Source organism: Rattus rattus, chromosome 6 (assembly GCF_011064425.1).
Source record: "Rattus rattus isolate New Zealand chromosome 6, Rrattus_CSIRO_v1, whole genome shotgun sequence".
Taxonomy (NCBI): Eukaryota; Metazoa; Chordata; class Mammalia; order Rodentia; family Muridae; genus Rattus; species Rattus rattus.
The window spans coordinates 103,472,797-103,544,885 of NC_046159.1; positions in this window are offsets into that span (position 1 = coordinate 103,472,797).

The following is a 72,089-nucleotide window of genomic DNA, read 5'->3' on the forward strand; positions in this document are numbered from 1 at the left end:
GATTGAGGGATCTAGACAAATTTATTTTTAGCATCTAATAATGATTAAAGAGTGACTTTAGACATATCCAGTGGTAATGGAAACCATTGGGCCCAAATAATATGCTCAGAAGAACAGCGGCATACAGAATAAAGTTAGTCTGCTTCCTGTGTCAAAACTCGCCCTTTCATTAAGAAGTCAGTGATTTCAAAAACCATATGAAGCCTAAGAATTGGTTTGGATGTAGTTCTTAACACTGTGACTATAATTTCCCTCAGAATGGTGTAATCAAAGTGGCTGATGACAAAGGGCAGTCACACCACCAGGCCCATGCATGCTGTGCAAAGAGAAGGGCAGGATGGAAGGAAACAGAGGCTGCGGTCCAGGCTGTGCCTTTTTCAAAGGTGAAGAAAGAAACTTAACCTCAGGTGGTTCCACAAGCTACAAATGGCGGTCTACCCTACCTGCTGCTCCAAGTAGTTGGGAGATAAACAGAAGAAAAAGCTTTCAGAGAATTTCTATGAGGTGTTGGCCAACAGTTTACCTCACCAGGGCTCAGAATAGGGTGCGTGGCAAGGAAAACTAGACTTCTTGTTTCTCTTCTTAAGTAATTTCCCACTTCCTTTTTGTATCAGAGGAATAAAATCTTTTCTCCTCAGGACACTTTTTTTTTTTTGTCGATTTCATCCAAGGAGAACAAATTTTAAAAATTAAAAATTGCCTGTTTTTCTTTAATGAATTTCTCCTGAGACTCAGAAATCACAAACTCATTTAGACTTTTTACTTATATTTAAAACGAACACTTATTCATGGAAATCTACCCAAAAGAACGTTAAAACAAGAATCACCTGTCTTCCAAAAAAGTCACATTTGGACCACTTCCCTGTTGGTGGTTTTCTTTCTCACAGACACAAGTCTTTTCGCAGAAGGCTCGCAATCACATGATGCCCTCTGCAACTTCAAACTTCATTAAAACCCGTTTCTCCCCATGGACAGCCGTGCTAGACTCCTGTCTGCAAACATAACAGAATACCATCAACGGTATCAGTGACTGGTGCCTGCTCATGTGAGGGGTCTCAGGTTGGGCCCGTTATTGGTTGACTGTTCCCTCGGTCTCTGCTCTGTCTCTTGTCCTTGTGCTTCTTGTAGGTAGGATACGTTTTAGGTTGAAAGCTTTGTGGATGGATTGGTGTTCCCATCACTCTTCTGGGGTTCCTGCCCTGGGTCAGCAGGTGGCCTCTTCAGGTTCCATATCCTCAATGCTGTGAGTCACAGCTGAGATCACCCCCATTGATACTTGGGCAGCTCCCTTATGCTGCTCTCTATCACATCCTGGAGATGCCTGCCACCTCCCCACCTCCGCTAGGTGCAAACTTTCCATTTATTCTCATGGCTATCTTGTCAGGAGAGGAGCATGGGGGGGAAGGATTGTGGGAGGGGGTGACTGGGAGGGGGCAATGAAGGGGATGCAAAGTGAATAAAATGTATTTCTTGTTTGTGGAATATTATTTGGGATATATACACTTTTACTTGACAATCACTTTCCTTACACTGTTCCAGCCTTTAATTCACACTGCCACCTGGCATCCGTGGTTATCTGGGGTCTGCTGTCAGTCTACACGAATTTCTGTCTTACCCTATTATTTCTCACTGCCTGATTTTAAGACTGTCTTCTGGTTTTATTCTTATTTATTTCAACATGATGTACCAAGGCTTTTAATGTTTACTTTTAGCGTTCTAGACACATCTTTTAATGCTTAAAACATTAACTGAGCTTTAAATTTCACAAACATATGTTATTTCCTGAAGTTCCACTGAAATTGTTTCTGCACTGTTCAGTTCTTTAAATGATTCCTGTATCATTGGCTTATAATTTATTTTCTGAAAATTATAGCATCTTCGGTAATTGAAATCTTTGCTTCCTGTCATTTTGTTTCATTCTGAGTAGGATTAGCTTTTTTTTCTGAAAGAATTGCCACTCTGTATAGCCCCAGACTAGTCTTGAAAGAGGTTTCTCCAGTTCTGCCCTATCCAGTGAGTGCTAAGATTACAGACATAAGCCACTGAGTATTAGGTGCAATTTCTCAGTCTCTGTCTCTCTGTCTCTCTCTGTCTCTGTCTCTCTGTCTCTCTCTGTGTCTCTCTCTCTCTGTGTTTCTCTCTCTCTCTCTCTCTCTCTCTCTCTCTCTCTCTCTCTCCCTCTCTCTCTGTCTTAAATTACTCTTTTTTAAGTGTTTTTTTCCCATGCTTTAGGCCTTTGATAGGGTTGTTACTGTTTGACCTTACTCTATGGGGTTCTTGTGGATCTAGTTTTAGGATGATTTTCCCCCAGGGCAGTTGGCTCTAGCTTCTGTGGATCCAGAGTCTCTTCTGCATGAAGACCTGGTTCCACACGGGGCTCCCAGTGAAACCATGTACTTTTCAGCCACTTCGAGGCTCAGGTTCTTGATACCAGATGCCTATGGCCCTTATCCTCCGGGCAGACCTGCCCTTTGGAATCCAGCTGCTCACGTTTTCTCACTCTTTGAGAAAGGAGTGGAATCGTGGACCCAGAAACATACCGTTAGTTACTTCCTATGCAGAATTTAACTCCAGTGTTCCTTCTGCTTCAGTATCTAAATCTTACAGTGAAGGAGGGTAGAGGATAGAATGGTCCACCAAAGCTGCCCAAGTCTTTCACTTTTTTCTCTTCAGTTTCCCTGCTTTCCCCTAATGTTTATCTTAAGTTTATCTTGCCCATCACTAATTTTATTTTCTTTATTGTCTCTCTCTAGTTCCTTGGTTTCATGTAGATTTTACTTATACTTTTATGACAAGCTTGCTGGGTCACATCCACAGGTTTTGCATTCATGGTTTACAGAAGCCCTTCCCACCCACAGAAGCCACGCCTCACAAAAGAAGCTCCTCCCCACACAAGAAGCCCCGCCCACCCACAGAAGCACCTCCCATCCATAGAAGCACCTCCCACCCACAGAAGCACCTTCCACCCACGGAAGCACCTCCTCACTTCAAGCTGCTTTCTTTTTTTCTTTTTTTCTTTTTTTTTTTGGTTCTTTTTTTCGGAGCTGGGGACCGAACCCAGGGCTTTGCGCTTCCTAAGTAAGCGCTCTACCGCTGAGCTAAATCCCCAGCCCCTCAAGCTGATTTCTTAAGAATTCATTGTTCACTTTCCATTCCTTAGAGACCACAATTTCTCAAGAGTTTTGGAGAAGGTAAGAAAATGAATATATTATAAGTTTTATGTCTGCTACTGTAACACTTCTCCCAAACATACTTTAATTCCGAATATTAGCTTTCTTCTGCTGCTGTAGATATAATTACTCATTTTTATTAGCCATAGTTGAAATAAGAGCTTCATTCCAGCAAAGCATAATGTTTATTGAAAAGAAGCTGTAGCTGGTTCCTGTTAATCTTTATCATTCCACTTAATTATTGTTCAGAATCCTTTTAGGGGGTATCAGACTGGAGAACTGGTAGATTGATTCCTAGTCAAAGTGATTTAAGTGAGAGAGCTCATGAAACTGAGTCTCTTAGACCTGAAACACTGGTTTTGGTTTCTTTGCTTGCTTCCTTGATTTTGTTCTGCTTTAATTTTATAACAATTTGTTGATTAAGTTTATTTGACAATTTCATAGGTGTGTATAATATAGCGTGGCTATTACACTTATTTCACTTCCATCCATGTCAACCATGCCCCCCCTCCACACAACCTATTAATTCCGTTGCCAGGTTCATGACTTTGGGTTTTGTTTTGTGACCAATTTAATTTAGCCAGAGCCAATTTTCAGTTGGAGTCCGATAGGTGCATAACCATAGATACACCAGTGGGTACATAATCAAAGACAACGGCTTACCCTCTCCATGAACTGGCAAATAGTTCAGCAGTGTAGGGTAGGAATTTGAAATGCCTTTATCCATGTCTAGTTGCTGATGGTCCATTTGTGAAGATCCTTCATCTTCAGCCGCTGTGAAGCCATGAGCAGAATGCCTATGGCCTGCCCAGGAGATGTTACTTCACACCCCTTCTCCTTATTTTCTGGCTATTGCATTCTCTCATCCTCTTCCTCCACAGTGTTTCCTGAACACTAATGAAGGCAGCACAATGACTTCGTTAGCCTGAACCTTTACCTGTCACTCGTTATCTGCATCTTGTGTCGCCACCAATCTGCACTCCCCCAGTTACCTGAAAGATGCCTTTCTGATCATACTCATTTACTTATTTGTTTGTTTGCATGAGTGTGTGTGTGTGTGTGTGTGTGTGTGTGTGTGTGTGTGTTAAAGAGAAGGATTTTCTCACAAATGATCTAAAACTACCCTGCGTTTTCTCCTCTAGGCATATTTCAGGTGTGAATGAGCAGTTACCTGCCAGCTGGCACACCTGTGCTCTTATTGGAGTGGGTGGAAGAAAGAGAAAGGAAGAAGACAGTGGGGGGCACCAACTGAACCCAGGATACCCCAGGATACTGCACTTGAACTTAGGCATATATATATATATATATATATATATATATATATATGTATGTATGTATATAATCTCCCGGGAAGTTGATAAGGGAGAAAGAAGGTCCTCTTTGGATCTCTGTTGTGACAGAGAGCTCGACAACACTACCCTTCAAAACATTTTTTAAAAAGGAACATTGCTGTTAAATCAGTTGCACATTAATTTTATAAGTTAAATTTTATAATTTTCAAGTTACACATTTTTGTACATTTTAGTGATATAAATATGTCCTAGCTTCTGTCAATTAATCTGTTTTTAAACCATTTTCTGGTGGTGTAGGTTTCCCTCTTATTGAAGTATTCATGGAGAGAGTATTCTTTAGTATCCATGGGAAATCAGAGGCAGAACTCCCCACAGACACTAAAATATAAATCTACTTCATTAATTTTCCGAAATAGAATGGGTAGCATTTGTGTAAAACTCACACACATTGTCCATGTACCTTAAAGCTTTGCTAGAGTAACTATAATAACTAACACAAGGTAAATACCATGCAAACAGTTATTACGCTGTATTAAGAAGCAATGGCAGAAAGCCTACCTAAATTCAGAATGGATGCACCTTCTAAAAAGTATTTGCATCTCAAGCTTATCTACGTGTGTGGATGTGGAACTCTTAGGCATAGGAGTCTAACTGTACTTTCTGGAGGCTCAGAGGAACCAACTCATAGATGCTAGCCATAAAAAAGAATTCAGTCTTGTTTTATGAGACCCAGGCATCTACACTCAAGTATCATTGTTTGTCAGAGAGAAAGCTCAGTGTCTTGCTTCTCTTATTGCTTTACCACAACTTCTCAATAGCCTTGGCTAGATAGAAATTGGAGCTGTCTTCTATGATGCCGACCAGGACTCAGGTCTCTGGCTGTGTCAATAACTGAAGATTGTCATTCAGCCACCCAGACTGTACTGTGCCCAAGGTCTCCTTTCCTTTCTAAAAGAGAAAACCACTTCTCTTTATTGCTTCAGGAAGATACAAAAAAGTCAGCAGAGGTCATTGGTGGAGAGATGCTGGAGCAGCATTTTAATCAAGCAAGGCTTGCTGCCTTGGTTATAAGACACATTTTTAAAAATGCAGACTAGGTGTCTGCTTGGCTCCATGTTCTCATCATCCTCAAACACAAATTGTTCACAAAGCATACAAGACTGAGACTAAATACGCGATGGGACATGAATTGAGAAAGTTGGGGTTGGGGAGGGTAGAGCACTTGCCACAAGTGCAAGGCCCTGGGTTGGGTCCCCAGCTCCGAAAAAAAAGAAAAAAAAAAAAAGAAAGAAAGAAAGAGAAAGTTGCTAGAAACTCCAGATACATTGTCAAAAAACTATTGTACAAAAAGCTTCCTGTCTGAATGTAATATGAGCCCAGAGCTCCCACCACCATGGCTTTCCATCACCGTGGACTGTATCACCTCGAACCATCAGCAAAATAAACCTCTCCTCCTTAAAACAAGCTACTGCCATTTTGTCATGATCACCTCTACAACAAAACTCATTTCCAGGGCAAATTACATAAGTTGCTGTAATTCATCTTGCTGATTAGACAGACTGAACCTGTGCAGTCACTGAGCCATCCCACAGACCACTCCAATTGAATTTCAATTTGATTTGTTTTAGCTCGATAGACACAGTTTGAGATGTCTGGGAGATTCACAAGGCAATTATCTCAGAAGCTTGAGAATTATGACTCTTCTTTGGCAAGGGTTATTTCTCAAAAGATGACATCTATTTGCAGATATTTTTCAATACTCTACTAGCCTCATGATGATGCATAGCCTTTTAAAACAAATGGGACTCCTTTTATTGTTGCCAACTTGTAGATGATTTTGACAGAAAGACCAATGACTTAGCAAGGAAATAATTGTTATGCTTAATCTACTAACTTCAAACAGACCAGTTTCCTCATCAGTAAATTGAGAGGAATGAAGAAGAAGCTGCTATACTTTTTTCCACTCGTTATTGTCTCCTTGATCTGCATTCAATATTTACTCACTATGATGGTTGGAGAGAAAAAACTTCTGAAAGTCATTTGTTCTCAACAGGTGCAGTGCTCCATTATCCTCCTCCTTCTCCTCTTCCTCCTCCTCCTCCTCCTCCCCTTCCTTTTTCTCCTTCTCCTCTTCCTCCTCTTCCTCCTCTTTCTCCTCTCTCTGTCTCTCTCTGTCTCTGTCTCTGTCTCTGTCTCTGTCTCTCTCTCTCTCTCTCTCTCTCTCTCTCTCTCTCTCTCTCCTCTTCATTCTGTCTCTGATGGTGTCGATGATTGTTTTAAACAATCTACGAGATATGGGGACTAGATTTCAAAAGGCTACTCAGCTGATACTTCTGTCCACCTGTCCAATCTTCTGCATCCCCAAATCTGAGTCAAGAAAAATTACTGTATCTTTTTTTTCATTCTAGCCATCTAGAGAGTATCAAAAAATATCTGCAAATAGATGTCTTCTTGATATATGTCACAAACAAATAGCTGTTTGGGAGTAAGACAAAATATAAAAGTATAAATATTCATTGTTGAGATGGAAGCAAAAATCAGACCAAAGTATGGAAAAGCTACATGTTCAGTAAGGAAGAGCAGAAATCAATACTATGCAGTGGCGAGGGACCGGTGAATTAGATACCTACTACAAGACCAGAATGCTTCTGACATCATTGTTATTCTATTTGTCATTCAAAGAACAAATGTAGAATTTTGAAGGCAACACTAATAAACACCTTTTCAACTTTCGTTTATATTATTCCTCATGCCAAACGTTTGTTCCCACCTAACTTGATGTGATTATTGTCACACTAATTTAACTGAGTATAGTTAGAGGATTTTGTACTTAGTCTCGACTGTATGTAAGGGCATAGAGAATGAACCACGATTTATGCTGTAAAAGAAACTCTTTCTTGTCTCTACTGGTATTTTGTGCTAGATAATTTTATGTCAACAAGACACAAGCTAAAGTCTCCTGAGAGAAGGGATCCTCAATAAGAAAATGTATCCATAAGATTGGGCTGTAGACAAAGCTACTCAGCATTTTCTTAATTAGTGACTCATGGGGGAGGGCCCAGCCAAATGTAGGTGGTGTCTTCCCTGGGCCAGCGGTCCTGGTTTCAGTAAAAGCCGGCTGAACAAGCCATGAAGAGCAAGCAAATAAACAGCATCCTTCTATGCACCTGCATCAGCTCTTTGCTCCAACTTCCTGTCCTATATGAGTTCCTGTCCTTACTTCCCTTGATGACGAACAGTGACATGGAAATGTAAGCCAAATAAAACCCTTTCTCTCCCACTTTCTTTATTGATCATGGTGTTTCATAATAGCAGCAATAGAAACCCCAACTAAGACAAATTTGTCCTTTGGTTTATTGCATCAGGAATTTCATACATTTTGAAAGTTTTGGAAAAATTCCTTATTTCATTCTTTTGTATATGTCAAATTGTATCTTTATATGTTATTCAGAGAAAAACATTAACTGAAAAATTAAATAAGTATATTTATGAGATTGGAGGCAGGCGGGTGCACATGAGTCTTGTAAGCTTTCCCATCTGTCATTCAGAACATCCTGCTAGCATCACGTGTACCTACCTATAACTATCCTTCACCTAGAATGTTGATGCATTGCATATTTCCCTTGGTGTGGGAAGGCCTAAACTTCTGGAAGTTAAATTGGGGAAAAACTACAAAAAGAAGCATATTCTGACCACTGCCCGAGCACCATTTTGATATCCATATTTCATTTTGTAATTTGTCACAGGTATATATGTTTGGTAGTTTCCATGAGTGTATAGGTTCACATGCAAATGTGTGCACATGTGTGTTGATGCTGTAAATCACTATCAAGTGTTTTCCTCAACTGGTCCCCCCATTTCTTCACTCTGAAATGGGGAATTATCAATTGTGCTAGACATCTGCCCAGTGCTTTGGGAACCTACTTGTCTCTGACCATCAGTTCTGGGTTATAAGCGCATCGGTGCCAAGCTTCCTGAGTGGGTTCTCCAGATCCAAACTCAGCTCTTCACGCTTGCACAACAAACATTTAATTGCCCGAGGCATGTCTCTAGTCCCTACCCATCTTTTATAGTCTTTGCTATATTCTATTTATCCATGGTAACTATGTCTATATCTGAGTCTTTTTGAGCTTGTAATGGGGCTTACAAAACTGTAAAAAATAGATTGTGTGTCAAGAAATGTTTAAAATAGAACTCTGGCATATGAGTACCAATGTAATGCATGCTATAAGAACTGCTACTATATGTAAGCAAATCCTCATTACCTTCTTTGAAGTGTGACCTGTAACATGTTCAAAGATAGCATAACTATGTTTTCCAGGATTTGCTGATAGCAGTATTTTGAAAAAAAACTTGTGCAACAATGGTGCCAATATGCTAACCTCCGCTAATGCTTTCATTTTCATTGTTTCAATTACTCATTATCTTCCTTCTTTCTGGTCCTCCTTTACAAAGTCAGAATAATACATGGACCTGAGGGGTTTGAGAGCTATCTCAGTGGTTAAGAACATTTATTGCTCTTTTAGAATACTTGGACTCAACTGCCAGTGCCCACAATAGGTGGCCTATAACCAATTTATCTCTAATTCCAAGATATGCAATGTCTTTTGGCCTCCAGAGGCACCTGTACACACACACACACACACACACACACACACACACACACACACACACACAAAAAAGAGAGAGAGAGAGAAAGAGAGAGAGAGAGAGAGAGAGAGAGAGAGAGCACTTAATAGAGCCAAGCGCACACACACATAAAAAATTAGTTAAGTAGATCTTTTAGGAAGCCATTTAAAATAAAAGAATTTTATTTAAGAATTTGTCAATTTTAGATACTACTATGGTTACAGTTATATCTTAGTCCTTTAGAAATCTACATTCTCAGTACATTCAATTATTTTCCCATGCTTATAACTATTGGTGTTTATATCAAATAAACTTTTAAGGCTGAATTTTCACAACTATAAAAGATTAAAATATAATAAAATATGCATGGACATCTCCTAGGTTATGATGCTTTGACTTGCAGTTTAATTTTAAGATAGTGTGAAAGTGACAGACATTCAGTAGAATCCTTAGGATCTGGGGATTTTAACTCTCTCTACAGTAGCAGCATGTGATCAGGTACATTGTGTATGATGCCAGATTGTGGCAGAGCCTGACTTCCTCTAACCATGCAATCATAATGGTAATCATTATTGACACTTTACAGTGAGCACGATGTTGCTAAGTTATGATGTTCAATAGGGCAGGTGTATTTAAATGTATTTTTGACTTCAGGATTTTCAGCTTGCAATGTCGCTCAAAATATCCATCCTTGTTGGAAAACAAGGATGTTTGTTATTTTTAGAATGAAGTGATTACTAGTATGCCCTCCCACCAACAAAGACAGACTCAGTTCAGATTCACAGACATCAAACAGAGACATGATCTAAGTACATAAACTCTCCTTGTCAAAATAAAGCTGGTGAATGTGCCTTACTGTGTCACCAGCCATTATTTTCCTGTAATTTTCTTTTCCTCCTTGGGCTACCCTTTTTTGATGTCCCATGTACCGGTTGCATAAGAGGTGAGTTAGAGCACTGGAGAGAAACCTCAGTGGTTAAGAGCATTTGTTGTTCTTGCAGAGGTCCAAGGTCTGGTTCCTAGTACTCACATGGCAGCTAAAATGTTCTCTTTAACTCCAATTCTGGAAGACTCAATATCCTTTACTGGCTTCCTTGGGCACTGCATGTACACAATGTACTTACCTGCATAAAGGCAGAGCACACATACACATGAAATAAATAAATAAATCCTTTAAAATGGTAGGGGAGAATCTTTGTATCTTAAAGGCAGCCTGCTCTGGGAGAAGGTAGTGGGGAAGTGTTTCTCTGAGTTGTTGGCATATCAAGCCCTCTGTAATCTCTCAGAGAGATCACTTCTAGTAAAATTTCTCAAAATCCTGTAAAACGCCATAGCGCAGACTGGCATTGAGTCCATGGTTGAAGGCTGAAGAGGCTGGAGACTGGTGTCATCAGACAATCGCTGCAGTGAGAATGGAGGACCCTGAGAAACACGCGACAGCAAGTGTGCACTGTGGGACCCTTTCATATCTGGACTTAAGGTCTGATTGTGACAGCCACATTCAGGATGGATCTTCCCAAAGCAGCTAATTCTTTATGGAAACACTCTCACGGACATATCCAGAGGTGTGTCTTACAGACCAACTCAGAACACATTCAAGTTGACGGCCTAATGACTACAGTCTCTAAGCTGGAAATGAGCCTCACACAGTCCATATTAAGATCCTAACACTTCCTATAGCCTGCAGTGTCCTCTCCCTACATCTTAGTGACTTTAGATCAACACAGAAGTGCACCTCAGGAAGGAGATGGCGTCTCACCCTCATGAGTTACTTTTGTCAGAAGACAATTTGCACATAATAGGAAGATTGTCAATTATTACCTCTTAGTAATTAAGGTAGAAATATGTAATCTTCTCTTATAATTCAAGACACTAATAAATTTAACCCCTTAACTTTTTTCTCCAATCATTTATTCTGGTAGGTTACACTCTTTGGAGGCCCTTCATAGCAGCAGCTTGGACTATCTTCAATAAGACAAAGTGTGGTCCTCTCTCAGTTCCATGTACATCTATTTAATTTGAAATTACAGTAGGCAATATAGCAAGGAGAGTCAACAAAGGTTTGATATTTTCTTAAATTCAATATATTGAAGTATATTAATATTTAATATTAAGTGTACTGAATAATTATTAAACATAATTAAACACATACATGTTCATGAATATGTATAAAAGTAAAACTATTGGTTTTTGAATTTGTTGGGCATTCAACTGTGTGTGTAACCAGTTGGTACTCCTGGTCTTAGTAATAGTCAAAGTGATCTCTTATTGCAATAAATGTTGACCCTCATTTTACCCAATAGCACATTTCAGGGATGTTTGCTAATTGCAATGCTGGAACAAGTGAAACTTTAAGGTATAAGCTGCTTTGAAAACATAACAAGCTATTTCAGGGGCTCTTTAGAAACCAATTTTGCAACAGATGTTAGCTTATAATGTTCTAATTTCAAATGGTGTTTTTTAATTCTTGAGGGAAAAATACATCAATTACCATCCATGAGGAGGAAATACACATCTTCTAGGACAAACTTTTGAAAAATTCGCTTTTCGAGTAAATTCTTATACTTAAAATGTTTTAGTCCTGCTTCTCACTGTCAGTGATTTAACTTGTGAGGTAGCAACACTAGAAGGGAGAAGAGAGTCTAAGGCAGATAAGTCTGAAGCTTACCTTCGTTATGGCCTATGACTTCAGAAAAAAAAAGAAATAAGTTCTCCAAGTTGCATTTTTTTTATTTAGCTTTTAAGTGGAGGTAATAATGGCTAGCTACCTAATTGCTAGTCGTCTGAGTGACGTAATAAAAACGGTGGATATAGACTTCATAATAGGAGACTGTAACACTTTGTGTTCACTGGGTGCTAGTTCCCATATCTATCCAACATCTGGGAGACCATCTTAAAATATAAATGTAACCATTCTGCACATCTCAATCCTATGAGTGTTGATGACGTACACTAGCTTTGACAACTTTGTATGTCAGCATAACAAGATATGTCCCCAAAATAGATTCTGCTTCCTTGTGTGCATGGAGGTTTCCATTTGCTGTTGCCAATTGGGAAAAAAAGAAAGGGTGTGTCTATTTGGAAGATAAGAGCTTGTGGGAAACAGCATAATTATCTGGCCACTCTGAAACATCTCAGTAGGTATTTGTCAGCTCCTACAGACAGTCCGAAGGCATAATGGCATAATGAACGTTCCTACTAAGGAAGGAAATTTATAACTCTAACATCCTTTAAAATGACAAAGAGAATCAAAGAAATGGAAGCGAGTGCCATCAGTGCCTTTGGCTCTAATCTAAACTTACCCAGATGGACAGAGAGAGGATTGATGAGTGCTGCCCAACATCTTCTGTAATTTAGTTTATTTGTGCTAGTCATCTTGGTGTTTTCCCATAAAGTCACCATCATTTTGCCAAAATAGACCAAGTAGAGAATGGTGAGCAGGAAACAATGTGAGTGTGGTAGTAATCATTTAGAGTGTCTTGCAGAAAAGCCTTATGGGAAAATGTATACACACACACATACACACACACACACACACACACACACACACACACACAAACCACACACAAACTTGAAAAGAGAAGAAATGGAATACAATCTGGGTTCTAAATCTATGTGGATACATAGATCCATGAATACAGTATGGGTTTTGTTGTTGTTTTTTGTTTTTTTTTTAAATAAGTTTATCTTACAGTTTTTGAAAATGAGGGGACCTTTCAAGGCCCAGTTGTCCATGACCTGAGGATCTAACACTTGCAATCATCAGAGATCAATCATGGACAATAATGTTGAGTTTCTTGTCTCACTAGTGATTGTGGAGTTATGAAAGTGGAAACAGGCTTTATTAAGTATTATTAAAGAAAGTGAGACAACGAGGAGAAGGGAGAGACGCTCCCAAGAGTAAGTCTTAAAGGGCATTTAAAATTGGTTTTTGTTAACATACCTGTCTCTGCTTCTGATAACTATTATTATCGTATAAGAGGGCCAATGAATGTTAGTATATTAAGTATAGATTTAAGTGATTAACCTTATTTTTATTTCATTGAACCTTCTTTCTTTGTGTTTTCAAGGACATTAAAAATATAAGAAATCTTGAGGGTGAAATAACCATATGAATCATAAACATGTTTGCTAAATATCCTTAATGCTTACTCTGTACCTGGTATTCATGATATTGATTTAATTAGAGCATCACCCAAAACTGTAACACTCATGGGAATATAAAATGATGCTGATCAAGGGAAAGGCTGCTGCCTCAAGTTGTACAATACAGAGAAAACACACAAGATAACACCACACTCCTTGATATTAATCTATGAGTAATGCTAGTGATAATACAGTAGATTACTAGTATTCACTACCTTTAATTCTATAATGAAAAATTGATATTTTATATAAATATTTACACACTAATATTTATGGCAGCATTTTACAACTAAAAGTGGCAACAACATAATGCCCATCAGGTGTGGAGCCAGGGTAACAAGCCTGGAGCAAGAGTGGGATCTAGGCACAGGGTCTAGGCTTGTCCAAGCCTCAGAAATCTTGTCTGGAGATCAGCAGGGATAGGATTGCCCCATCCCCATCCATTGCCCTGAGCCTGTATCTCCCATCACATATAGACATTTGCTCCCATTTTTCCCCCACCAGAGGGGTCAAGTAGTCCAGTACCTAGGTTAAACTTCCTGTCCTCTTATAAGGTCAGGTTTGTAGCACCTGAAATTCCTCCTTATACAAATAAGCATCTCTAGTAATCTGCCCTGGACCAATGACTCACCCTATAGCCTCTGCCCACTCCTCAGAAGTTTAAATAGCTCCCCCAATTCCCTCTGTCATTCCCAGCCATTCCTTCCTGGCTTTCTCTTCAGGCCATGCAGGAGGGAGATGGGGGATGGGGAAACTATATATATATATATTAAATAGCATAAGGATAAGAAATGGAGGTTTAGTAGCAAGGTCAAAGTCAAACTTACCCCTTTCTCTGTTCTTTTGCCCTTCATATTTTTAGCCTCTTTTCAATTTTATGGAGTGAGTCACATCTTGCCTGATCCCCTCCACCTTTTCCTCCTAACCCACTTAGAAATGAAGCAGTGGTTAGAATCAGTCTTACCAGGAAGGCATTGGGATTGAAAGTTACTTTAATTTGCATTAAAGTGTAATTTATTTGTACTGCACAAAAGGGTTATCAGGTTAAGGTAGCCCGTAGCTATCAGGAATTGCTATGGTCTAAATGCTTGTGTTCTCTGTAAGTTTCTAGGCTGATATGTAACCTAAGGGACTGTGTTAGACTATAGGTCCTTTGAGAGATTGGTGACATTATCAAAGAGTTCCTATAGAAATGACTCCTCCTACCATGGGAAGAGGCAATGAGAACCTACACATAGAGGAGAGTCTCAGGGCGGGACCCTAGCAGACACCGAGGGGCAGGTGCCTTGCTCCCCAGCTGCTTAGCCTGCAGACCTGTGAGAATTACACTGCTGTTGCTCATAAGCCAATCTGCTTATCGTCTTTGTAAGTGCAGCCATGCACACCAGACTGAAATGGGCCTCGTTACATTAAAGAACCACAGATTTGGATGGTGCAGCATGGCATTGAACACTCACAAGAGGTTAATGTTCCAGACTCTGCTCTTTGACTAGTGCTGTGAGGTTAACAAATGGATCTCTTGATACCTGCTGACAGAAAGAACTAAACTAAATACTTCCATTCATTTCATTTTAAAAATTAATAGTTTACATTGTTATAGCAAACAGTATGTTTCTTTCTATCACAGGTGAGAATACCTAATATAAAAATCCAAAATCTAAAAGAATACAAAATTTACTGTTTTTAGTACCAATGTCACACAAGTGGGAAATGACGTACATAAAATGTTGTCTCATGCACAGACATTTCTTGAAAACAGCACACAAACCAATTGATGTGCTCAATATATGAAGGCTATTATATTTGATCTGGAGTAGAAACACAATATTTTTATACTGTATCCAATATTTTTGGAATAATAGCTCTCTTATGTATGAAACTCATAGCTGGTACAATGTAATCTTGCCATGTCCTAATATGCTATTTGTATTTCATAGTCTATGAAGGTCAGAAACAATTTCTCAGCTATAATCTCTGAGCCAATGGAGTGCTCCAGACTGCTGTGCTGCTGTGAGGCATCAAATGACACCTACAGTGACAGTGTGGGAAGGACACAGGCAGAACTGGAGTGGCGACAATAATTTTATGTAAAAAAACTACCCTAAATATTTTAAAAGGAAGAATGTATATCATATGAAAAATATAAGCGTAAGCACCTCTTATAATTGTGGTGGCGTTTAGATTTTAGAAAGGTCCAAAATATTTATCATAGATAAATGGCATAGTTTCTTCAAAAAAGAAATTTCATGTATCGCTTCATGAAAACGTCATTTTAAAAATCCTTCTGAATTGGAAACCAAGAGAGGCTAGGGGACATCCTCATCTTTCTTCGCAATCCAACCTAAGATGTTTACCTGTTCTAGCAAGTACTTGTGGAACAATCATTTGGGTATTGACAGGTAGGTTTCCAAAGCCAGGCACGTCACTGCGCCTATTCCCGTTGGATTGTAATCACAGAGATCTTTCTTCTCTCAAGTAGGTGCAGACATACACACATTTTTATTTATGTTTATCTAAATACATAGGCAGATATACACTGACACCCACACGTGGAGGAAGTATCAGCAGAAGCCAACACTAGTTAGTTTTAGCAAAAGCCGGGGAGCTGTTTTTCTCACGGCCATTCTTTAGCCCTTCCTAAGCTCAGTGCCGTTCCTCTACATCTGCCAATTGTTGACGTGTATGAACTCCCAGCCCACCAGTAAAGGAGCTTAGGATTTTTAAAGTTGTATATAAACACATGCAGTAAAATTAGTTTTCATATCATCTGCTTAATGCAATAAGCAGAATTCTGTAACTGCTTTAGGATAGAGTCCAGTAATGAGCTGCTGGCGGCATCAGAGCAGTTTTCTAGGAGGCCTCAGGGATACAGTGATGGGAAATGCTTGGTTCTTGGAGACGATGGTAAGAAAACCATGTTACCATTAATGCGTTACTCCTATAGATTGAAGAGTTTTAGTGAGCTGGCCCAGAAAAGCAGCCTAAGGAGCAAACGTGGTTTTTTTTTAACCCAGGTCACAGACTTCATTTCCAAGCTGTGAACCACACCCTGGACTTTGGTCTGGTATTTAAGGCAACATGGAGGGTGTGTTATCATATATGGGGATCTACTCCAAGTCAAATGCTAGAAACAGTGATTTAAGAAAGAAAGATTTATTAGAATCTCCCTAAGGGTAGAATTGTAATCCACCCAAGAAAATGTAATTCCAGAACATTCTCTAGGGTACTATTCTACAGTCTACCATCGCTCCAGCCTAATTTTCTAACTTTCCAGCTAAGTAAACTATGTAGTCTCAAGCATCGTAGAGGAATTCAAGCCTTAAAACTCGCAGGAAGCAGAGGTGTGTGCTGTAGACGGAACGTTTCTATAAATTGGGAAAAGAAAATCGGACAGAAACCCATCATAGCTGTCTCATCTTTGCCAAAGTGAGAGGGACATTTGAAATACTTCCCTGGTCCGAACTTAAAATGTAGTGGTCAAATGACCAGAAGAAGGGAAATGGGAAAAAGAGACAGTATGTGTTCAGAAAATTTCATGCTCAAAATCTAGTCCTCTGGTATTGATTAGGACCTGTTAGGTAATCGGTTAAACCAGCTTAAAGTGAAAGATTGACTCTGAGTTTGACCAGACAGAGGTAAAGGGAATTAACAAAAGAAAACATGGTGTGCGGTGTGATCCCTTCAATGGGAGGGAGGGAGGGGGAGAGAGAGAGAGAGAGAGAGAGAGAGAGAGAGAGAGAGAGAGAGAGAGAGAGAGAGAGAGAGAGAGTCAGTCACAGGTAAGTGAGGGGGTGGGAAGTGGGGAATGTTTGCCTCAGCTTCTGAAATCTGATGAAAATGATCTTAATTCTTAAGTGATGGAACAGCCAGGCCTCAAGGCGCTGGGCTGATGGTGTGGCTGACTGCTTCTCTGCCTAGAGTCGTTATGACTGATGTGGGCAAGGTATTTAACCTCTTTGGGGCCCAGTTTCCTCATCTGTAAAATGAGGAAGGTAGAATAGATGATTTCTAAAGTACCTCCCGGCTCTCAGATTTTATGATTTAGTGCCTGAGTGGCGGTGTGGCCTCTTAAGTGCTACTGTGCACAGCCATGCATGACTTAAAACACTCCCCTGCAGGGTGCCAGCACGTCTTTATAACTGAAAGTGAGAAAGAGCTGGCTCTGGGCGAGATAGCAAAGCAATCCGTGTTTTATTTAACCTTCTTTGTGCTTTGTTTAAATATGACTTTGGTGTCTCTTGGATTCCCTTTCGAGCAATTAGGGAGGCCTGGCATCTCCTCACTGACCTCTTCGATCTCTTTCTCTGCCACACCAGTGAGAATATCAACTGTTATTATGTATTGTGCACTGTGACAGCATTTTAAGGAGTGTATGCCCCCTTTGTGGATATATTGCATTTAGGGCTAATTTCTTAACTGAAGAAACCATGAAACCACTGACAAAGGCATATGGGGCTTCGATAAGCGCATAGAGAATGCAAGTGATACCACTTCTAAGATGTGTATCTGCAGGTTAATTATTTTTAGGCAATAGTAAAATAAATTAATTTAATTTTTAATTTATTTTACATTTTGCTTAACAGTACAGATGTTCAGTTGCTTCAGCACTATTTTTAATTTTTACTTTTTGTTTGAGCACTCCTTTATATATAAACATATCCTTTCATTTTTGTTTCTACATCCAGACCATTGTTATCCATCCATCCTTCCCTCAAGTCTCTCCTCCCATCTCCCCTAAAATCGCCCTACACCTATTCCTCCTCTGTTTCTCCTCAGGAAAGGACAGTTCTCCCATAAATATCAATCAGCCTTGGCTTATCAAGTTGCAGTAAGAGTAGGTACCTCTCCTATCAAGGTTGGACAACGTAACCCAGGTGGAAGAAAGGGTTCCTAAAGCAGGCAAAGGAGTCAGAGACAGCCCTGCTCCCACTATCAGGAGTCCCACAAGACGACCACCCCACGTAACTGTGACGTATGTGTAAGAGGCCTAGGTCAGCCCTATGCAGGCTCCGTGGCTGGAGGTTCAGTCTGTTTGAGCCTTTATGAGCCCAGGTTGTTTGATGCTGCAGGTTTACTTGTGTTGTTCCTGACCCTTCTGGCTAGATCCGTCCTCTCCTCTTCTGAATTCTGAATTCTGATTCTCTGAACTCAGCCTAGTGTTTGGATGTGGGTCTCTGCATCTGTTTACGTAAGTTGCTGGGTAAGACGATTGGGCTAAACACCAATTTATGAGTACAGCAGAATATCATTATGAATCATTTTCTAATCTAGGTTTCTCAGCTATCCAGCATCTGGGTCCTGGCAGTCTGGGGAGTGGCAGGGATGTCTACCTCTCCAGGCATGGGTCTCAAGCTGGACCAGTCATTGTCTGGTTACTCCTATAATTTCTGCTCTACTTTTACCCCACCACATCTTATGGTAGGACAAATTGTAGGTCAAAGATTTGATAACTGGATTGATGTGTTAATCCCTTCACTGGAAGCCTTGCCAAATCATAGGAGATGGCCACGTCAGGCTCCATATCACCCACTACTAGGAGTCTTAGCTAGGGTCACCCTCAAAGATTCCTGGAAGTTTGAATTGCACTGGGTTTCTAGCCCATCCCAGAAATCACCGTCTCCCTTTGTTCCAGTTGTCTCTCCCAGTACTTTCTCACTCCATCTTTCTCTGACCGAACCCGACCTCATCCCTCATGTTTCCATATTCACTCCTCCAGTCAGTCCCTTCCCTCCACTGACCCCATGATTTCTATCTATTCTATTGCCCCTTCCAGGGAGGTTCATGTATCACCCCTGAGCCCTCTTTGTTACTTAGCTTCTCTGTAGTAGCAAGGTTATCCTTTACTTGTAAGTGAGTATTATTTTTATTTTTATTGAAAATAGATTCTTCTCTTATACAATACATCCGACCAGTGTCTCCTCCCTCCGCTCCTCCCAGCTCCTTACCACATTTCCTCCTCCCCAGATTAACTGCCCCTCCACTTCTTCAGAAAAAAAAAATGTCCTCCAAGCAACAACAACCAAAACAGGACAAAACTAGATACAACAAGACAAGGTAATAGCCCTTCTATCAAGACTAGACAAAGCAACCAAATAGGAGAAACAGAGTCCAAAGAGTAGGCAAAAAAAAAGTCAGGCATATGCTTGCTCCCATTGTTAGGAGTCAAAGCTAAGGACAGATTGGAACACCAGCATTTAGTGCAGACGATTCTATTTTCAAGGACAGATACAGACAGGTGAGGCCTGGGAAACAGACAAAATGTCTTGTTGTTGACATATAAACAGGGAGATATTCATCCATTTTTTACTTTTATATAATTTTTGAAATTAAAGTACAATACATCATATCCCTGTCACTGCCCTCACCCCAGTCCCTCACATGTAACCTCCTTGCTCTCTTCTTAAATTCATGACTTCTTATACCCAAATTGACATATACTGATATTATATATATATATTTAATATGGCATATATTACATATGGAATATATCTAGTATATGGCAACATTGTATTATTTCAACATGTTTGGTATGATCACAACACATAATTCTGGTCAGGTTGCCAGCATTCTATGCTTCCATACTTTTTTGAAGGACTATCATTACCTATTTATAACTCAAAAGGAAATTAGAGTGAATGTCTGGACTGTCATGTTTATCCATGCGGTTTTAAAGATGGTGAATGTTGGCTCAGTCTCTTTAATACCTTTATTCAGAGAAAAGACAAACTACTGTCTTTATCCATTGTTACAGCAAGAACATGCTATTCTTATATGAATGGTTCCAATGTAGCAGCCCAAGTTTTCTTCTTAATTGGTCCCTTCATACAGATGTGGCTTGGAAGAAGACCAACAGAGCCATCCTTTCTTTCATTTCTATATCCACCGGCTGGAATAAACCCAAGTTGAACATTTTTAAATAATCACAACCAATTTTGCCTTACTCTTTAATGTGTTTATGAATACCAAATTCAAAAGCCCCTTATAAGATTACCAAGGGGTGCTTTAAGAAGTTCAGATGAAGTCTTTGATTAACTCTAAGTCATATTCACTCTTAATCCTTGAGTCAGGTGTGGAAGCTTAGACTTTCTTCCAAGTGCTTTTCAGAAAACGGTCCTTGGTTGAAAGCAAAAGCAGGTAGAGCTAGATGGAAAGGCACAATACTTTTAACCTAACTGATTCAAGTACCAACCAGAACTTAGGACTTTGCTATACAGGTATAGTAGGATGCATATTATTCAATAATTCCTACAGTTTCAGAAACTGCCCAATCAGTGACAGGTTACAGAGATCATGTGAAAGGGGTATCATAAGAATCAAAACAGCATAAAGGGGTGGAAAAGTGTTTTAAATATTTAACTGCTCACAGCTAGGTGTACACTCATGCATGTTCCAAACCTAAATGCTACATGCAATATTATATGCTAAATAATTATATTTGATACATGTGCTATATGACAGCTTTAAACAAAATTTTGAAATTAGCTCTTTTCTCTGTGTTTATACATGTAAATATCTTTATATAACTTACATTTCTTTTTTTCTTTTTTAGTGTTAAATTTTTTATTCATTTTTTGTTTATTTACATTTCAGATGTTGTCCCCCTTCCTGGTTCCTCCTCCCCTTCACCTCTAAGAGGGTGCTCCCCCACCCAGCCACTCCCACCTCACCCCTCTAGCATCCCCCTTCTTAGGGGCATCAAGCTTCCACAGGACCAAAGCACATCCCTTCCCACTGAGGCCAGATAAGGCAGTCAGTACTCCTCTTCTATGCAGCTGGGGCCATGGACTGGCCCATGTATGCTCTTTGGTTGGTGGTTTAGTCCCTGAGAGCGCTGAGTAGTCCTGTTAGTTGATATTGTTTTTCCTATGGGGTTGCACTGTCCTTCAGCTCCTTTAGCCCTTCCCCCTAACTCTTCCATTGGGGTCCCCGGGCTCAATTCAATGGTTAAGACTGTAAGTATCTGCATCTGTCTCAGTCAGGTGCTGGGAGAGCCTCTCAGAGGACAGCCATGCCATGCTCCTGTCTGCAAGCACATCTTGACATCAGCAGTAGTGTTGGGGTTTGGTGTCTGCGCATAGGATACATCCCAGGGTGGGGCAGTCTCTGCATGGTCTTTCCTTCAGTCTCTGTTCCAATTTTTGTTCCTGCATTTCCTTTAGACTGTTCCTGTGTTAAGTTTAAACTTTAAAATTTTGAGTTACAGGTCATTTCACATCAAAATAAAGCATAAAGCAGTAAACATCAGTTCATGGAGGGACTGGTACTGTGGGGCTTTTGCAGATCCCCATAGCTCTATACTTATGTGCACACACACACAGTCCTGGCCACAGTGCTTTTAGTCATGACATTTACTCTCATAATATTCTGCCAGGAGATAGGCTCTAGTTCCTGTATTTTGAATCTTTGCATGTCTGTGGGTCTCTTGACAAACCAAGATGATAAAGTACAGCAGAAGTGACACCAGGCCATTTCTGTGACCTTTAGCACAATTCTATTTAGCACAGGACCTGTCCATAATGAGTCAATAGAGCAGAAAGTCCTTTATCTTTCTCTGGTCCTTGGGCTTCGCTAAGTTTCCCTTGACCCTCTCTATATAAAAGTGCCATAATAGCTTCATAGCATACTTAATTGACACAACTATCTATACCTTAGAATATTGTCATCAGTCAATTGAAAGGAATTCTACCACTGAAAAGGATAGATTTTTAGTTGAAACAATAAAATGCAGAGGTTGTTTTTCCCTTTGTTTCTGGTTCATCTATTTCTTTATTTAAAACATTTCTAAATAGTAAATTTTAAGTAAGTTATTTGGTGAGGTAAGACTTAGTGCTTGGAAAGGATATTTGTTCATAAAGAGTCAACCATGATGCAATGCACATTATAAGAAAGTGAAGGAGACCACTACTAACTGGCCAGATCTTATCTAGGGATGAAGACATTAATCAAGGTTCAACTTAATCAAAACTGAGTAGATCTGCACAGAGGACAGAAATATTGCTCAAGGGTACAGTACACATTTGCTCAAGGATAAAGTATACAGTATCTCTAGAAATATGCCAAAATGTGTTACTAGAGAAGCATGCTTCTGTCTATTTGATTGGAATGGCACACATCTAGTTGTAGCTGGAGAATTAGTAAACAGATCTTCTAACTTACAGTTATTACATAGGGATATATATCCCTTAGTTTTCTTTTCTGTTTCTTTATATTCCAACACCAAACAATATCATGACTGAGATACTTAGAGGGCCAGTGGACACTTAGAAAAGCTCAAAGGCAAAAAAAGAGAGGGCTTTTTCTATCAGTGAGTTCTGTACAGAAGTGGCAATGGAAACTCACATTACTTCCATATCTCTCTGTTCTGATGACCTTAAGCATAGAACGAGGAACTCTAAAGAACCCCACAGTCTATGGGATTGTAAATTATGCAGCAGGCTTGCTGGGAGTACTAAAGTCATGGTAGAGAGCAGAAATGAGAATGTGAACTCTTTAAAAACTATTTTTATTGTTTGAGTATTTTATACATGCACATAATATCTTTTGATCAAACTAATTCTTCATTCCCTTCCCCTCATTTTCCCCTTATCTCCCAGCACTTTCCCTTCCTAAATTTATCTGCTAAAAGGCAAAAAACATACAAACCACCTCCCTCAATAACAACAATAAAAACAAGGCACCATTGAGGTAACTTAGTGTTATCTGTGGGTACAGGGGATAGCTTTGTCCTCTGGAGCACAGGGCATCTACCAGAGGCTGCATCTCTGGTAAAACCTGACACTCCTCTCAGAAACCAGTAGTTCCTAGCTGTGCTCGAATCTGTAGGTACAAGAAAGTATTTTCTGAATAGAATGATGAACCTGGATAAATGGAACTCTATGAACCTGACATACTTCTCCGTATAGAAAAGGACATAATAATTTCAGTGAAGAGGCAGCCTACAGATTGTGAGTACATATCTTAGCCAACCATATACCTGATAGAAAGTTAGTGTCTAGAATGTACAAAAAACAAAAAATAAAATTAATACCAAGAAATCAAACAGCTCAATTAAAAAGTGGGTCATGTAACTAAGCAGAGAGTTCTTAAAAGAAGAAATAAAAATATCTGAGAAACAATTTTCTTTAAATGTTCAACGCACTTAGCCATTAGGGAAATGAAACTTAGAACTATTTTGTAATTTCATCTTACCATAGCCAGAAAAAGCTAAGATCAAAAAGCCAAATGACAATAAATCTGGCACGGATATTGGTGGGTATGGAAATTGGTGCATCATTATAGAAATCGTGCAGACGCTCTTCATACATCTAGAAATAGATCAAATACATCTGGTTGTATCACTCATGAGCACATTCCCAAATCACTCCGTACCCCTGCAGAAATACTTGCTATCTGGACTCATCTCTGCTATATTCACGATAGCCAGGAAGCAGAAGCATTAAATATGTCCCTGAACTGATGGATAAATAATGAATGTGTAGTACATATATCCGTAGACTGTTATAGAGCTGTAAAGGGAAATGAAACTATAAAATCTCCAGATAAATGGATGGAAATTGAAGTGATCCTTCCAATGGAGTTAGCACAGATCCACAGATACAAACATTACATATTCTCTCTAATATGTGGAGACTTGAGCATTTAAATCTAGTGAGGAACTAGAAAAGGGACATAGGTTTCTCAAGGGGGAAGAGGATAGAAGGTAAGTGGTGTGAAGTGAGAACGGCAAATGAGAATATGAAAAAGGATACTTGTGGTGAGTAATGGAGGGCAAGGTGGAAGAGAGTATGGGGAGAGGAAAGATTACTAACTCTAAAGACTTTTCAAAAGGTCACATGAAAACCTACTACTATGGAATATGTCTTATAATATTATATATAATGTGGTGTGGTGTCGTGTGGTGTGTGTGTGTGTGTGTGTGTGTGTGTGTGTGTGTGTGTGTGGTGTTACCCTTTAACTTAGGGATAAAATGCGCAATGCAATATGGCTATTATATAAAAAGCCCAGTGTGAGTAATGTGTTAATATCTTTTAAGTTGTTGATTAGTGGCGCTCCATAGGTCACTATCACCACCCCTAACATTGCAGGCCATTGATTTTCCTTTAGAATTTCAGGGAAAGGCCTCTCTGCAGAAAACATCAAATACTTGAGCCATAGGACAGTGATAAACTGAAATCAACCTGGTATATTCATCCTTACTACAAAGCTTTCATGGTACTTGGCAGGTTCTGTGTGTGCTACTGGGGGAGAAAAGAAATACACCGTCTTACTAACTGTAAGCTGGCCTACAAGCAACAATAATTAGAAGCATTGCAAGATATACCTAGTGGTACAATTGTCTCATGACTATTATGAGAGTAACCAAAGACTTTCCAATTGGATATAAGGCCACTCCACATATAGAACACCTGGTGTGATACTGTTCACTAGGCCACGAACTCATGGGTTGCTAGGTTGTAGGCCCTGAGGGATAATCTAATACTATCATTCTGCTAAGTGGATATAGTATAAATTACCTCCCAATTCTTATCTTTGTGTGCATTGATTAGTACATCTCTGAACCCTCATCATAGAAGCCTCTCATGGCGGTATATGTGGATTAATTCTGAGGCCCACAACCTGTGTGGGGAGAATAAAGGCTGTGGAATGAGCTACGCTAAATGGCAAATTTATTATATTGTCTTTTCTTCTAAATGTCAAGGGTCATTGCAGGAAAGGGGACAAACATTATAAAGGGTGGTCAATGTCTGCAGCAAAAAGGATTTGTCAGACATGAAAGGGGTGAGGTACACATGGTCTCATGGCCAGAGTTGAATGAATGAGACATCTTGCACAATGTCAAGCCATCTATAATCCCACACAATGGGAAGTGACTTCTCATGAAGTCCTAATCTTAGGTTAAGAATGTGAATTCTTAAAATCCCAGACAGGGATTAAGAGGAGATATACAAAACTTATCCTTAACAGTGTGGAAAGATTTGGTTATCAAATTATAGAATGGAACACCACTGAAGTCCTACAATGGCGGGTTATACATAGCATAGATTCCAACAGTCTTGTGCAAATTCTGAAATTATCTCTGATGTCAGAATCACTATTCTTACAAGGTTTCCAAGGAGTTGCATTCTGAACCCTAATGGGATGGTTGTATGACTAAAATCATATTTAATATTCTCTAGAAGAAGTTATAGCAGAACCATATATAAAATATTAAAGTTAGCCATGTTAAGTCCCAAATAACTCAATATATGAAGAAAAACCATTAGGATTTGTTATGTACAAGAAAAAATTACAACACATAGTGGAGACATAAATATATCAACTTTTGTCTATAATAGAATAAAATGGAAATTTAGAACAAAAAAATAAATTAAATATAACCAACCCGGCCAGGACAAAAACTGCATTAGATGAGAAAAACAAAACAGGTAAGCAGGAAAAGAAGTGAATGGATTTGAAGATAAATAAATATATATCACCCAATATGAATAATAGAGTCAAAATATGGAAAAATAAAATGGTACAAGTTTATTTGAGAAAAATATTCAAACATAACATCTACAGATTCATGTTTAAGATGAGAAAGAAAGGGGAATGGTATCCAAAAACTTTTGAAATAACATTTAAAACTCCCAAAATTTGGCAGAAGACATGGACCTACAGTTCAAGAAGTTCATCAAATTGAAGAAAATTAGAAATCACTCCAATGCACATATGAGCATATCATAATCAAAGTGTTTAAAACTATACAAAAAGAATATTAAAAGCAGCAAATAAGAGCTGAATTATAGCATTCAGAAAATCAATGCAATTACCTCAACATTCATTTTTGTAGATTAGTTTTTTAAATTTTAACTGATTTTTACCCAGGGTATAAAAGGAAAACTAAAATAAGCTTTGAGCCCAGAAGAGCAATCTTGAATCTACGTACCTTGGTGTATGTATCTGTCTGTTTTGGGGATAGTATGTCCTTGTGGCACATGGGTGTAATCTATGGTCAGTTGGCCCTGTGTCTTTTTGGTGAAGAGAACAAAATGGCAGCGAGTTGTGGACAGCCAGCTGTTCACCTGAGGGGCTGTGGAGAGAGAAAGATTGTGATTTCTCTTTAAAGCCATTCCTTTAACGCCTTAACCGCTGGGCAGGAGGCCCCTCTCATGAAGGCTCTACTACCTCGTGGTAGGGCCACTGACTACGGACCAGGTTTATGAGTCGTGTTTTAGAGAGAATTCATTTTCCAAACCATACTAATTTATCCGATTGTGTGATAATGTTTAATGTCCATATAATTCATAAGACAAATACAATATAATCTGGGAAAGTGAACAGCTCTGTTTACTAGAGAAGTTCTTGATCTGGAAAGAGATGATGAAGTTAAGCATAAGCGTTGAGTAAGGTACCTGTGGAAACCTCTAAAACTTGCACAGAGAAAACATGGAAACTGAAATTACCGTGAGACACCGCTGGCAAACTTAGCAGAAGGTGAGATAAAATATTCTGACAGTACTGAGTTTTATCACTTATTTTTCTCACTGGTGTGACAAAATATCTGTCAAAAAGAATCTTAAAGGGGGAATGTTTATTTTGACTCAACTTAAGAAGGGATGCAGTTCATCATGGCAGGGAGGCACGGAGGCAAGAGCAGGAGCATGTTGGCCACATTGCATTTTTATTCAGGAAACAGAGCTGGCTCTCAGCCCCTGTTCTTCAGTCCAGCACCCTAGCCCTAGAGGTGGTGTTGCTCACATTTAGGCTGGTTTTTCCCTCCCCTGGAAAGCCTTTTTTGAAAATACTCTCCTAGAGAAACCGAGAAGTACATAAAGCTAGTCAAGGTGACAATGAAGAATGATCATCACACAGGTGTTAGTAAGGAACACGGGCAACTGGAACTTTCAGACATAGTTTGGAAATTTCTTCAAAAGCACCCACTTACCATGGCACCTAACCGTCTTGCTCATCAGTGTTTTCAGTTGAGATATGATAAACTCAAATTCACGTAATGTGGACAAATGTTAATAGCAGTTCAAATGGCTTGGTAGAGAATGAATAGCATTACACACCTACCATGCTCTATTGGACAGAAAACTATGAAGGACATCATATGATAAATGCTTAACCTGTTTTAGGTAAGTCTCAATGTATTTTCCTGAGTAAAAGGAAATACTCTCCAAGAGTTATGCTCATGTAACGTTTCTGTAAAGACAGAACTGTGGATGTGATGAGCAGCTCCTGATGTCATGGAGGAGTGTCAGTGTTTACGAAAAGCAGTGTCTACAAAAGGCACCTTTCAGAGTGATGGGCCTGCCTGTGTCCTGATAGTGGTGGCTTACTGGGCAAATGTATGTACTTGATAAATTCACAGGTCTCGGTATATGCAAGTAAACTTCATTATGTGTCAACATAGAGAGCATATATACATACATAACATTTTTATTAGAGAATGAATAAGATTTAACAGTGATAATATTTAATGTATAGGCTCGGACAAACTTTGACTGATGTGTACAAATACAAAATCACCCCTACGGTCAAGGTAGTAAATAACCTGTCATCTCAGTTTGCTCCTAATCCTTTTCTTTTCTTTATATTTATTTAAAGTTTTGTAAGGACATGTAACATTGGAACTACTGTCTTAGTGTGAATGTGACAGTGTGTGTGTGTGTGTGTGTGTGTGTTAATGTGTGTGTGTATGTTAGTGTGTATGTGTATGAGAGAGAGAGATTGTGTGTGTGTTGAGTGTGTATGTGTGTGTGTGCGTGTATGTATGTGTGTGTGTATGTTAGTGTGTGTGTATGTGAGAGAGAGATTGTGTGTGTGTTGAGTGTGTATGTGTGTGTGAACTTGTGCATTTACATAAACATGAAGACCAGAGTTAGATGTCTGCTATGTTCCTTAATCTCTCCCCACCTTGTTTTTTGAGAGAGGATATAGCACTCGAACTAGAACTTACAGATTGGCTAGACCAACTGCTCAGTAAATCCCACAGATGCGTCTTGATGAATCCCAAACCCTGGGATTAAACGCTGAGTCTTTAAGAGTACTGGGACTAGAACCCAAGTCTTTGTACTTACAAGGAAGCACTTCACTTTTCTGACTGAGTCATCCTCCAAGCCTCTGTTCTCTTAACATTTTTAATGTGTGATGTAGTGTTGTAAACTCTGAATACCACAGTACATGAGTGTTCCTAGAACTGATGTGTCTCACAAGAATGGCACGTAATAAATAGCACATGAACTTATTAACCAGTACAAGCCCCTACTCCCTACCACTGAGCTCTTGAGTGGTGTTTTATGTCTAGTTTTTGAGTTTGCCTGTTTTTGACACTTAATCCTAGTAGGGTCATGGAGCTCTCCACACTCCTGTTTATGGCCTGTTTCACTTCATTTATACATATGAACTACAGCCCCACTGAGCTTTGTTCATCTTATCATGTATATCAGAATTTCCTTTAAAAAAAGAATAATGATCTGAAGAGTTGGCTTAATGACAGTACACTTGCTGCTCAGGAAAAGGACCCAGGTTCTGTTGTCAGCACCCACATGCCAACTCATAAGCATCTATGATTCTAATTTCAAGGGATCTGGTGCCCTCTTTTGGCCCCCGTGGGCACCTAATACGTACATAGTGCAGTTATATACACTCAAGCAAACATTCACACACATAAAATAAAAAGAATAAGTCTTCTAAAAAGGAAATGGAGAACAACATTTTATGTGTAGATATATTTACTTACTGACAGATTTTGAGGTGGGTCCCACACTTTGGCCATTGCGAAGTTACTGTCATAATTCCTGGAATCGAGCTATCTCAATCAAACTCTTGTTTCTGCTATCTTACCAAATGCAGGTGCTGAGTCATTCTACAGTGTTGTTTTTAACTTTTGAAGAGATCAGAGTGTCTCCTATCAGCAAACAAAGCTTTGAGAAGAAGCAAGCCTTCAGGAAAATGAAAATGCAACCCATGACCGGAGAGGTAACACTTATAAACCATGTGTCAGATAAGGTTTTAACAGTCAAGGTATTTAAGGAACCCTTATGACCTGGTAGAGAAAAAAATCCACAGCAACAAATACTCATGTTAAAAATAAGCAAATAGTTCAAATAAACCTCTCTCCAAAGAAGAGAAGCAGATGATTAAAAAGTATGTAGAAATATTCTCAACAGCAAATACCAGGAAAATGTATTTCAGAACCACCATAGGATGCAACCTTATGCTTTGGCTGTAGTATTTACTAATATGAGAGAGAGAGAGAGAGAGAGAGAGAGAGAGAGAGAGAGAGAGAGAGAGAGAGAGAGAGAGAGAGAATATATATTTGGCTGCCAAATAGCTCAGAAGTTAAGAGTACTCACTGCTTTTTCAAAGGACTTAGGTTCAATTCCCAGCACCTACATCAGGAGGTACACAACTGCCTGTAACTCCAGCCATAGGGGATTAGACACCTTCTTTTGACTTTGTGGGTACCCGTATGCATATGCACTTATACATATGTAGGCACACAAGTGTACATATAAATGAACATAAAAATGAGCTATGGGTACATGTTTGTGTGTCTATGTCTGTGAGTTGGTTTATCTGTGTTTGTTTGTGAGGGTGTGCACACATAGTCACACAAAATAATCTGAAGTTCAATGAGCTTAATTAACTCTTTACTCCTGTAAGCACCATATGTAACAACAGTTCAGCACGTTCTTGTCTCAATGCCTCCCATTCTAAAAATTCATAGATAAAAGCCGGTTTTCCCCAAATCTTCAATACTTGCAGTAATTTTCATTTTTGACAGTTTTTTGAGAATCATGAACAGTTAGAGATGTAAAGTATACATTAATGATATTGGAGTCCAAATGATTGAGGGATAGATATTAAGATTCCATCTATAGAGACTGGTAAATTCTTATCCATAAGCGTTGTGCTGAAATATTACTCTCCAATGACTGAACATGAGGCGGGAAGGATGAACTTTATAATACATTAATGAGTTGGATGCCAATCTCTTAAACCCTAGGAAAATTCTCAGGCAGAGAAGAAAATGCTGCTGTCACAAGAAGAACAATAAATATTCTGTTGTGCACCCAAAGCATACCCAGAAATAAACAGGTAGAGGAGAAAAGACACTTAGGAGAAATATTACAATGAGAAACAAAGATAATTTGTAAAGACCTTTTCTCTAATTATTACTTATATTCATATTTGTTTAGTTGAATAAATTTAAGACAACTGAAAAAAAAGTTAAACATTTGCCAGTCTTGTATAACCATCTATTGGCACATTGAGGAAACCTGGAAAGAATGCATCTGTGGCCTTTGATTGCTATCAAAGGCTAAAGTTTTCATGATTGTCTTTCTTATTCTCTTGGTTGTTCTAGAAAGACTGTGCCATGACCCCTTAGTCTTTCACAAAAACATCACTTTCCAGTGTTACTGATTTGTCTCATTTGGTTGGGGCCAAAGAGCAATCCGGACAACTGTTTCTTCCATAAAAGATCAGGCTACTTTGGTGCATTGTATCAGAAGGATGCCATCAACTTTGTAGAATGTAACTGAGAGGAGAGGTTAAGAGAAGAATTTTGATAACTCAGTCCTAAGAAAATGGATTCAAACAAGGAGTCCCAAAACTGCCAGCTATCCAGAGTTTTTACGTAATTATTTGAAGTGCAGTGACTGGTGCTTTACATACACAGTTCAAGTCCATCTTCCTAAAACCCTCATGAAGTGGGTGTGACAGAGCTGAGATTCCCCTTGCAATAGATGACCTGGTGTCATCTATTGGTCAACATGAACTGAGTGAGCATGAGAGATAAAATAGTAGATGTAACTGTCACCCAGTTAGATGCAGCATCAGATGTGCAAAGGTAGGGCCCTCTCCCATAGAGCTGATGGTGCATTGGGATACTCAACAATAAGGTTCTAGAAGTTTCTATCAAGGAAGTTGTATGATTAAAACATGGAGGTGAAAGAAAGCTTTAACAAAGAATATATAAACATAAATGTATACACACAACACACACACACACATATATACATATATATATATATATATATATATATATAATCAATGTAGAGACTGAAGAAGAGTTATTGGAGCTTGCTTAGATGTCTCCTTCATGCAGCAGGGTCTCCTATCTACCAGTGCAGCAAGGCCACCTACCACCATACTACTGCCTTTCCTGCATATGATCTAAGGATTTAATTCACAAACACAAAAAGTCAGGATTGTTTCTCTTCTGAATGCCATGTAGTAAGAAAAGCATAGAAGTGATGAGATCTGAGGCCACAAAGTAAGGTGATTGATCCTGAACTATGACAGCATCCCCTGCTTCATAAACTTGATGTTTCATTGTTAATCATGTTTTCAAGTGTTAACTATAAAATACAATTATTCCTAGATTATAAATGACATCTGACGTGCATGTTATGCTCACTTTACACCAAGTAGTATTCTTAGACTTACACACAAGAATTGGATTTCTTCTTATTGCAATTCCATAAAGGAAATGCAAGTCAGTAAGTACCCCATTATGTAGAAAAGAAAATCAATGCATATAGGGGTTAAGAAAATCCCCTAAGAATCCACGACAAGTGGTGGGCGGAGCAGGATTCATATCTAATATGTATGTTTTAAATCCTCTTACCCTCTGCATGCCTTTGCTTGCTAATTGGAAATAAGATCCTGTAGTTACAGAACACAGGCACATGTCAAGTAGAATTTAATGGGCAGCGAAGAAACAGAGCAGTCAAGCAAAGGGAACTGACTCAGGGAGCTGGCACTCAGCTCTGATATGGGAGGGAAGAGTGCAGAAGAATGACCTCTATGGGATATCTTTTTTCATTTTTTTTCTGGTTTTATATGTATTTGCATAGGTGTGTGTGTGTGTGTGTGTGTGTGTGTGTGTGTGTGTGTGTGTGTGTGTGTGCACGCACATGTTCATGGGGTCCATTTGTATGTGGAGGCCAGAATTATTTGGCATCAGGTGTCTTTCTCAGTTACTCTCCATCTGAGTTTTTGAGACGAGATCTCTCACTGAGTCCAGAGCTCACCCATTTGGCTGGATCTACTGGTCAGGCAGCTCTGCATGTCCTCTTACTTCTGCTCTCCCCCTAGCCTGTGGTGACAGGAGTATGCATTGCACCTGAATTTTACATGGATGCTAGGGATCCATAACCCCATTCTCATGTTTACAGAACTTTGAAACTGAATCATCTCTCCAGTCCCCTTCATTAAAAAAAAAATGGAGGGTGGATGAAATGGCTCGGGTAAGGAGCCTGCAGCATATAGCTGAATAACCAGCAATCCCCCGTTCCCATGGTAAAAGGAAGGAACCAGCTCCTGAACCTTGTCCTTTGGCTTCTATACGTGCATTGTGGAATGTGCACACCCACGCTCACAGAGCATCACACACACAGTAATGATAAATACAATAAAGAAAATGTTGCTTCGGGCTGTCGTTTGCGTTAGCAGCTACACTCATTCAGACTCTGAATTGCTGGGCTCTTGTGTGAAAATTTTAAAAGGAGAACTGTTCTACTAAGAAGTTTAAAAGCTGTTGGCGATCTCCAGAAAATTTCAACCATGTTCCTTTCTATGCAATATTGTGGATTTATTTCTGCTAGAGACATCTATGGAGCTGGTCATATCCACCATCCTTCTTTTGTTATTACAGGGCCAATATTTTTTTGCAATAATTTAAACAGAATGCGAAATCCAGAAAAATAAGAAATCGGAATCATTTTGTGTTCACCCCAAGTAAGACAAAAAAGAAAAAAAAAAGTAGGTCCTAAGTCTTCAGGTGATTGCGGTAACAATAGAAACAAACAACCAATCAGTGTAATACCAATGAGTATCAATTCTCCATGTGTAACACAAGTGCCTATAGGAATTTGAGTAGAGTTTTCAGCTTTTCTATTATTTCTTCCCAAAACCTGAGAGGTTGGAGACTTTTATTCCTCATTTCAACAAAAGGTAAAAAGAAAGCATAATAGAGAGAAAAGCTGATCCATCCCTGCCTTATGCCAGTTACCAAGAACGTGGGCAAACCTTTGGGGTACATAGACAGCACTGGCGTGCCTAGGCTCGCTAAGCCTTGAGTCACCCAATAGAACATTTAGAAGACAATGGGAAAGGCAAATGAGGAAGAAAATGAGGGTGAGGCTCATAAGCTACTAGTTCTCCAATTTGATATGGAGAATCATGTCCTAGAACTCCAGTTTAAATGGAATGATAGTAATCGCTGTGCTCATTGAGTGGAGTCAGGCTGGGTCCTCTTGGCATGACCAACACTGGTTACATTTCATTACTTCTGTCTGCTGCTGTTAGCTTCCAGTGAACCAAATGTCCCTCCTTTAATTAACACAGCACAATTTTTGGCTGACCCATGCCCTGGAATGAAATCAATGTCAATGATTTCTGTGATTCCGCTCAATTTTGCTTTATTGATGTTTCTTACTCTCCTTCATACTAGCACCAAAGTAACTTTTATTCTATTTGGAAACAACCTGGAACCACGTATTAGTTTGTGCTTTTCTAAAGTAGTAGGGTTTAACTAGTTTTTACTGTCTTGGCTTATCACCAGACAGGAGTAAATCAAATCCGAACGTGAAGAGCAGACAACAGGTGAGATTGACTATAATAACATCTGAGCACTACACAGTTCTGCGGAGGATAGGAATGTCAGCCACATTGTATCTTTCGTCCCTCCTCTTTTCACTTTCTTCCAAATATATCTAGAATTTCATGGAGTAACACTAGAACAAAGAGATGTTACAATTAGTGTTAATAACAAGAAAAATCTAATTTCAATTTTCAGTCACACGGGAAATGATCTTAACATCTTCACATATCATGCTCATAAGCTCTGGTTCTATCCTTTTAAAATTTAGGCTGTTGTTTATTTATTTGGGGCTATTATAAGAGCATAAAGTAACTGTATAATAAAGGGGGATAATTTTTATTTTTAAAAGAGTTTTTTCCTTGAGGATTTCAAATAAATCAAATATGAGATGTGATAATAACTACTCCATATTTTCCCCTGGAACTTCTTCCATATCTCTCTAAAATTTTGTGGCCCTCTCTTTTAGTGATTGAGGAAGATTAGAAGGGGGAATTTTGAATGTAATTGTTATCGCTGTGTAACAAACCACCTCCATACAAGGTAGATTATCATGCTGATTAACCTGCATGAAAATGGGCTTTTCTTACTTGTATTCACTCTCATGCTGTAGTTAGCTGACTTGTTAGATGTGTGTCCGATGGTCCATTCCTATAGCTGACATTTGGAGCCTTCGTCACTGCTCATTGCTGGGCTATCTCTCTATGTGCTTTCACATTAGTCTGAGAGATGAATCCTGACTTTGTAGGACAGTGACATAGAAGAATGCGCACAACTTTACTATTCACATTATATTCATTAATGCCAATCCTGTATTACAAGGATAAGTACAGGAGTCTACCTTTTCACAGAAAAAGTTATAATCAATGTACGATCATGTGTGTACCAGAGTACTTGAAATTTTATATTAAGCTTTTAGGTTTAGAATCCCACAGTGGATTTCTTGATCATATAAGATATTTCATAATTATGTTCATAGTTTAGGTTCTGGAGGCTCTCATAGGACAGACCTTTAGTATATTGTGTTTTGATAAATGCATACCGATTATGGATTTAGAAAACATGAATTGATGAAATGATAGCATTTTTATAAAAGGCACACAGGTTTAGATCTGAGAGCTGTGGGCAGTCATTTGGGCAAACTAAGGAAAGCTGAGTATCCAAGCCATTTTTAGGGGGCAGAGTAAGCTTGACAAAGAGATCCTAAAGCACTTTAGATGGGTGTAACATTTATGTAAATGGGAAAGAAGATGAGAAGACAAGCAGTGCCCACAGAGGTGGCCAGCATTTTGTGGGGTTAAAGAGTAAGCAGTTGGCTAAGCCATGAAGTAACGAGAGGTCAGGTTTTTAAGTAAAGCAGCTGACACCAGTAATCCTATAAAAAGCATGAGGGATCAGTAAAAAGAATTACAGCCATGGGGAGGGGCTGTTTACCTTTGCAGTGAACTTGCATATTCAAACAACGACTCTTCCCATCTAAAGTCAAGTAGCAGGTACACCAAGCCTGAGTTTGAACACAATATTACAGTAATACCGCACAATGGTAGTGCAATGGTAGTATTGTGCAGTGTTGCACTTGGTAGCCTATGTAATGCCCTTTACTTTGGCCATGGTCTGTGTTCTGCTCCACACTACAAATGCCTTAAAGGCAGGGTTATGTTCTTTTTGTCTTGCTTTTCTCCTCAAGAGTAGTACTCATTGAAATTTATAATTTAAGATAAATGAAACATATTAAAAGTGTTTTCTTTGCCTAGTGGTAATAGGTAGGCCTTTTATGTTATCATGAAAAAGTTAATATAAGTAGACAGCGTTACGTAAACAGTGTTTAATATAAGTAAACTGTGTGTAGCTTGTGTGCCAACTTAATACAAGTTCAAGTCATCAGAGAAGAAGGACCCTCAGCTGAGAAAATGTCTTCACGGAATTCAGCTGCAAGTCATTTCCTCAAGTAATGATCAAAGAGAGACAGCTCATGGTGGGTGGTGCCATCCCTGGGCTTGTGACCTGAGTTCTAAAAGAAAGCAGAGGGAATAAGCTATGGGAAGCAAATCAGTAAGCAGTGCCCTCCATGGTCTCTGCATCCTGTATCCTGGTTCCTGCCTTGACTGAGTTCCTATCATGCCTTCCTTTGGTGATGAACAGCAATGTGGAAGTGTAAGCCGAATAAATCCCTTCCTCCCCAACTTGCGTTTTGGTCATGCTGTTTGTCACAGTGATAAAAACCCTAACCGTTATACACATGGCAGTGCCTGGCACTTAGAAGTTGTCAAATGATACTGAGCTGCCTCTATAACCATAACCCTTACCACTTACCCATAACTGGCAAACTCTGATCATGCGTAATATCAGACAATATTTCCTCCGTGAATCCTTGGCAAAAATAACTGGATTAATTGATTTAAAGAACGAACATTCATTGAACACGAAGATTGCTGAATTTGCAGGGTAAGCAGCAAGTAAAATAATTATATTTCTGAGGTCAGGGAACAGCTTATAGTGTGCATTAGGTAGGAGCACAAATTCAGTGAGTCATGAAACAAAAAGCGACTCAAATAAACATCTCAACCAAAGGATGTAGTGCTATAAATCAGTATGTAAAGAAGGAACAATGTACTAGACTGGTAGACAAAAGGTATCATTATGAATACGTATATTTAAGCAAACAATAAAATTAAATACTTCCATCATGCATCCCAGGAAACAATCAAAGCATGACCTGAACCTAAGCAGCAGCATGGAGGGGCCATGCACATGGAGGGGCCATGCACATGGAGGGGAAACAGAGGGGGTGGACCCAGAACAAAAGACTTCTCACATGGAGAGAGGGATTAGAAGAAAGATGATATCAAGTCTGGCTAGAAGAAAAGGCAAAGACAAATCCTTCTGTTTCCTGGCATGTTGCACTTATTTTCTTTTTCCAAATCATGCCAAAATATTGTAAACATGGAACACAACTTAGTTTATAGATGATTCCAGCCATCATATGAGCATACACTAGAAGGCATTCAGATCCAAAGGGAGATGGGGTGTAGCAGCTGAGGCTGGGAGGCAGGGATAACACAGAGAGATGGATCACTAGGGATGGCACCTGGTGGTGGCAGTCAGGTTTCATGGCAGATTGCATGGAGGTATGAGAGACAAGACGGCCTTGGGAATCTCCCCCAGGTTTCTGCCTAAAGCCACTGCTGGGTCATGCTCTTGGGAAGACTTAGAGTGTAAATAGTTGAGTGTTGAGTCTCTTTCAGGCTGTTTCAGACACAATCGCAAGTGGCTCCTAAGTGGACCACAAGAATGTGATGGCAAAAATAGAACTCAGAATCCAAGACTAAAGCCTGAGTTTGTCGAGCTTTATGGTGTTTAAATTCATAAGGAGGAAGGATAGTGAGTTAAGGGTAGGGACTGAGGGATTCTGTTTTTCCAGGTGTGCTATAAAGAGAATGTTTGGCAAAGGTGGTTGTGAAAACAGAGGGGAGTAAGAGAATAAAGAACATCCTAAAAAACTCCTAGACTTTTGTAAAATTTAAATATAGCTTCTACCATATTTGCATGGGTTCCTGACAACTCATGGCAAAGGAGTTCATTCTGTCTACAACTGGAATTTAGATATATACAGAGATTTCTGAGGAACATGAGAAGAAGAGAGAACTTAACAGGAACCAAAGAGAAATCGTGTATGGGGACAGTCTGGCAGGCAGACATGCCCCACAGCAACAACGGATAGTTCTTGTTATATTAAGAGAATGCATGGTGACTTGCTTCCCTGTTATTTCCAAATTCCAGCTGCAGTGGTCCAGGCTGAGTGAAAAAGAGAGTCCTGCTGTAAACGGAAGATGTAAAACTGTCATTGTGACTCAGTGGTATGCCTGGGGATCATGACCATGAAATTACCATTTTTTTTCTTCTGAGCTCCTGAATAGGAAACCACAGATTTTAGGCACAAACACTAATTCATCCATGCATTCCTAGCCACCTTGGTATTTGTGACATTTTCTTATGTCCTACATGGCCATGTGAGTATTTAAATATTTAAAATTTCACTGGATTTAGAACGAACCATTCAAAACATAGAGCTCTTGGACCTTCCACAGACATGTAAAGCATGCCTCCACTAATTCAAATACTCCTATCTGCTAAAGAATAGCAGGCATACACCATAAGCCCCAAAAAATTTTGCAGAGTTAATAAAAAAGCAACTCCACTAGGAAAATGCAAGAGATAATGAATTCAGATAGATAGTACAGACATGACTGGACCAACTCCAGCTTATCACCCTGTGACGGTGTCAAATCTCAGATCTACAAGCTCCATGGATTCTTTCATATAACCCCAAGGTTTTCTTCGATGCTGTATAGGAATTTGACAGACCCTCATTCACTTGCATCTTGGGAATGACCCAGGGTGAGTGAGAATACTTATTCTCAACCAAAGGCAGCAAGAAACTCATGCACAGATTCTTCCCTCCCTCATCCTTTCTCTCTGTGTGTATTATCAGCGTCATTAGGGTAAGAACCTGGGAACCAGCAGCCCTAATAAGCTAGGTTTATTTACCCATTTTCAAGAATCCAATTAAATTGACAAGAAGTCGTAAAGCACAAAAATATATATTCAGTGTGGCCATATTGGAAGGATGAATACATACAAAGATCGCATGACATCCCAACTCCATCTTAAGGATTCACACATGGTGTCTAGGTTTAAAAAAAAAAGCAAGAGGTATGCGCTGGTAGCTGGTCAAGGTGTGGTTCTTTTATCTCAGAACCTTAATTGCCTGTGGCTCCTTGGTCCCAGTCCATACTATTAAGTTTTCAGTACTGTGTGAAATCTCTCTGGCTGCTACAGGCCCTGGTTTTTTTCCTCCCCACTACCATGAAATTCCTGAAGGAATTCTAATTCCTTGTGAATCATTGTTTCTATAGTCTGATGACCAAGGGAGGAGCACACGTGTCTCTCTTCAGAAATTTTCACCCCTTCAGAGACAGTTAAGGTTACACATGAACTTCTTTATGAATATTTCATGTTTTTTATGCAACTACTGTAGAAAGCACAGTGCTACCTGATATTTGCCCCACGTTTATTATCCTTAAAGTTGCTTCCTACAGTAGTCCCTTAAATTACCTACCTACATTTGAGCCCCAGATGCAACCACCATCGCCATGTCTAACAGTACTTTCATTTTCCTTTCTGTCTCCAATAAACCACAAAGGGTCTGGGGAAATGGCTCAGTGATGGAGTGAATGCCTAACATTCAGGAGGCAATTGTGGGTTTCATTACCGGTTCCACAAACAATAAATGGTAAACAAACATAAATATAAATATATATAACTCAATTATAAAAGCCAGCTTGCAAAAGCCATTTGTCAAACTTGTAAGAAATATATATTATATATATATGTGTGTGTGTGCTGCTGTGTTGTATGGGTGCTTGAATGTGTGGGAGCATGTGTGAGTGTGGGTATAAATATGTGTGAGTCTGTGTGCCAGTGTGTCTCAGTGTATATGTATGTATGAGTGTATATGTGAATGTGTGTATGAGTGTGTATGTGAGTATGTCTGTGACTGTATGTGAGTATGTGAATGTGTGTGTGAATGTGCATGAGTGTGTTATATCAGTCTGTGTGTGTAAATGTTTGTGTGAGTATGAATGTATGTGTGTCAGTGTGTGTGAATGTGTGCATATGAATGTGTGTGAGTGTGTGAATTTGTGGATGAGTGTGGGTATGAATGTGTATTAGTGTGAGTGAATGTGTGTGTGTGTGTGTGTGTGTGTGTGTGCTCACACACATGTGCCATTCAAGAATCAGAGTATTTAGTGAAGGTTGATCTTGGATCCCTTGATTCCACCCACTGAGTTTGAGACTATAAATGGGTCACCACCCCTATTTGCCACTTATGGTTCTGAGAACCCAACCTCTGGTTGACATGTTGTGTAACCACTCAACAATTCCCCAACCCCTATTCTTCAGAAATACAATTTTAGAAGGTGTGTTGACTGTTTGAAAAACTTCAAAAAAATATAAAGCCTATATAGAGAGCCAAGTAATATTTTGCTCATTCTGAAATTTATGTGATTTTAGAATACTTTTTGTTCCTGTCAGTATGCTTGTAAATACACTCATAAGTGCACAGGATTTACTACAAAAAATATGCCGTTAGTGCACCTCACCTCATCTTTATTCCTTCCCTTCATCCAGTCTCTGTTCCAAACCCACCTCGTTGCCTTCATCCTTCATGGCAATCAAAAAACGTGACATTTAATAAAATGAAGGAGATTGACTGGAGTGGCAGTATTCCAAAATCTGTGTGTGTGTGTGTGTGTGTGTGTGTGTGTGTGTGTGTGTGTGAGAGAGAGAGAGAGAGAGAATCAGAGAGAGAATCAGAGAGACAGAAACTGATACAGAGAGAGAGAGAGAGAGAGAGAGAGAGAGAGAGAGAGAGAGAGAGCACACTGACAGACAGAAACACAGACAAACAGAGACACAGAAGACCTTATCTAAGGAATTGAAGAAATGCAGGTGAAAATGGAGGAGAGGAAGAGATGAACAAGCCTATAACATGAGTGTTGTATATGTACTATTTTATTCTTTAATGCTTTTCATGTCTAGAGTTTTCTACAATGGATCCATGCAGCTTCTATAAAAGTATACATATATAAATTATACAATAATAAGCCCCATGCAATATATTTATCTGACAACTTTACTTGCACATTATATATAGCATGCCACACATAAAGCCTTTATTTAGACCTTGCTTTAGGTGGTTGTTTGAAGTTTCTGAGAAAATAAAATATAGTTGCTTGCTTAGGATTACCGAACTCAGGGAGAGATTTCAAATTTGCCTGGAATTTCTAAATCTGTAATGTTGAGTGATCTCCAGTGTTCACAACCTCTTTTTGCCCTTACTGCTAAGTCCCTTCTACTCACACCTATAACACCGGGTGTCACAATGAACAGGAACACGGGTCTTCACTTACAGCCATCCACCTCAGACACCAGTGGGTTTCCTGCTCTTCATTCCCACCCTCTCTTCCTTTCATTCCTTTTCTTCTTCTACATTCTCTACCAAATTTAGTAAGTACAGAAACTGAAACCAGTGATTTATTGAAAGATAATTAGCCAATAACAGTCATCCTGACATTTTTTTAAAAAACACTCATGGTGTACTTTTAGACGGATCTTCCAGCCAATGGGATTAAAAACTTCCCTCTGTTCATATAATTTTATAAGGTATACATGATATGTGATATATGACACATAAACATGTTTTATATATATACTGTATATACACAAATTATATGTACACAGATGCATGTTTTATATATATATGCATGTATATATTTATAATATATGCATGTGTTTTACACACACTCACATACATATACATATATGAGAGAGAGAGAATGTGGAAGGATGAGAGAGGGAGGAAGAAAGGAAAAGAAGAGAGAGGAAGAAGGCAAACAGGGAGGAAAGAAGAGAGAACTAGAGACTATCAAGCTATGTTCCCTGGAATTCCCAGCAGCCTGTGCAAAACTGAAGGTCAATTTTCTGTGTATTCTCTCCCCTCAACTCCACTGCTCTAATGCACACTACCGAAAACATTTCACATAAAAGCACCACACTTTGCCTTCAGGCAAAAGAGAGACATTCCCACAATGGAGTTTGAGGTGACAGATGGACCCTAGAGTGTCCTGAGAGGTTTTGAGAAATGAACTAAAAGTTTGTTCCTTCCTTTCCCCTGCCTTGCTTCTGTTTGTGGCCAGCAGAGCTTTTCTTCCTGTTTTTTGAGGATTATCAGGCAGAGGGCTGAGTGCCCTGACAATCACAAGCCTGTAGGACTCCAACGTTATTATCTGTAATGGTTGAGAGCCTGGCCAGACTGCGGTAATGCATTGATACTTAGAGAACCAAGGAGACATTAAAAGATTTCATTCACTTAATGGTTACTAATTAATTGACTTCCATACAGCCATGAATGCCATACGGTTTTCTGTAAAAGGCATTGTACTGTTTTTAAAATAGCACCAATGACTTTTGAAGACAACCTTTCTCGTCTTTTGAATGAAGTGGCTCGAACTCACCCTTTTCCCTCAAATCAGTTGACATCTCTTTTGAAATTCATGTCAAAAATTTACATCCAGAGACACAACATTGTACTATTCTAACCGCTATCAAAAGAAACTAGAGGCCTTCTAAGACCTTCCCTGCCTAGACTAAGTGGTAGGAGTTCCCTCCAGATAAGGAAAGCTTACAAAAAGACTTCAGTGAAGGATTTCCATTCTCTCCTGTTATTATTCCTTAAACAAGAGTAAAAATTGCTCCTTTTGTTCCCCGTAGGGAACACTTTTTGAGTTCACTTTTGGTTGTACATTTCTACATTCGAAAATTCCTAAGGAGGAATTAAGGGGAGAAAGAACTTCCTCTAAGCAACTTCTTCCCAGTGCATCAGAACCCGTGCTGGATAAAAGAACTGCCAAAGTGCTGCTCCATAAAATGAGACGTTAAATTAGTGTCACCTTGTCCGTTATTTAAACGATCAAATGCATTAGAAGCACAGGATTATTATGATTATAGGCGAACGCAGCGCAAAAGGACTACAAGGTTTGTGAACACACGAGGAGACGAGAGAGGATGTGGGTGAAGGGTGTGGTTTGGTTTGTAGTCCTGAAGATTAATCATGATCAAAGAGCAGAAGACAGAGGGCGGAGAAAGGCCGAGAGGAAAGCAGGCTTGCTGGTAGAGCAGGAAGACTGATTCCATTTAAGGAGAAGTGGTTGGCGATGTTAGCTAAGTCTGGGGCAGAGGAAGGGAAGCAGACAGAAACCAGGGCTAAGAATGTGGTGAATCCTTAGGTTCCTGTTGGGAGTGTTTATAATTAATCCTTTGATGCCAGAAAGTCATTAAATTTGGTGGTGGGTGTGGGGAGATTAAGATCACAGTCCCTGTAAAAAAGTGGGGGGGGGATAAGAGAGATAACGGATGCCAAGGAAGGTTAGACTATGATTTTCTATCCTGAGAATGAAGAGGACAGTGGCCATCGTGACGAGGAACACAGACAAACTGGAGCAGCAGCAGCCGCAGATCCACAAATCACCATGAGTAGGAGACGAACAATGCAGGCCAGACCTTGGCTGTGGCTGTTTCTGCAGGCACCGAGTGAGCTCTTGACAAGAGGAAAGAACTCAGGAGCAAACATAGGAAGGCATTTCAAAAACGAAAATCAGAAGAGGCAAATCATGGAGCAGACTCTTTATTCTGTTCTAAATAGCTGAAGCATGAATTTATCTATTTTTAAATCATCTTAAGGAATTTTATGATTAAATAAAGTTTCCCGCTTTAAATGAATGGCAATAGTTTACTGTGTTTCCCCAGTATTCTGTAACTGGTCCAGTAATGAAACTGTTCCTTTACTCTGCACGAAGTGGTCGCCTTTCAGGATTTTCAGTGTTTCTTATATTACATCATAGACTTTCCTGTCTCCTGCAATTTTTCTGCCACCTGCTATGCTATTATTTATATTTTTTCTTATTTAATGTGATTATATTTAAAATATTGTATACAGCCAGCGTCTCTCTTCCTCAACTGATGCTACACAATATAAATATTTTACTGCTGTTCAAATTTCTAATCATTATTTCCTACTCCGTTTTTTAAATAATAGTTTCAGATCTCTTCTACTGTCACATGCTCTTTTCTTAACTTTTCGTGATTATTGAGCTTCTCATTGAATAGGAAAAATGAAAGCATTGCGTGAATTTTAAAGTGTATTTGCTTCCCTTATGTGAAAGACTCTAAGATTCTTTCAGTTCCTTGAGAAATAAACCGTTCATGTTTCTCCAGGCTAAGCTCTCTTGCCTGGGTTCTTTGGCCTATTGTTTGTTGGCTTTTTCTGGATCTTTCTTTTGGCCATAGGCATAACCTGTACTCCTAAGTCACTTTTCGACTACTACAGTCAAAACAAATTATGCCTGTATTTTATGATTCAGTGGAATTTTGAATGGCAATTTTCCACTTTCAAAGTCTTATCTGAGAGATTTCTGGTCAAGATGGCTGACTAATTGCCCATGATGACATCACCTCCATCCTCAACTCCTGATGCAATGTGAAGACTTCCTAAAAGCATGGCATCGCTAAATCCGTTGTTTCACTGCAGAAACAAGAAAGGTGTAATTAAACAGTTACAACCCAGAGAGAATTCCTGACAGCTAAAGGTGACTGTTTATGAAAGTCAACCAGGCTTAGTAATCCACAGTTCTGGACAGATAAAAAAGAGAGGGCCACCAATAAAAGTAAATGAATTTATGCAATAGAGCTGCCAACATGGTGCGTTTCCAGAGGTAGCTGCTCTGGGACTCAGATGAGGCAGGTCCGGTGCTTAGCAAGGTTAATCATTCCAGGACTGTAGGACACTTAGTTCTTATGAGCAAAATATATGTAATCAACCTTTCAAATAAAGTGGCAAGACTCTCTGCAGAGACACAGGAATGTCAGGAAACATTTGCCTAATATGTGCAAGAAAGTCCTGCACCCAAAATACACCCGGATAATCCACATGTCCGCTCTCCTACTCAGCAAAGAGCTTTTGTTATTACAGTCAGCAGTTACTACAGAAACACAAACTAACTAACTAACTAACTAACTAACTAACTAACTAACTAACTAACTAACTCATGCTTTGCCTATGGTTTGGAAACACAAACTTTGCATTCTACTATATCACTGAGTATAGGCAATTGGCTGAAATTAGAAACTGAAAATCTAACGATGGAAAGAAACTAAAGGCAAGAAACAGGTATAGCTATAGCGGATTGAATAAACTTCCAAGAAGACTGGAATAATGCATGAAGTAAAATATCCAAGGCTACATCTTTAATAATACCAGACAATGAAACCAAGGCCACATCTCTAGGCTACCATACAATTAAATAAGTGGCCAGAGTTCTTGAGGACTCAACATGAACTGCCAGGAGACCTCAGCGTGTGCCCAGAAAGCAGAATAAGATGGCATTGGCCTTGACCTTGAAGGTGATAGATGCCTCAGCATCAAAGTCAGACATGACAGTGAAGGGAGGGGCAAAAGGATGAGAACGTAATTAGGGAATTGAAAAGGTTGATCCAGGAGATCAAACAATCCTAGAAGGAAAGGACTCAGGGAAAGAGTGCTGGAGACGGTTCTGTGGGAGGAATGCTGTCTTTGGAAACCTGAGGACTGATTGGGGTTCTGATCATGGAACCCACGGAAACAACTGTAAATTGGTGCACATAACTGTAGCTGCATAGCTGTTGAGGTGGTGCCAAGAGGATTGCTGGGGGCTCCGTGGATGGCAGCCTAGCTCTAGGTTTAAGAGAGACCCTGTCTCAAGTGATAGAGGAGGATGCTCAACATCCTCCTCTGGATACCACATGTATGTACACAGGTGTGCATACATGCACATAACACACACAGAGATATATAACACACATCCACTTACTTAAACCCAAAAGATTGGAGTGGTGACAGTTATTAGTTGTAGAAGAACATATGCTCGCTAGAATAAATATTTGGTGCAATGACCGGAAACTCTGTTTCTAGTGATCTTTCATGTTGACAAGATAAATACTAGCATCTCCTACTTCCCTGAGAGCATTGCACCGAGCTCTGTGTGCCATAGCCAAGGGGACTGCAAAATGTTACATATCTAAGTGATCTTGGGGCTGAGCAGTCTAGTTCTTGGACAGCTCCTATAAACATCTGGCACCAGAATGCCAGACTACCTGGCTCCAAGCAGGCTGCTTCTTTGAAAACAGTCTTTTCCACCTCACACCTAATGGGGTGGATGCTGGTGAGGACGTTTCTTCCTCTGGAGCTTAGACTCAGGCTGTGACCCGAGAGACCCTGGACATCCCTTTGTGGATCACAGTAGAATAGAGAACCAGTGTCTCCACTGCTCTTCTGATTAAGCCTGGAAGTGTGACTTGTGCTTCTCTCCTGGGTATCCCACATTTAAAACCAACCGGGATAATACTGAGAAACAAGACAGGAAAAGGGAGGGACTCGGCATGCACATGACCTCGTGAGCCCTCAGAGAAAAAAGACACAGGGAGTTATTTACAAGATTATGAATTATTGAAACAGTGTGGAGAAAATAATTTATATTCGGTGATAAGATTTTCTACATTTTCATAGTTCTTGGTGGAGTAATTCGCGCAGCCATTAAATGTTTAAGTGGATGCATTTTTAGACACATTTGAAATATAGCTTAGAAAATAACTTGATAGGCTAATTAAAAACTGTATTTAGAAAGAAGCATTATATACATATACTATATATATTAAACACATGAGGTGAGACAAACATCCTGGCCCATGTCTATAATCTCAAGACTAAAGAAGTTTAGGCATGAGAATTACAAATTCCAGGTAAATTTTAATTACATATACATATAATAACTCTGCCTCAAACAAAAACAACAAAGACAAACAAACAAAATCACTCTGTAGAATAGAGTGTATACCGAGTTTTCTAGCCAGGGTCCTTGTAGCTATAAAGAATTTGTTCCTGCTGCACAAGATCCTGCCAGTCAGTAAGTCAGCATGCACACCTCTGCAGAAGGCTCTCACTGCTCTAGCTACGCTCACGGCACATGATAAATGAGCATGCGTGTGTGTGTGTGTGTGTGTGTGTGTGTGTGTGTGTGTGTGTGTGTGTGTGTAATGGATATCAAGTATCTGGAATACAGTCAGAATGACAAAAATTAGCGGTCAATAAATGGACTATTATCTGTATGCACAGTTCCCCAAAGCAGAAACAAATGGCCAATAGATACTTGAGTATTCAACCTCCTTATTCGTCAGGTAAATGCCATAATAAAACACAACTCTTTTTTCTCTTATCTAAAAAAGCTAATAAGAAAATGAAAGATAAAATATGAAATGAGTAAAATGAAATTATAAAAATCCACTTCCTGGGTCCCTTCCCAGACGTTCACATCCAATTTATCATTCACCATGCAGGGTTTAAAAGCTCAACTATCTCTCTCTATTGGGATGTCTCTTAATTGTCATCTTCACTTTAGACCTTCCTGAGAGATCAACTTCAGCTTCCTTATGGTATCCTCCCCTACTTCTCTTTCCACCAACCTGCCCTTGCTTCTTCTATTGATCCCCTACAGACCCTAATGACTAGAGACTTCAATGAGCTTCCTGCATGTGATATTACTTTACAGACTATTCCCAGAGAATCAGTCCTGTCTTTGCTGTTACAGACACTCAGCTCACCATGGATAGTATAGTTTATAAAATGTAGGGAGGCCAATATATTAATAATCAAAAGAATCAGGCAAGCTCAGAAAGATCCAAATGCATTTGGTGATTTGATATATCATAAGGGTTTGCTTGCTTGTCTGTTTCACCCTAAGAAGAAAATGGTGATATTTTTAAAAAATAAGAAGCTGGAGACAATGACTGTCTCTATGCAAATATTTGTGCATATACATGTAGTTAATTCTGTGTCTTTGTCATACATTCAAACCAAGGTATACAAAAAAAGAAAATCAACATTCTGACTTCAATATCAGATGAAATTTTATAATCTTACAAAAGGAAGTACATATTAGTTGTCATACCAAAACAGCACAAAATTTAAAAAGAAACCAAAATTATTTTAGATCAAAATATACATAAATTAATTTGTATTTTTATCATTAAATTATTTGACATTCAAAACTTGCATAAGCAATATAAGTTATCAGTAGATATGTTTCTCCATCACTAAGAAGAAATATGCAAAAGGTGGCAAGATGGTGCAGAAGCAAGGGTACTTGCTACCAAACCGGACAGCCTACTGTCTACATGTCGGAAGAAGTAACCTGACTCCCACAGGTCATCCTGTGACTTCACATGTGGGACATATGTGCACCCTCACATATAAACGCATGTGGATGTGTACATACACTGTGTTTTTCTAAATGTTTATCTAGTGACTCTGTCATTACAAGATGTTCATAAACAGCAAGTATATTTAAAATCATGACAGTTATGCAGTTTTTCACAATCAGAAAAATATTAAAAATACAAGCAGAAGTACAAACAACATGATGACCATGATGAACTCTAACACCCTGGGACCATATGCTCCAATAAACACTTTCGGTTACCTTGATTATGCTGTTTTATCACAGCAATAGGAAAATAATTACTACATTGATATTAGCCATAATCCAGAGTTATAGATAGATTATTGATAACTGACCTTTTACTTTTCTTTGGATGTAAAACAAATACACAATGCATCTGGATTTTATTTACCCCCAATTTCTTCCAACTCCCCCTTGACGATCATAACTCATCATCTTCTCAACATTGTATACCCCTCCACAAACACACATGTACACCAACGTACAAACATGTATATGTAACTGGTTTTTAGACATGTATATCATATATTACTATATAGTATAATATAAATAGTATAGAAATATACTATTTCTGTCTACTGAGAAGTCCTATAATAATCAAAGTCTAAGGCACAACTAGTATTCATATATTGTTTTATTGATGCTATTCTCAAGTGGAAGACACCAAGATATTAAAAAATAGTTCTGAGGAGGAGCCATTGTGTGGCAAACCTGGAAAATACCCAGAGACTGAGGTGACATTATAAAAGAGCTCACATGAAGGAGACATTATCCAAACTAAGAAAAATGCACCATTTTCTGCTAATTTGATAGAATAAGGGAACAGGTACCCATGATGATACAAGTATGTGAGGAGGGTTTCTTAGAATTAAAAACAATAGAGAAATGGGAGGAGAAAATAGTTTCCGTAAGACAAGCTTTTCATGCATGATTCAATGATAAAAATAGTAGATTAGAGGTAGAGCATTTAAATTGACTCATCGTACATTATTAACTACATTTCTGAACAGATGGTTTACTAATTACAAAGAAAACTGGAATTGCTACAGTTGGGAAACAGCAGAGATCAACTAAACGAAGTGATTAGTAATGCATCATGCAACCAGGAATATGGATCAGCCTGTAAGGCGCTTGGCATGGCGGTATAAGGACAAGAGTTCCAGCCCCCAGCAAACCCAGGTAAAAGCCTGGTACACAGGGGTATGCTCCTATAGTCCCAGTGCTCAGGGAACAGGTTGGCTAAACAAGGCAAAAGGTGAACTTTGTTCAAAAGGTGAGCCCTTTCTCATCCAATAAATGAGATGGCAAGCAGTTAAGAATATGCCTGAGGATAACTTCTGGCCTCCACATGCACATACGTATGTGCAGATGCAGCCTCCTAAATTCTGAAAAACATAAACACATATAGATGCATATGTAACACACACAAGCACCTGCAGAAAATGAACCAAATTAATACTGCAAATTCATGGCATACTTAACTGAGAATGATAGCATGTCACTAAATTGATTGTATTATTGTGTTCAGATATTATCTCAAACCCAAGCACACCGGCTGCAACTGACAACCCATAGAAGCCATATGTGGCTCAATGCATCGATGAAAGATGTCAGTTCTGCAGCTACCATGGAGGGGATACAGCAACAGAGCCTAACCTTAAGCCCTGCCGACTGCGAGGCGTCTGCAGAGCCCACGGTATCTTAGGGTCAACTAAAAGGAGGCCGGCCTCATTTGAAGATGCTTTTAAAATGACATTTCAAGAAATTGGAAGGAAAGATGGCAGAACAGAGTGATATGGGAGAGTGCAGTCAAAGCGGACAACATGACAAAATGCTGGCCTGCAGCATGGAGCACCCATCACTGCTCACCCTGCTGGAAGGACAGCACGGAGTTGGGGTTCTGCCCACAGTCTGCGAGCCATGCCTGGTGATTCACTAGGTGGTTGGCACTGAAGGTGGGGAAGTGTGCAGTGGCAGGGAGCTTCTGGGGAAACTTGTCATTACAGGATAGGACTAGGCCCTTTCCTTGTGGGCATGCTGCCCTCAGATGCCCTGCCTAGCCACAAGGTCATCCTGACTCTGGGTAATGTCATTGGTCTAGTGTTTATGATGCTTCAGAAACCAGAAACCTTGAGCCAGACCAATGACTCATTGTAATGAGTATTTGCATGTAAACACTGTTTGGGAACAGTGTATATATACACCATGTGTTCAACACACTGCAGTTTACAGTGGCACTTCGATGAACAATTATACAATGAAGAGGTGGGGAAGTTGGAGGACCCGAGCACCGTGTGATTGGTGGAGAGAGCAGGCCGTGGTGGACAGGAAAACATGTTGTTGCCAAGCAGGGCTGACAAGGTGCAACAACCTGTAGCTTGAGCAGGCTCTGACTTCAAACACCTTACCCAGTCACAGGATCACCATGTCTCTGAGCAACAGCAGTATGTCTGACATGGAGAATGGCTCCTTTTCTGGACTGGGACTCCTCAGAAGACCTCCAGGGTTCTTGCTGCTCCCATTGGCCATGTCAATACCCATGGCTCTGTGCTTCGACTGGAGGCCAGGTGGATGTCTTTGGTCTGTGCTTACCACTAGAGGCAATGTTAATGTCTCTTCTCCATGCTGCTGCCAGGGCTGTGTTGATGTGTGTGGCCTGTGCTGCCACCTTGAGGTGGATGCTGCTGCTAAGGGCCATGAGAATGATCATAGTCCTGCTGTGGCCAGGGGCCACGTGGATGCCCATGTCCCATGTTATCACCAAAAGCTATATACATAACCATGGTCTGTGCTGTCACCTGAAGCCACGTTGATGACCATGGCCCATGCTGGGTCTGAGGGATGTGATGATGTCTGTGGTCTGTATTGGTGCCAGACACCATATGTAAATTCATCATCCCTGTTCCTGCTGACTGTAAAGAGCATGAAAGCTACTTTTGCCATGGTATTAATGACTGCTGACTCACAGTTGGGAATGAGACACAGAATCTCCTGTGATATCTTCCCTCCCCCACCCCACATAAAGAAACAATCCAGTCTAGACTGGAAGCCATTGAAGAGAACCCTTAAAAATTGTGATAGGGTCCCTCAAGTGGTGCCCTTCACACATGATGGCTTCTGGCAGGGGTGGAGTGGGGAAGAACGCCATTCTCTTTAAGGGTTGGCCATTAGAAGTTTGACTATGTTCCAACAATACAAATTAGACTTATTATTATTTTTATCTATCTATCTATCTATCTATCTATCTATCTATCTCTCTCTCTCTATCTCTCTCTCTCTCTCTCTATCTATCTATCTATCTATCTATCTATCTATCTATCTATCTATCTATTCTTTGGAGGAAGTCACAAAGCGACAAGGGCTGGACCTAGGAAGACTGGAATGGAAGTGTAACCAAGGTGCATTATATGAAACTCCCAAATAATTACTTAAAATGTTACGTCAAATAAAAGATTTTTATCTTAATTGAAGTGAAACTCTTAAATCAATATTTACTTAAAATATGTATTTCATCCAAGTTTTCCAGTGTGTTTCTCTACTGAATTTTGAGTGTCTTCTATTTCTCTAAGACAATTTGTGTCTATGTATTTGCAAGACAAAACTTCCTTTTTATGAAGTTATCTAAGGTGGTTTAGTTCCTGGGAGCTCTGGGGGATCTAGTTGGTTAATACTGTTGTTCTTCCTGTGGGGTTGCTAACACCTTCAGCTCCTTCAGTCCTTCCCCATACTTTTTATGAAGTTATCTAAGGTGGTTTAGTTCCTGGGAGCTCTGGGGGATCTAGTTGGTTAATACTGTTGTTCTTCCTGTGGGGTTGCTAACACCTTCAGCTCCTTCAGTCCTTCCCCATACTCTTCCATTGGGGTTCTCGTGCTTACTCTGATGATTGACTGAGTGCATCCGCATCTGTATTGGTTAGGCTCTGGCACAGCCTCTCAGGGGATAGCTATACCAGGCTCCTGTCAACAAGTAATTCTTGGTATTAGCAATAGCTAATGCCAAGGGTTTGGTGTCAGCAGATGGGATGGATCCCTAGGTGGGGCAGTCTCTGGATGGCCTTTCCTTCAGTTTCTGTTCCACTGTTCTTCCCTGAATTTCCATGTGTATTTTTTGTGTCACGGTTACATGAAGAGACCCATGGCTCCAGCCGCATATGTAGTGGAGGATTATCTTGTCTGGCATCAGTGGGAGGGGAGCCCCTTGGTCCTGTGGAGGCTTGATGACCAGGGTAGGGTGTTGAGGTGGGAGGGTTTGAATGTGTAGGGGAGCACTCTTATAGAAGCAGAGGGAACAGGGAGGGAACAGGGGTTAACTGGGATGGGGAATAATATTTGAAATGTAAATAAATAAAATAATTAATAAAATAAAAAATAAACTTATCTAAGTATTTCGTCATGGTTTTTGAAAATAAAAATAAAATTAATTAAGTCATTATAAATTAAAATAAGGATAGTGATACCTATTTTTAATTATCTAATTAAAACTTATCAGAAAGACTGGTCATATGTCTAAGTTTGCTTGTGTGGAGACTGAGACCTTCTTAACATATAGTTTCTATAGATGATATCTGACATGCCAAATTTTTGACAGTCCTGGAGACTTGGAAGTCCAACATCAGCTATCACAGTGATGACATTCTTTGAAGTCATTGTCACTGTGTCATAACAAGGCAGTAAGCATTGTCACCTAGAACACATAGTCAGGTAAGAGGCAGAGAGAGGAGGCTGGACGAAGCTGCATTCAGCCTTCTGTAAGGAATCCTGTATCAAATAGCAAACCCAATCATGTGGCTGTGTCATGAATCCACCTGTAAATGCAATGCCTCAATGACCTAGACACTCTCCCAGCAGTATAGATTGCAGAAAATATAATCAAACCTTCTCTCCATCCTCAGAAGCGTTGTAAATAAAACCAGTTAGACCTGAGGGTCTAAAACAAACAGGTATGAAATCACTGAGAAAGAAACCTGATAAAATTAGAGAATAGGAAGATTCTGCTCTAAGTTGATATTACAAGGTTTAAATCATTCAGACTATAACAATAATTTTTCCTTCCATCTGGTTCAAGTTTTCTTCTTAGTGTTCAGTAAAAATCAAAGCTAACTACTAAATAATGGACTCTGAATGTTCAGTAATCAATAATTTCCCCTGCCTGAGAGCAGGGTGGGAAAAAACAGAAAAATAAGTCATCATCTTCCCCTCAATCAAGTCCTTATCTGCCTTATCAGATTCAGTCTACCAGAGAGTTTAGCAATGGCCTTTAGAAAGGAAGCATACAGTTAGCACATGAATGTCTTTCTCAATAAAGTGGTCACAGTGAACTCATTTTTCTATTATTGTCATCCTATTACTCAAAACTCATTTAATAAAAGCTTCATGTAAAAAAAACCAGTATGTTTGTTGGAGTTACATTGATATACACAGTGCATGTTCCATTTAATTTTTAAAACAAATTTGGAAAGAGTTGAACACTGGCAGAAAGCCAAATCATTCTGTGTAGTTTAAAAAAAAACCCAGAATGTGCTTTTCTTGAATTAGTAAAACAATAGAATCAAAAATCTTTAAATCAAAGATAGAGAAGGCACTAACATTATAGTTGTTCCATTCAAAATAGCAGTTCTGAGAGCTAAATGGAGTATAAACCACAGCATGGTGAGATAGCTGCAAAATCAAGTAGAAAATTAAGGATTAATGTTCTATTCAAAGAGAAAACAAAACAAGTTAATGAAAAAAATTGCAAGAATTCCCTCATTAAATGATGTTGTTGGTTTTCACACACTGATAATGACAGAATATTAAATACAATCGTCCCCAGAAGTTCATGCTTCCAGATACTTTTGTTTACAGCTGTGGGTTTTGCACAAGGAGCAGAATATGACTCAGTCATTGGGCCATACACAGTAACTATATCCAAGACAAATATATCATTTACTCTTTGATCTCTTACTAAAATCCCATACCTCTCCAGAAAAATGAATCACTCAGCTTTCAAGTGTTTTGTGGCATACTGTTAGCTAGGAAAGGAGCCATTAGCAATATAGCAATATCATCAATAACCATGGGCAGTAAGGGCAACTCTGTGTGCTGGTGTGATAGCCTTTATTCTCATGCCATGTTTGATGATTACATATTCAAATCATCCAGTGATGAAAGATTTAATAATATTTTACTAAAGCATATTTTAGTACACATGAAATTGGTGACTAGCAATAAATCTGTAAGGGACTCAGTGAATGCGCACAGATGTAAAACATGATTTTTCTGTACTATAAACTAGCATTACATTCCTTCTTTCTTCTTTCCCCATATATGTACAGTAGGGAAAATAATGGTGGCTACTTATGCATTTAGCATTCAGAATGGAGACCATAGTAGTTTCAGCTCTTTCATAAATAAATAGCCTGCCTGCCTATCTATCTATCTATCTATCTATCTATCTATCTATCTATCTATCTATCTATCTATCTATCTATCTATCTATCTATTTATCATCTATCTCAATCATCTATCTATATCTATCAATCTTCTTTCCATCATCTATTTTATATCTAGTTATATTACCTATCGATCTATCTCTCTATCATCTTATATCTATCTCATCTAACTATCATCATCATCTACATCTCTATCTCAGAGAGACACAAAAAGAGAGAGAAACAGGGAAACAGTGTGTGCGTATAGATCATGTAATTGTTAGTTGCTGGTCTCATACATGTGGATATACACACCTGTGGAGGCCAGAGTTTGATCCCAGCAGTCTTCCATTATCACTTCTCATATTAGTTTTACAGATGGAGTTTGTCACTCAACCTGGATCTCACCAATTTCATCAAGACATGTAGCCAGAACTCCCTTTTTCCACCTCCCCAGCGCTGGAAGTAGATGTGGCATGCTGCCACATCTGGCTTATTTACTTTGTGTCTGAGAATAGAATGCACATCTTACTGGTTTACCAAATGCTTTAATATCTGAGCCATCTCCTAAGTGGTCATTTTCTTCCTAGAAATGGCTTTATAATAATTGAAATCTGAAAAGAAACTATTCAAAACTCCAAATGATGATGAAGCAATACAGATATAAGAGAAGACAGAATGTTTGGGCCAGAAATGTCTTCATATTTCATGTTGATTTATTTCAGATGCCCGCAAGGCATAAGCTTTTGCTGTGAAATGCACAATGAGAGAATGGCTAGGCATAAACTCTAAGCTCACTTCCTCAGACCTTCTTCAACCTCAGAGATCACATTCGTTCTGCAATGTTTCTTTGTGCTTTGCCTTCACCTGGATAATTTTGGAAAAACACAACAAACGAAATGCTTTCTTGAAGGTGTATAAAGCCACTTAGCACTATATGAACCAATATGATAAACAGAGTGATTCCTGTCACTAAAAGAAGAATCTATCGGAATGTTTTGTGTTATAAGGACACTTAAGTAGCTGGAGTAACCTGTTCAAGTTATGACTTTGGTTTAGCATACATTATGACAAGTGTATTTCAACAGTTCTTCACTCTGCTTGAGGACCTTACCCTTATATAGGACAAGAGCCCCTAGGAAGCTTCAGAAAGTGAAGGACAGTATTACACATTTGATACAGGCCCTCATTGTTGCTGCTGTTGCTGCTATCCTAACATGCTTATCTGCATGACACTGGCTACCAGTCCTGTCTGCGGCTCCTACACCTGAGGCATTGGGCATTGAAATCACCTGGAAATGTTTCATTTAGCTTGGTCCAGCTTTTACCTTGCATAGATAAAACCAGAATGTCTAGATATCCAGTGCAAACCAGGCGTGGGAAGTTAATTAAGGTTGCTGGTTATTCAAAGGTCAGCAACATGTGGGTCCTTCTGAGCCACGGCCAGGAACTGACAGGTCTAGGAGTTTCATGGTGATCTCTGGCAGTAAATTGAATAGATTTGTCTCACCTTTCTTTTTATAGTCTGTCCTATAAGTTCATCGTACTCTCATCACTATACACTGTTTTTAAAGTATTCCCTCTTTGGTCAAAACTTCGGAAGCTTCCAAACACTTTTTCTTTTATTCTGAAAATGGTAGGCATTGTCAAGTGACAAGGAAACAGACAGATGGTATTGCTTTTCTCCCCTCGGCATCTGGCAGCGCCTGCTCACCAAGCAGTGGATCTGGCAGTGTGGGAGAGTGAGTCTTTAGGCTCTGGGCTCCTAGTGCCAGGATAGCAGTGACAATTCTAGTTGCCCAGATGTTCCTTGATAGGCTGGGGTAACATCACATTCCTCTCTTTCTTTTTGGCCTAGGCAGTTAAACTGGCATATATATATATATATATATATTTTCTTTATGAGGGTCTCCCTCTTTTCTGATAATTTAGAATCTTTCAACTACATCAATTCATTGTCTGTGGTTTATGAATGAAGGTATAAACAGAGTAGTTGAGGCAATGCTTCTTACATTCCTGCCTCATTATGACCTACTAATTAAATATTTTAGACTTTTGACAAAATCTAACATCATTTTGTGATAAAATGCCTGAATAACCTTGGAATAGAAGGAACATATATCAGCACTATAAAGGCTGTGCATGATAACCCTATAGCCAGTAGTGTAAATTGAGGAAAATTGTAAGGGATTTCAACTGAAATCAGCAACAAGACAAGGAGTCTGTTTTTTCCATTCTTAGTCCGTAGAGTACCCAAAGTCACAGCTGGAGAGATAAGACAAGAGGAGTGAATAAAACCCCTTATTTTATATGATAGGATTTTATATGTGATACCCTAGTGACTCCTTCCAAAAACTCTCAGAACTGATAAATATTTTCAGCAAGATGGCAGTATGCATATGAATATCTCCATTAGCAAACATGTTATGAATCCATCAAAACAGTCTTATTTAAAATGCCTCAAAAATTAAAACACCTTGCAGTAAACCTAACTTAGGGAGTGAAAGACTTCTATAACTAAACTTTTACAATAAGAAAAAACTAATGTCTGTAGATCTAAGGCAGTCTGCAACAAAATTTCAACCATATCTTTATAGAAATCAATCTTTATCGAAATAGAAAAACAAATGTTACAACTTTTATGCTATCACAAAAATTCCCAGATAGCCAAAACACTCATGAGCACAAAGAATAATGAATGCTGTGGTACCATCATATCTGATCTCAAATTATAACGTAGAGTCATAAGAGTAACAACAGCATGGCACTGGTACAAAGCATGCATTTAGATCAATGGCATAGAATAGAAGACATAACTATAAGTCCACACAGCTAGAACTGCCTGAGTTTTGACAAAGATGTCAGCAATGTACAACAGAAGAAAGCCTCCTCAACACATGGTGCTGGGAAACTGGATACCTACATGTACAAGAACAAAACTAGATTCTTATTGCTTTTATATAAAAAAATATACTCCAAATGTATCAAATTGCTTAGTGGAACCTTGAACTCTGAAACCAACAGAGGAACCTGTGGGGAAATAACCTCAGTGTATCAACATAGGTGAGGACTTTCGAAATAAGATTCCAATAGCTCAGGAAGGAAAACCAACAACTGACAAATGGATCTCATGAAATTAAAATGCATTCATACAAAAATGAACACAATTAATTTAGTGAAGAACCATCCATCCTACACATGGTATACACTATTTGCTAGCTATATATCTCACAGAGAATTCATATCTAGAATATACAAAGAACTCCAAAAGAAAATGATAAGAAATTAAATAGCCTAATTAATAATTGGCAGGTGATATGGGCAAAGAATTCTCAAAAGATAAAGTAAAAATAATGATTAAAGATGCAAAGGTATATTCAATAATACTACCTGTCAAAGAAATATAAATAGCAATGAACACTAGTATTTGACCTCACTTCAGTCAGAGTGATAGTGATCAAGGAAATAACTGTGAGGATTAGATGAAATGAACCCTATGCACTTCTAGTGGAATGCAAACCCATCCAGCAGCTATCAAAATCATCATATTGGTACCTCAATGGCCTAAACTTAGACCTACCTCATGAACCAGCTACACCACTAGTGGGTATTCATTCAAGAGCCTCAGAGTCCACATATCACAGAGTTACTTCTTATTCAATTCTTATTGAATAAGAATTTGCTCTTTACAATAGCAAAGTCCTTGAACCAATGAAGGTTCCATATACATTGGATTTCGGCCATGAGGGAGAGTGACATTTGCAGGGAAATGGATAGATGCACCTGGGAATAATCAGATTGAGCAAAATAAGTCTCAGAAAGACAAGTAAGTTTTCTCTCATTTGTGGGTTCTACACTGGGTGTAAATGAAACCACACTTACTCTTACAAATGGCAGGCTAGTGAGGGGAAACAGTCTAAGGGAACAAAAGGGACCAATAGGAGGGGGAGGTGGAAAAGGGAGGGTACAATAAGGGAGGGGTGTTCAAACTACATTGTATATCTCAATAAAAATGAACTTATATAATAGTTTCTAATGAAAATTCAAAAAATATATTTTTCTTTTATTTACAGCTTTCTTTCCTTTATTCTGATGTCTTTCCACCATGATTTCTATCAGGAACAGACTTCTCTGTACTCAGGATCCCTCCTCTAACAGTGTAAGTATGATTACATCAAAATGGTCCCAATTGATTGCTTGTATGATAAGACTCAGAATTTCTTTTAATGTTGTCCTACAAAGCCTCTGTTTCTGGATTCCTGGGATCCCACCCTTGCTATCAGTTTGTAGAATGCAATTTCCTCCACTATTGGACATAAGTGAAGGCTGAAGTTGGGACTCTTTTGCATTGTTTCCTAACTTTAATACCACATATGTCATCTCCCCATTCTTAGACATTTTAAAAGAACCAATTCTAAAATTTGACTGTATAAGACTGGTTTTGGAAGTAACTAAAATGCAGATTGCCTAGCTACAGGTCTCCTACCCACCCAGGATCTTGCCAGACAGTAACTGCTGACTCGCCAGGAATTTAAGTAATGAAGAAACATGGAAGACATATAAGATCACATTAGAAGGGATCTTACATGTAAAAAGCTAAGAACGCTGCCCCACAGAGCCCAGTTAAACTTACTCCTTCCTTTGGAGACTTTTTTTTTATTTTAAGGAATTAATTGCCCTCCTATTTAAAATTCAAATGGAAACTTTTCATTTTTGTTGTTGTTGTTTTGTTTCCCATTCATTATATCATTTAGGGAATGTGTTATTTCAACATAAAGGGTATGGAGAGACCTGAAATGGTGGTGGGGAGGTCACAGGGACAGCTTCAACTCATAGGAAGACTTTGGGTATTGGAAAGGTACAACTTTGGAGTAAACAATTTTTTTTTGAAGAAGTAAGTATACTTTCTAGGTGGAACGAATTCATAGCAACGCAACTTGGGAAATGAGGACTCTTTGGGGGAAGAAAGAGGCTTGCCTCCCTCCGGTTGACATCGTTTATCACTGAGGCACATGACAAGCAGCAACTCACAGCCCATGCATGCTAATCATCTTTAGCTGTCACCGTCGAGCCTGGGGAACATGAATTAAGAAATGAATAACTGAATAGAGATGCAGGGAGGCAGAGGGAAGAGATGACAGGTGTCGAGTAGAAAGAGGAATACCCACTACATGGAAGGAGCTGCAAGTACAGAAGGAAAAGAAGCAGTCTAGTGAAGTGCTGCCAGAAGGACCCACAAGCACATGGAGGGGGCCACACAGCGAGAGTCCATAGAAAGAGTCAGCATTAGGAAACAGGCGCATGATGCTATAGTCGCTCCTCTTGTCTCTGGCTTAAGTTACAGGACCTGTGAAAGCAAGGCTTTGAAATCCTAGAGGAGCATATTTCAGTCGTGGGGGTTGGGGAAGGACCTAAAAAAGAAGTAACTTCCTCTTTTCTTCTGTTTTTAAAACCCAAAACCTATAAGTAGAGTTGGTTTACCTTTTTTTCTAGTATGACAAATCCTTTGAGCTTTCCAAATACATCTTCCTACCTTTTTTTCCACAGTTAAAAATAGATACTTGATGTAGTGCCCATGCTATGGGACTTTCAGTGCATAGTTTTCCAGTCATGTTAATATTTCTCCTTCTTTCTATATGCTGGTAAATTTAGCTCTATCATATAAATAAAAATACTTAAAATATTCTCTATGCAAAAACATATTTTATTTTTACATATGTGCCTCTATGAGTTTCTGTGCACTAGGTGCATGCTGAGGCTTACAGAGACCCGAACAGGCCATTGGTTGTTCTTAAGTAGAGTTAGTGGCAATTAGTAACCACCATGTGAGTTCTGGAAACCACTTCTTTAGCTGTGTGTTTGTGTGTGTGTGTGTGTGTGTGTGTGTGTGTGTGTGTGTGTGTGTGTGTGTGTGTGTGTGTGTGTATTTGCGCATGTTTCTCATGTTTGATTCTCAAAGACTTGGTCCCCAGGTAATTGGAAATATGGAGAAAAGCCAATAGGCTTCTTAGTAGGAGCACATAGGGACCACGAACTTGTAAAATAAAATGGAGAACAGTGGTCATATGTATCTCTGTTCACTGGTCTGGATCTTCTGACCTTATTCTCTGTAACTGTTCTGCACTCTGAAATGATCATTCCATCATTGAATGTTAGCAGGAAATTAAAACATCAGCGTAATCTAGGGTATATTTTCATCAATGTGGTAGAATGTCATGATACTTTAGCCATATGGTTTCCCTTAGAGTGTAGAGAGATTCAATAAAAGAGCCTGAGACTCACCAAATGCTACATGGAATCATCGAACTTTTGATGGACACTTTGTAAGCATCCTCTGGTTTCCTTCATGAAGAAAGTAAGAAGAAAGTTGGAGTGGAGTAGAGACAACACAAAGCAGAGATGAAAGGGTATTCCTTCCCCAGGGCAAGAGTTCTCAAAATATAGAACATGTTCAAAAGGCTCAACCCATCTTGTTTTAGCCTAGCTACTGTTTTCCTGCCAAACATATTACTTATAAATAAAGGAATTTATTTTGTCAAGAAAGGGAATTCATTTTGCTAACTACAAATCAGACTTCATAGGAAGGGACTTGGAGAATTTTGAGAAGAGAGGACTACTTTCGAAGGAACAGTGGATGGTTGGGCAGATGCAGAGAACCGAAGGCTTTTTATAGTATAGCAATTGAACCATGAGGTCTGAATATGCAGAAACAAGCATTCAATTCAAGTCTCAGACCTCATGCATTCTCGTTGCATAGCAAACAATTATCACTACCTGATCATTCAGATTGCAGTTTCTTTAATTCTGCTTGAAAACTGCAACAGGCAAATATAGCACTGGCCAGAAAGTGTCTATGTCAATTTTCAGTATAGGACAAAAGATGAATCAGAAAATGGTAGAACATTTTTTGAACTGGAGGCTGAGTCTACTTTGATTATCATTTGTGTCAACTTTGAATTAACTTCATGCAAAAACAGCAGTAATGCATAGTAGTAAGAAGAACATGGTAAGTCTCTTTGGAGTGGCATGGGATGCAGAGAGATAATGACTCGATGGTCCTAACCTTCTGAAATCAAGTGAGCTTCCTTGGGACCTCAGACTTCTGATTCTAGGGCCAAGGTTGTGCAGATAGCCAGGTTTCTTTTGTGATAAACTGTGACTTCTCTCAAAAAAATAGGGCATCTTATTCAGTTGCACGATGGGTGACTAAATCAGATCTTTCTCCTTTAGGCTATAAATCTGGGAAGTATAAAAATGTATCTATGGAAAGATGGTAGATGATTGCTCAAGGAAGACAAATTGGTTGGGATGGGAAGATGAAGTACAGTTTCTCAAAGCAAATAACTCCGGAACTCTGAATTGCACATAAGAGAAGGGGCTCTAAGTATGTTCTCTGAATCTAAAAGCATATAGTAGCCGCCTTCACATACTGATAAATAACTACTCCCTGTAAAAAGATGTATGGCTGAGAGAGGAAAGAGCTAATAACTAAGACTTCGGTTCTATGAGAATAATAAAATGGTGTGATGAATAATTCTTCATGAAACTCGGTAAACAGTTCTGGGGTATCTATCAGAAAAACAGATGAGGATATAAAATTGGCCACATGTGCCCTTCTCCTTGACTGCAGAAGAAATGTCTCCCCACCTTGTGTTTAAAGAAATAGAGGGCACGGGCATGAGTATGCTCTTTTTCTTTGATGTTCACATCTGTAGCTGTGCCACTCCACTTTGGTCTTGAGACAGATGGCCATGAGGTATCCTAAGCATTAATAGGGTTCCCTGTGACAGACTAGTGCAGTTTCCCATAACAGTTTCTTACCTGCATTTCTACATGGATGACTGAAGTGCATAGTCACAATTTGAGGTGTGCTTACAACTCTCTTTTATTCATCTCAAATATCATACTACTGGTAAGTGTTGAATATATGTACACCTAACTTCTTTTCTACAGTGTCTCCATGAGTTCTCATTGTTGTTAGCTATGTTAATATAATACTAGTCCCACGTAGCATCTTTTCAGCAAGCTAGCTCATAACATGTTTCTCCTTTCTCATTCTCCTTTCTCCAATTGTAGTGGAAAGTGATGTACATGGGCAACCCCTGATACAGAGATGAAAAATGGAGAATTGAGTAGGAACAAAAACCTTTTCATCGGGTTCCATCTAAAGCAGTAAAAACCTAGCATTAAGCAGAAGCAAAATGGCCATATTTGATCAAAAGAAACTAGGAAAGTCAGCTACAACTTTTCTTCTGGATGTTTTCTTCAGATGCTTTGGAATTCTATGCCTTCTCTGAGGAGATGCCAAGACATCAATTTTTCTGCCTACTTCTCCTCTCCTTTAGAGACATGAGCTTTGCAGTGCTGAGATCACATGGTCCAGCCTGGACTTGGTTTTCCCCAGGCCCAGTGTATAGTTGTTCACCTAGGCCTGCCTGTTGTGAAAATTCTTCCTTACTCTATTCTGTGTTAAAGATCGAACTTCCTGCATTACCTCTGCTCTTAAAAGGTACTTATATTACTCCCTAGATGGGAAAATTAAGAAGTTATTTGTTTTTTAAGGGATTTTTTGTCTTTGACTTCCAATTTAATTAAAGATAGAATTGCATGCAGAATCAATATTTTTATACTTATAAATGTTTAGTAATAGTCAAGTTTCCAATATTATATTTTTCAAGTTTTTTGTTGTTTTCTATTCAAGTTTTCTTTCTTTACCTCTTTCTGGAAATTTTAATAATCTCTTGTTCTCTGGTTTTTAAGTTTTACAGTACTTGTGTGTAGGAGTAGGTGTTTTATGTTATGAGTTTGCATACTTGACAGGTACTGTTAATCATACAACTATGGTATTCAGTGCTTGCCTTGAAATATCAAGCTTTCTCCCTCTGTTTTCAATGTTCTTAACAGAAATCTTGATTATTTAGTGCATAAACTTTGTGGTTGATCCTCTAACTTTATTTTATGTGTTCTATTATCCATCGTTTTATTTTTGCTAGTGCAATGTTTTCTGATGAAGTTTGAGGGGAGGTTTGCAGATGGACAAGAACATGAGAACAAATACAGTAAAACAGGAATAAGAATCGACATGCTGAGAAAGACCAAGCTATAACCAACCAGTTGACATGTAGCCTAGGCACACGAAGAGTGTGGGGATGACAGGGACCCTCTGTCTACACCCAAGCTTGATGTTTACTTTTTGATTAAAAACATTCCACATATAAAATCTACATGTGTTTAAGGAGCTAAATATAAATTCCAATTTATGTATAAGGTTTGTAATGATCAAACCAAGTTAACTGGCATATTCATCATCTTGGAAATTTTTTAGGTTATGTGGTGATTTGAATATGCTTGACCCAAGGAGCGGCAATACTAGGGAGTGTGGATTTGTTGGAAGTGTGTCACTATGGGGTGAGCTTTGAGACCCTCCTCCTAGGCAAATGAGAGTCAGTCTTCAGAACAAGGTGTAGAACTCTCAGCTCCTTCTCCAGCATCCTGTCTGTCTGGGTGCTACCGTGCTTCCTGCCTTGCTGATAATGGACTGAGCTCTGAACCTATAAGCCAGCCCCAATTACAAGTTTGCTCTTATAAGAGTTGCCTCGGTCATGGAGTCTCTTCACAGCAGTAAAACCCTAACCAAGACAGTTTAACAGCATTCAAAGTCCCCTGTATTAGTTATTTGGAAATATGCAGTGTTTAACTAGTTATCCTCCTGTGCTATATCAGAAGCAATTTTTCCTATCCATCTGCACTCCCACCTCCATTAACAAAACTATATCCTTTCTACCCAACACCCATGCCAGATTCCTGATAACCATTAACATATTCTCTCTGTCTATGAGTTATCCTACCTATATTGGTGCAACTGATAGGATTTATCTCTTCTCTTTGGCAGCTCACCACTCTGCATATTTCCTGCCCTTTCTTCACTCACTCATCTGTCTATTGATGCCTGAGCTGACTGTGCATCTTGCCTACTGGGAACTCTGCCTCATTAAACAGGCAAGGGAAGACATCGCTCCAGCATACTGATCTCTCTTCCCTTGAATATTTGCCCAGTAAAGGGATTGATGGATCTCATCATAGCTTGCCCTTTAGTTTTCTTTTTAAATCTCTATACCATTTTCTTTAATGTCTATGCTAATTCATAGTCCTATCAACAAAGTTAGGGATTTTAAGGAGCCCCATTTTCCATGTTTTCCACATCAGTGACACCGACATTTGCTTCTTTTTGTCTTAATGATTACTCTGATAATTATATTCACATAGGTTCTTTGATGGCCTTAAAATAGATTAGTTTTCCTCTTCGATACTCTCTTCATAATCCTCCCTATTTAATATTTAATTCTCTTCTGATTTTCATTTGAGTTCTCCTTGTTTTCAGGGTACAGGGATAGTTTAAGTGCACCAATTTGGAGAGTCTAAACAGTCAATAAGTGACAGAAATCCACTTGAGACTGTTTCTGTAGCATTTGAGTTCACTACAGAATGATCTACATGAGCCATTTAATTGGGCAACCACCAAAGGCAGATTTATTATTTCTACTCTCTGATATTGATCAGTTCCCCACAAACAAAGCATTCAATCTCTTAACTTTGGTAAATGAGTCCAGATAACAGAAACATCTTCTGAGTAGAAGAAATGTGAAATGGTTTTGCTTTTAACATTTTCTTTCTAGCCTCATAAACTTCTGTAAGAAAAAGTTATTCTCTCCTAATTTTTACTTTTCTGTGGTTCATTGATGTAGCTATTCCCCTGCTGTACTTTTTACATTTTTTACATAATCCTTTTTTTTTAAAATAATACTCAGTGGATTGTTCTGTCTCAAGCTCTATCCTGTACATTCAATGCTAGAACTATTCAGAAGTTCTAACCACTTAGTTTTCTGGATCCATCTGTCTTTTTGTCTTTGCATTTCCCTTCACCTACTCTTTCCTCCACTAATTATATCAGTATTTTCCCCACTGTTGAGATACCAGAAGTCTTCATGCTCTTTACACAGAAAAAGGAATATTCTGGCCACATGCACACATTTCTGTATCTAATTCAATAGGATTTCCATCTCTTTTTTGGCACATGTGTTGGTATCAGGTAGATAGAAGACAGGTCAAGAAAATTATTCTGCAGGGTCTTTACTACCACCAGAATCCTCTCAGTTTTTGTTCACCTAAATTATTGTCTCCCACAACAGTATGGTCTGCTGATGCATGCTACCTCATTTTGGGGACAAATTACACATCAGTACAAGTCTTCAATTTTCAATTCTACATTTCACAGCTGCTCTTGTGGCTTATTTCTGGATATGGGTCAGAAGAGTCCATTCAGTAAATCATTTCCAAGACCATTCTTTACTCAAGGCTGAAAACTCACCTCATCCAGTTTTCCTTTTCAAATATACTCAGCCTTTCTCCCCAGAAGTTTTCAATAGGATCAAATGATGTCACACCTATATTTCAACAGTAAATGACATAAGGACTCTGTAAGGATGAAACCTCAGCAACACAAAGATGGTTGTTTCAGAATAAATGTCATTTATTGCCACTTGGAATTCTGGAAAAAAAAAGAAAACAGATTCGACCATAAAACTTGGAAATTGAAGCCCAAAGATAAAAATATGTAAAGAACCACAAATGAATTAGTCTATCCCATGATTCTAGTAGTGTATGTACATTTATATCTACTCTTACTTTTTATTTTTCATCAATTTATGAGTCTAGATGTCACAGAATTGGATCAAGTTTCCTGATTTCTGAATCTCATACTCATTACTTGATGTGACCATGGAGAAGTTTTTCAAATTTTATGTCCCAAACACTTAATCTGTAAAGTGTAAATGATTATAATAACCATATGATATAGTCATATAAGTGATATATGTGATCACTTATATGTTTTATATAATATATATTTTGAGGATTTTGATTGGGGTATATTGCAACCACACATACACATTGGTCTCAAGATAGAAAACTAAGGCAGGAACAGGGTTGACACTATCAAGGCTGCTGGAAGGGAACCCTATCAACTACAATACCAACTTTCTAGGCAAGATATGTCCACTGGTGCATAATGGCATAGTTTTGCTTATCACCATCCACTCTTTGGTTGAATCTTAGGCCTGTTCTACAAGGGGGAATCCACAAATAGTAACATAAAGCCAATCAAAAGCCATACTTAGGTGTTCTTGGGCCCTGGAAAGGATTCACTGCTGTTGTTTAGCTAGGTGGATATGGTACCATGCTGATTTCTAGGTTTTTAGGTTTATACCCATTTATAAATGCCACTTTGAGCAGCATTCAGAGAAGTTTCTCTTTCTAATCTAGAGATGGATGACTACTCAAGATCTGAAGCTAAGCTATGTTTAGTTATTCAACCCTAAATAGGCCATTTACACCACTTCCCCCAAGCTCAGGAAACCACACAGGAGAAATTGCTGAAATGGAAGATCCAGAAGACAGAGTAAGGCCAGAGGACAATCTTGCCTGTCACTCTTAGAAACACTGCCAACTTCCCTTGAGAAAGGGTTTCTTATTGATCTAGAGAACACTAATTAGGCAAGACTAGATGGTTAGGGCACTTCAGGAATCTAATTGCTTCTGTCTTCCCCACTGTTGAGATTATCAGCAAAATGTCACCATACTTGGTACCTTTATGTGGGTTGTGGGGATAAGACATATATGCTTGGACTTTCAAGTCAAGTAATTTACGAAGTCTTCACACTAGGCCCTGTGCATGCCTTCACACTTAGATATGGTAATGTTATCTACTGCAGCCAGCTACTAGAACACTCATTTTTGTGAATAGTGTTCTTTAACACTGCTAACAGTGCCACTCAATTAACAGAGACTAAACAAGCATCTGCTTCCTGTTATGGTTTAATGGATATAGTCCTCTCAATGTCTGTTTGATTAAAATTGTTTATTGTATCATTACATATTTTATATCAATCATTTTTTGAGAAGTGTCAGTTAGCAACTGCAGTGACTTAATTGTTAAATACATTAATCATAGATTAATCTCCCAGCTAATTTTTTGGTGAAGTCTCACCAGGTGGGTTGGTCTAAAGTCATGTAATTTATAACAAATTGCCTTCAGTTGTTTTAATTTATATTATAAATTTTATTTTTGACTTCCAATTTCCAAATAATAGAACTTACCCATTTTCCCTTAAGCATTATGATTTCTGACAAATGCAGAGTTATACAGCAATCACCATAATCAACATGTATAAGTTTCATCACTACCTTCTCAGTGTCCTTAGTTTCCTTTGTAGTCAACTCTCTTTCATCACTAATGATATTTACCCCTCCCAGGATGCTATCTGTGCTAGTTTCCTTTCTGTTACTATAATACAGAATCTGACTGAAAGCAACTTAACTGGGATGAGGGTATATGTGGTTTACACTTCCAGGAAACATTCTATCAATGAGAGTAGTTAGGACAGAAACTCAAGTAGGAACTTGAAGAAGAAGCTGGAAAGGAATGCTGCCTGTTATCTCATATGCAGGTGCATGATTCATTAACTGCCATATACAACCCAGCACCCTGCCTAGAGCATAGTTTCCCCCACAGTGGGCCAGGCCCTACTATATCAACTAACACTCAATACAGCTAGCTACTGACATCCCAATAGGACCAAATGTGTGTGTTATATATATATATATATATATATATATATATATATATTCTTTCATGTATATAACATATATATGTATAATACATATATATTTAATTATATTATATATGAATAGTGTACCATATTATCTTATAAGCCTGTATTCTTTGTTTCATCTAGGTAATCAATATTCATATATTCATGCACAATTTTACCTGTATCATTTGTGAATTCCTCTTATTCAATTATCTTCCACTGCAGGCATGATGATATCACTAGAGTATATTACTTCACAAAGTTGATTATAAATACAATCCCTTCATTCATAAACATTCCATCATGCCTGGTTATTACACTGATGTGTATATTTAATCTCCTTGGTATTTATCTCACTGTGAGATCACTAGGTTGTAAGCTAAGATTATATTTTACTCTCTAAGTTATGACTGAACTATTTACACTAGCAAAATCCTTTTGCATTCCAACAGCAAAGCTTCTTAGGTTAATTATATTATCAATTTTCTTTTACTTGCACATTTTACGTTAACTTTAGTCTAAGTTTTAATAACCACAACTCTCACTGGTGGGGATTTTATTTACTTGTTCTATCTGTACCTAACAGTTTCTTAAGGCTCTTCTGTTTTCACTGTTATAACTTTAGACATTTTAAAGTAGTTATTTTCTCTCTGATTTGTTGTTACTTCATATTGTTAGTGTCTGAGATATAATTGAGCTTTTTATTCCATATTCTTGACATGTACACTAATGTTGATCAATAAGAGATATCCTAGCCTGCCTGGGAAGTATGGATTGAATTTAGCTACATTCATGGGTGCTTGTCTTGGATTGAAGGCATATAATTCAACAGTCCTGCTTTAGCTTGGTTTTGATAGGAACTTCAGGATGCTACCAATTCAGCAGCACTGGAAGACAATTTTATCTACATGAGTTCCCTTTTTATTTTATTCTTTTACATACAAATACACTATGGAATTGATTTCTTAGGGGAATCCCAAAAAAATTGAATTTGCTCTGGTGTCTCATTTAAGTCAGGGGTGTTTATTTCAATCAATCCCTTCCCTCACTGGGTAGCCCATCAAATGTCTAACTTAATCAATTCTTTGTTCAATCTCAACACAGGTCAGTGTGAGCACCACATCTCCTTTTCCCCCACATGGTTGTGAAAATACCTACACTTCTCAGTGAGCCCCTTCAATAAACTCCAAAGTTATTATGCTAATGCATTTTTTTCCTTTCTCCTCTTTTGTTATGTCTACAAACTGCAAATGTTCTATATACTTTAAAAAAACTGAGAAGATACTTAACAGATATTTTGCTCATTGTTTTCTTTTAATTGCATGCCATAAATCATTTTATTGGACTGATACCAACACATGGGCAATATTTATTTATTACTGAAATATATCTGGTGATGTGCAGAAGTCTGTTTTGTGAATCGAGATGGAACTTCAGAATGCTGAAAATGGAAGCCATCAGAAGCATGTTATCTTCATGCAAAGCTACAGGCACCTAACAAAGGCAAGTAAGCGGCCATGTGGGCTGCAATCATCCAAAACAGAAAAAGGGCATCCAAGTTACTAATAGCTCAAGGCTCATCGCAGTGTGTCCTGGATGTTAGCCATGGAGATTAGGCTTTAATTTTGATCTGCTGCATTCCAGTCTTGCTTTAGGTTGCCCCCTCTTCATAATTAATTTTTTTATTTATTCTATTTAAAATAGGACCATTCATTCTGGGTTGATCTCACCATTTTTTTCTTAGAAATGTGTGATTTTTTTATTTTATATTATTTTTGAAGTTTTCCTGAGAGTTTAATTTGGTGCTTAATTTGCATATCATTGTCCCAATAGAGGGGAAATTTCCTCACTGATAACATGGGACCATGATGGAAGTAGGGAAGGGTGTAAGAATGCACTGAGTCCATTTGAGGAACCTACTGTTGGCTGCCCTTGGACACAATGCACCCGCTCATCTCATACTTGCTGTTCTGCTCTGTGGCCACTATGCCCTTGCTTCCTTTTATAAGAACTCTTTGAGTTTCAGGTAAGTTCTCTAGACTTTAACTTTTGAGTAATTCTGCAACAGTTAGAGTTTCACAGACTGATTGAAGACATTTTCCATTATGAGATGGGAACCTTTGGGGATCAAGGGTGATCAAGATATCCCTAAAGGCATAATAGGGGCGCTTGTGTGTTGGTGATAAACAACAGCTGTTTAATTAGATCTAATTCTCAGTTAACAGGAGGGAAATCATGCCTGGCACTGAAACAGCCAAATACCTGAGATTAGTGGGGACAAAGATCTAGAGAAAAACTTAATACTGCTACTTTCCTAAATCAGTATAATTCCTACATATAGTCTAAATACATATCATTAAAATCGACAATAAGTGTAAATGTTATACTGTATCAATTTTTTTCCAGCAGGAGATCTTTACAGAAAGCTGCAAATGATCAAAATGCAGAGAATAACTGACTATGGGTGTCTATCCCTAATGGATATGTCCATAATATAACTCTTGCATCCAAGACTCAAGAAACATGGAGAATGTTCAGAAAAATTACAAGAGTCAGAAGTCTAGTAAGTCTGCTATGATAGTGTGCCTTATAGCCACGATAAGGGGGCTGTGTCACTTCTTGTCCTTTTGGCTAAGACAAGTGTAGGAGGCTATGCCCATAAAATCTCAACAACACATCTTCCTGAACAAGGTCTGAGTAGTTCTGACATCCCAAGATAATGGAAAAATCGCATTAGTTCTCTACTTTATGTAGAGTTAAACAAGCAATTAACAACTGTTGAGAGAGGGAAAAGTAGTCTTTTCTAGGGATGAGCTTCTAATTGGTTATCTTATACCATGTGGTCAGCCCTAGAAACATATACATGTAGGCTACATGAATGGACTCAGCAGCTTGTATATAAATGCTTGTATTTGTATATGTAACAGGAATGGAAGTAGTCTATGGATGTGATAAGAGGGTAGACATGTTTGGGAATTATAAGGGAGGAAATGATATAGTTATAATTCAATTTTTAAAAATGCTGAAACCCAAATAAATGCTTTGGGTTAGATCTTCAATCATGTCCAAAGGTCCATGTGATAAAGACTGAGTATTCAGGGTATTATATTAGATAATGGTGAAACCATTAAAGGATGCAACTTAGTTAGAGAGGTTCAGAGTCTGGAAGACCTGACCCTAAAGACAGGTGAGGGTCTGCATCCTCATGTTCCCTTTCTCTCTGTGTACATGACATAAACAGTTGTAGGCCCCCACATTCTGCTCCTATGATATGCTGCAGTGTCACAGGATCATAAGGATGAAGCCATTACCTCATGAACTCTAACCTTCAAAGTCTGCATCAAAATTATTCTTTTTATCCTTCTGAGTTAGTTTCTAAGGCTCCTTGCTATTGTAACAGAGACTAAAGCAATTGACTGACAATTGGATTGTGCAATTCTTTTTTAAATTAATTTAGTCTTTTCTTATATAATACATCTTGACCACAGTCTCTCCTCCCTCATTCCTTCCCAGTCCCAGTCCTTCTTATCCTCCTCCCTCCCCAATCTACTCTCCCTTCTTTCCTTAGAAAGTACGCACTTCTTATGGATGTTGCTTTACTACGTTTACTCATGTGTCATTTCCTTGTGTGTTGCTTGACTTCTGTTATCTTATACATGGTGGCTCTGGAGATATTTTAAAATATTCCAAGCTCTGATTTTGCTTTTGCAAAGTGCTAGGTGAGAGCAATGTCTTTGGGATCATTTAGCTCTCCTCGTCCCAGCCTATACTCAATGCAAAAGTGTAAGTCGGGGTATGGCACTTTGTGCCTTATCTAAGACACTCCTCAGATCTGGGATTTAATACAGGAAATCACAGTGTTCTGAGCAGCCAGGATCAGACCTGGGATGAAATCAGAAATCAGTTTGCCACTGCTGATGTGCATTTGTATTATATAAAGGCTAATTCCAAATTGATTACCACTTACGAGATCCTACAGCTCATTTCCTGATCACAGCTGGCTGTTTATAAAGCCTGCCCAATCACCTTTATTTGGGAGATTCAGTTTAGAGGTAAATATACAGCAAGACATTTAAGAGAACACTCAAAGAAGCACAACAAGGGAAAATTAGGCATCAAGGTTATGAATGTGTCTGTTGGTAGAGTGTGAACAGAGACTCCAGTTGGTATTATATAAAACACAACATTTCACTGGACATGCTCACATCTGTTGCCAATAGATCAGTTCTTATTATGTTTTCTGACTTCTTTCTGGCTTCTTATCCATTACTAACTCCAGGCTCCTCATTAATATAGATGTTTAGG